This window comes from Hyla sarda, chromosome 9 (genome assembly GCF_029499605.1).
Source record: "Hyla sarda isolate aHylSar1 chromosome 9, aHylSar1.hap1, whole genome shotgun sequence".
NCBI classification, from domain to species: Eukaryota; Metazoa; Chordata; class Amphibia; order Anura; family Hylidae; genus Hyla; species Hyla sarda.
This window is the reverse complement of record NC_079197.1, coordinates 101100563-101172651: the sequence shown is the minus strand read 5'-3', so window position 1 is coordinate 101172651 and position 72089 is coordinate 101100563. Positions and strand designations below refer to the sequence as shown.

At 45.4% G+C, this 72089-nt stretch overlaps 1 long non-coding RNA gene across 1 annotated transcript; it reads right to left on the bottom strand.

Annotated features, from left to right (window-relative positions):
* Nucleotides 1–38434: 38434 nt before the first annotated feature.
* Nucleotides 38435–44656, bottom strand: LOC130291386 (uncharacterized). The gene is made up of 3 exons (XR_008847916.1): nucleotides 44542–44656; nucleotides 38643–38864; nucleotides 38435–38538 (listed from the first exon to the last, which is right to left on the bottom strand). It is a non-coding gene; the product is annotated as an uncharacterized LOC130291386 (long non-coding RNA).
* Between the last annotated feature and the right edge of the window lie 27433 nt (nucleotides 44657–72089).

The following is a 72089-nucleotide window of genomic DNA, read 5'->3' as shown; positions in this document are numbered from 1 at the left end:
TACAACAAGTCAGGGTCACAGCCAGTCCATCAGGCTCGGTAGGGAGGCTCCTCAACGCTCGCCAGGACCGCCCGGACCATCCTTAGATCCAGAGAGACTGTGAGGGCGGCGGCGTGCACGTTGGGGTCTAGGTGAGGCTTTATCCGGTTGAGACCTCCTGGGATTTATAGGACGGGGCAGTTGGACCGGTGCAAATGGGTTCTCCAAAAGTTTCTCCCAGCCCTGTAGCACAATATTAGGGAGGTCAAAAGTACTCAAAAAGGACGGCAGGTCCTCTGGGGTGCGCAGAGAGGCATAAGTCTCCTGTCGGTGAGCATAGAGTGCAAAAGGGAACCCCCATCTATAGAGAATCCGCCGAGACTGGAGTTCCGCCAATAAAGGTTTCAGGGCTGCACGGAGGCGTAGAGTGTAGCGGGACAGATCTGGGAACAATTGAAGCTTAGCTCCGCCAAAGTCAAGTTCCTTAAGTTGTCTGGCCTTCCTCATGATCTCCTCCTTTTCTGAGTAGTAGTGGATACGGCAGATGACATCTCTGGGATTGTTGGGATCAGTGCTAGGGGGCCTAAGAGCTCTGTGGGCCCTATCTAGCCAGCGGAGTGTGAGCCTGGCGGTCAAGCAAAGAGTTGAATATATCAGTCACCGTTGGGAGCAGGTCAGCCGCTCGGGTCGCCTCTGGGAGGCCACGGATTCTGATGTTATTGCGGCGATTGCGATTTTCTTGATCATCTAAGTGTGAATGCAAGAGTCTCTGGTTGGTGGCCTGCTGGGAGATAGTGGAGTGCATGTCTCGCAAGGTATGTTGGATGTCTGAGCGAAAGGTATCCATGGATTCCACTTTAGCGGTCAAAGAGTCCATGTCCTTTTGTACTATCTGCAAGTCCTGTCTCCAGGCTGATTTAAGGGTGTCTGTAATAGTAGTCAAGTCCTGCTTTGTAGGTATGAATGAGAGTAGAGCTTGTAGCTCAGGGTGAGCCTGCAGGATGAGGGCCGCATCTCGATGGGGCAGCCGTGCGCCACTCAGGTGACCCCCCAAGTTACCATCCATAGGTGGTTGTGACTGAGGCATCTGTGGGGGGGCCAGGAGGGCAGCTGGTGAGGCAGGGGGTTCAGGGGGGACCTGCCAGGGACTGCCTCTAGCAGGAGACCAGGACGGGCCAGGCGAGGGAGACTGGGCCTCAACAGAGATCCGAGGAGGGGGGAGAGGGGGCCCTCAGAGAGAACAACAGCGGGGAACCGGGGTCAGTCCCAGAGGTCCGGGCCGCTTCCATAGGCAGGGGCTGCAGGCCGGGACCACAGGAGGGAGTATGCTCCAGGGGCTGTTGCCGGGCCGCCAGGGGCGAGGGTAGTGGCTCTGCCGCCCAGGCTGCTTCCTGGCGAGGGCTGGGAGAAGGGACAGTCTCCCCCCAGGATCTAGGCTGCGGCGGTGTGTGAAGGCCTCCTGGGCCCGTACCTGCAGAGTGGTGCAGCAGAGGGAAGGCCTCCGGCAGCAGTGGCGTCGCTCCCTGTTCACCGCTCAGTGCCTCCAGCGGCAGGTCAATCAGGAGGATCTGCGAGGGGGATGCGGAACCCAGCAGGGGAACCGAAGAACTCCCGGAGGCAGCGGTGGAGTCCCGAGGTCCTGCGGTGGGTGAGTCTCGTGGCTGCCGACGGCTTCCACTGCAGTGCGGCTCGGTGGGCGGGGCTTCCACTGGCGGGGAAGCGGGAGCAGAGAATGGCCGCGGCCCAAGGGGGATCATCTCCGGGGCCTCGTACACAGCCGCCAGCGGGGCGAAAAAGTTGGAAATAGGCACAGCAGAAGCAGGAGAGGTTCGGGTCTTCTTAGCTGGCCCGCGGGGACGCCTCTTCGTCATGAGTGCGGTAAATCAGTCCCCGATACTCTGCCGGCCACGGAGCTCCTGAAAAGTGCGACTAGCTGGCGTGCATGGCAAACCACGCCCCCTGGGTCTCACTTCTGAGACCTGATGCAATCAGAAGTTATTAAACAGGGGAGAGGGCGGCATGCTCCACTCCCCTGCGATGTATGATGTATTTTTACTTTCATTTTTAAATTCCCCACCGGGAGCCCTGAATGGCCGGTACAGAGGAGCCGTTCAGGGCTACCGGTGGGGTTTTTAAACTTACAGTGTGCCTAATTACTGTATAATCCCATTCGCCCTGACTTAAGTATATTAATTTTATTCCCCCCATGTGTATATGTATGATTGCTCCCTGCCTGCTGCCTGGTCATCTTCTAGGACTGTCACAGCACACAGCAGGGACATGCCACCATTCCATTCTCTGCTGCTCATCTCTGCGATGGAGATGAGCAGTGGGGAATAGACTGACATGTCCCCGCTGTGACAGCGCTAGAAGATGACCTGGCAGCAGGCAGGGGGGGAATCATACATATACACATTGGGGGGGGGGATAAAATTAACATACTGAATGAATGAAGCGCTGAGGAATGGAGCGCTATAACAGCGCACAGGGGAGACAGGTCTCCGTTGGTCCTCTCTGTCAGATACAGAGATGAGCAGCGGGGAATGGAATGGTATGTCCCTGCTGTGCGCTGTGACAGAGCTAGAAGATGGCCAGGCAGCAGGCAGGGGGGAATCATACATATACACATGGGGGAAATAAAATGAATATACTTAAGTTAGGGGAATGTGATTATACGGTAATTAGGCACACTAAGTTTCAAAATCGCTTCTGGTATCAGAAGTGAGACCCGGTGAGATCAATCCCTCAGCCCTTGTACTACAACCCCCATCATGGAACAGAGTCTGTTCCCTGAGGGGGGTAGTAGTACAAACACTAATGTAGCCTCCCCAGCCACTTGAAGACTCCTGCAGCCGGGGAATTACTACTTCCATCATAGAAACAAGTCGATTTGTCTATTAGTACAGGAACTACTACTGTTCCACGCTGGGAGTAGTAGTACTACCTAAAAAAATATTTTAAAAATATTTTAAAAATGTGAAAAACACACACACACACACACTACATTTTATTATTGTCTGCTACATTTTTAGGTCCTTGCCCGCTCACATAAATTGATCCCTGTGTAAAAATTAACATTAAAAACATTTTTTTTTGTCTTTCAATTTTCGGGAGCGGGCAGGGATCAGAAAATTCAGCGCTCAATATTAAAAATGAATGAGGAGTGCATTTCATAATTTTTTTTCTAGTTTTCGTTCTAAACCATAATTTTTTTATTTTCACTTTACTTTTTTAGCCCCATTTTTAATATTGAGCACAGAATTTAATGGTCCCTGCCCGCTCCCAAAAATTGAAAGACAAAAAAAATGTCAATGTTAATTATTAAACAGGGATCAATTTATGTTATAAAAATGTAGAAAGGGGCCATTTAAATGTAAAAAATAATATATTTTTTATAGCTATTTAAAAAAAAAATATTTTAATATTGTGTTTAATAAAGTGTGTGTGTATGTGTGTTTCACTTTTTCATTTTTTTTTAGTTAGTACTACTACTCCTAGCATGGAACAGACTGTTCCATGATGCGAGTTGTAGTACCTGTACTAATAGACAGATCACAGCAGGTATCACTCCTGACACCCAATGCGATCATCCTATCTATTGCAGAGATGGAGCGGCTTTCTCCTGCACTCGCATCACTGCACTATACTCCGGCCGGCCAGTGATGTGAATAGAATTCACATCACTTATTCATATTTCCCGCAGAGAGCTGTAATTGGCCAGATAGTTCCAGTCACTCACAGCTCTCTGCAGGAAATATGTATAATAGGTATGTATACGGCACATACTGATACTACAGTGGGACCAGAGAAGAGTGGCCGGCCGCCCGCATCTATACATTCTCCAGGACGATCGCATCGGGTGTCAGAAGTGACACTCGCTGCGATCTGCCTATTAATGCAGGTTCTACAGCTCCCAGCCTGGAGCAGAGTGTGCTCCATGTTGGGAGCATTAGTACCTGCAGTTAAGGACAGATCACAGCAGGCATCACTCCTGACACCTGATGCGATCATCCTATCTAGATGGGAGAAAGCAGCCTGCATCTATACATTATACAGGATGATCGCAGCGGGTGTCAGGAGTGACACCAAGGGCGATCTATCTATTAGCACAGGTACTACTACTCCCATCATGGAACAGTCTGTTCCATGCTGGGAGTAGTAGTACCACCTAAAAAAAATTAAAAATAGAGAAAAAAAAAAGTGAAACACACACACACACTTTATTAAACACATTATTAAAATACAGTACTAATAAAAATTAGCTTAGAATTTATTCAGAACAAAACTATTTTTGGGGGGAAAATTTGGCGAATCGGCCGAATCGAATTTTTCAATAATTCGCTCATCTCTAGTTTTAACTAATGATCGTAGTTCCAAGAAAATTTGATTATACACCCAAATGTGTGACCCAGGGAGAGAATATTTACTCTGAAGAGCATTCCAGGTGAGAAAATGTCCCGATGCAGAGTCAAGTAGATTGTTAAAATTAAGTATTCCCTTTTGTTTCCACTGCTGGTATAACGTGTTACCTGAATTAAATGGCGGGAAAGGTATATCCCATAGCGGGGAATATTTTGAGAGGCAAAAAGAAAGTCCATACATTTTCCTAACAGCTTTCCATATCACAATAGTATTGGAGAAAATGAGGTTGCGTCTAATGTGTACAGGGATCTGGGAGAGTTTAACATGTAATAAGGCTGTAAATGACCATGGGGAGGCCAGATTTGATTCAAGCGTATAATTTGAAAAGTTTGCCTCGGCAAATAACCAGTCTCTTGTATGGCGGAACAATGCCGCTAGGTTATATAAGTGGATATCAGGCATTTGATAGCCTCCTAATACTTTAGGCAAGCAAAGGGTGGTATACGCAACCCTAGGCCTTTTATATTGCCAAAGGCTGTAAAACTCGACTGAAGGGCTTTGACATCATCATGGCGAGGGAGCAAGGGTATAGTTTGTAGGGGGTACAGAAGTTTAAGGAAGGTGACCATTTTTAGGAGATGCATTCGCCCTCCCATAGAGAGCGGTATATTTTTCCATCTCTGGAGTTCCGTTACAATTTTATTGATAACAGGAGGAAAATTGAGCTTATAAAGGGAGTGGGGGACCCTACCAATTTTAATACCCAAATAAGTGATGTGGTGTCTTGCAACTTCCAGTGGAAAGTCTGTGAGATCTCGGGGGAGAGGGGGGGGGGGGGGGTTGAATGACACCAAGAAACAAAATTTGACTTTTGTGTATATTAATCCCAGATTGATGGAGAAAGGAGAGAGTATGTAAAACATGTTTCATAGGGGTTTCAGTAAACAAAATCGTGTCGTCTGCAAAGCAAGCTATGCGGGCCTCTTCCCCACCTATCTTTATCCCCCAATATAGGTCCTTTTGCAGGACATGGCGGGCCATTGGCTCAAGAGCAAGGTTGAAAAGGAGGGGGGAAAGTGGACAGCCTTAGTGCGTCCCCTTTCTCAAACAGAAAGGAGAAGAAGGATGTCCTGGAAGACATATTCTAGCTTGGGGGTTCATGTACATGGCAGTGAGGTATCTACAAAAGGGATCTTTAATTCCTGCTTTATATAATACCATATGCAGCCAGGTCAAGTCAACATTATCAAATGCTTTTTCAGCATCTAATGTGATAAGTGCCGGGACCTGGCTGGAGTATGATTTTCTCATGACCGCATCTTGTGCCGCTGTCACTGTTCTCAAGTTGGTCAATGCCGATCTGCCTTTTACAAAACATGTCTATTTTTTCTGCAGCCCGGAATTGGGAAATTCCACCGTGTACACAGTGCAGCGGAATCCCATTGAAATCAGTGGGATTCTGCTGCAGCGGAATGTCCGTACGGAATATTTCAGCAGAATTCCACATGGACATTCTGACGTGTGAACTTACTCATAGGCTAGGTTAACACACAGTATTTTGCTCAGTATTTTTGATCAGCACAGGAAAATATACAAATCTTTACATTCTTTTACCAAAATCCACCCAGACATGCACTGCTGTCAATAGAGATGGTGCATTTCTGAGTACTCATAGGGGTCCAAGTGGACCTGCCGTGCACAGAATCATATTTCACTATCTCAATGGGTCTTTAGAGTGGCATGGATCTGTAATGGCTGGAGTGTGGTGTGATGGTGAGAGTCGCACCAGGGAGCGGAGTCTAAGGAGCCGCTGGTGTTCACCAGAGCCCGCCGCAAAGCGGGATGGTCTTGCTGTGGCAGGTGAACTCCCAGGTCGCTACCCCTGGCGCGACTTGCCCACAGTGGCGGCCGAGATGAGGTGAGGTTCAGATTTGTAAGGCAGCTCAGAGTCGGAGACTGGCAGGAAGCCCAGGACAGGTGGCAAGGTTCAGTGGTAAGGAAACGTAGCAAATGGTACTGGTACACGGTATGGCAGACCACAGTAAGGTAACACTTTCTCTAAGGCAAGTATGCAAAAGATCCGGCAGGGAACAAGGGGAAGTGCTGGCACTTTATAGAGTCAGCGCCCAGCAATAACAAATTACCGGAGAGCTGGCGTGCGCAGGCATGTGCACACCGTCTGTCAGGGAGGACAGAAGTGCCAGGAGCGCGGTGGGGTAAGTATATATTAGGGGTCTGAGTGCGCATGCAGCCCGGCATGCGGGATGCGGCACTGCCCGTCCTAGGAACGGTACAGGGGAACGGGCTAGGAGTGCACCCACAGCCAGCATGCTTGGCTGCGGCGCAACTCCTAACAGTACCCCCCCCCCTTAGGTCTTCCCCTCTTTTTAGGCCGCAGGAACCTAAGCACCAGATCCTGGTCCAAGATGTTGTCCTCTGGTTCCCAGGACCTCTCTTCAGGCCCAAAACACTAGGAAGAATCGTTTCCCCCTGAGAGTCTTGGTGGACAGAATCTCCTTAACTTCAAAAACATCAGTAACACCGAACACAGGGGTAGGAGAGACATCTCCCCGGGAGAAACAGTGGAGAACATACGGCTTAGAAGGAGTTCGGGATGCAAAGGAATCGTGGCAGGTTGAGCTTATACGACACCGAGTTGATAGGGTGCAAGATCTTAAAAGGAACTTGGAACCAAAGACCCAGTTTCCAACTGGGGACCTTTGCACAAATATATTTGGCAGACAACCAGACCTTGTCTCCAGGAGAGAGAGGAGATCTTCTTTTCTTGTCGGCCTGCGACTTCATGCAGGTGGAGGCGGAAACTAAAGAGCGCCGGGTTTTTTTGCCAAATTGCCATGAAGTCCTGTTCCTGTTCATCCATGGCCGGTACCCCAGAAGAATCTGGAAGAGGAAGAGGAGGGCGAGAGTGGCGGCCATAGACAATGTAGAACAGAGAAACTCTTGTAGCCTCAGCGTTCCGGTGGTTATAAGAAAACTCTTCCCAAGGTAACGGATTGGCCCAGGCAGCATGCCGTGTGGAAACGAAATGGCGGAGATAATTCCCAAGAATTTGATTCACCCTCTAAACCTGGCTGTTGATCTGCGGATGGTATGCCGAAGAAAAGTCCAACTTGACCTTGAGGCGAGAGCAGAGAGCCTGCCAGAATTTGGAGACGAACTGGACCCCTCGGTCAGAGACAATGTGTAATGGTGATCCATGAAGGCGGAAAATATGCCGGAAGAATTCGTCCACCAGCTGTGGAGCAGAGGGAAGTCCAGGTAGAGGTACAAAATGGGCCATCTTAGAGAAACGATCTCTGACCACCCAAATGACCGAGATAAGTGCAGATCCATGATAAAGTCAATAGCAATGTGTGTCCATGGAGTCTCCGGGATGGGTAATAGTTGTAAAAGACCTGCAGGCTTAAGACGAGGAGTCTTGTCAAAGGCGCAGGTAGCACAGGAATGAACAAAATCCCTAACATCACACTCTAAGTTTGGCCACCAGTAATGACTGGAGATTAACTGAGTAGACTTCCATACTCCAGGATGTACGGCCAGCAAGGAAGAATGTCTCTAGCTCAAAACGTTGACTCTAAGATGGGAAGGCACAAACGACCTCCCCGGGGGAACTTGCTGTAAGTCAACTGGCTCAACCGGAATCAAATGCTCAGGGGGCACAATATACCGAGGGGAAGAGTCCTGGCCCTCCACATTAGAGGCCCTAGATAGAGCATTAGCTTTGATATTCTTGTCCGCAGGCCAAAAATGGATAAGGAAATTAAATCTGGAAAAGAAAAGAGACCATCTGGTCTGACGAGGGTTCAATTGTTGTGCAGACTGTAAGTGACTGGATCAGGAGATTCCTTCCAGAAAGCTATGCCATTCATCCCGGGCGAGCTTAATGGCCAAGAGTTCCCGGTCTCCAATGGTATAGTTCCGCTCAGCTGGCGAAAACGTTTTGGAAAAGAATCCACAAGTCACCGTTTTGCCCTTATTGGTCTTCTGGGTCAGGACAGCAGCGGCACCTACAGACGAGGCATCCACCTTGAGAAAGAATGGTTTTTCAGGAACGGGTCTCGACAGAACAGGTGTGGAGGCAAACGCTGATTTCAAATGGGAGAAGGCTTCTTCAGCCTCAGGAGGCCAGGATTTAGGGTTACCGGTCTTCTTGGTAAGCGCTACAATCGGAGCTACCAACGTAGAGAAGTGTGGTATGAATTGTCGATAGTAGTTGGCTAATCCAATGAAGCGTTATATAGTCTGCAGGCCGGTAGGTCGTGGCCAGTTAAGAATAGAAGACAACTTGTCTGGATTTATCTGGAGGCCTTAATTAGAAACTATATGGCCAAGAAACGGCAGACATGTCTTCTTAAAGAGGCATTTCTTAAGTTGGAGTAGAGTCGATTGTTCCATAGGTGTCGCAGGACATGGCGCACATGAGTGTGATGGACCTCCAAATTCGGCGAGAAGATCAGGATGTTGTCCAAATACACCACAACACAAGTATAAAGGAGATCTCAGAAGATGTCATTGACGAATTCCTGGAAACGGCCAGAGCGTTACAGAGACCAAAGGGCATCACTAAGTATTTGAAGTGCCCGTCACGGGTATTAAAGGCTGTCTTCCATTCGTCACCTTTCTGTATTCTAATCAGATTGTATGCTCCTCGTAAATCCAGCTTGGAGAAGACCTTGGCACCCTGCAGGTGGTCAAAGAGTTCAGAAGTCAACACTTCTCCGAAATGCCAGTCGAGTACCGGGATGGGAAGTTGCAGCCAGGGAAGACACCCACTTGCAACATCAGTGGTTCAGTGTGAAATTGCACTGCGTAGTTCAGGCATTCCCCGTTGATGGAAGAAATGTATATTGGCTTGTCGAGCCATGTAAGCGGGAGATGATACATTAGTAAAGTTCCCAGCAGATCCCGAGTCTAAAAAGGCAGAAGCGTGCAACAGGACCCCGGTTGGGGTAGAAAGTTGAACTGGCATGGTCAACCGAGGAGAGGGGGTGTTCACACCTAGAGACGCATCTCCCATGTGCCCTAGGTGCATACGTTTCTGGGACATTGAGGACGGAGAGGGCAATTATTGCGGAAATGCTCTGGACTGGCACAATACAGACACACATTTTATTCGCGACAGCGAGACCTCTCTTGCTGGGTCAAGTGGGCTCTATCCACCTGCATTGGTTCCTCGGCTGCTGGCGAAGGAGGTAGAGGTGGACATTGGAAGATCAGGGTCAGTCAGGGAAGACGACGTGTCCGGGCTAGTTCCCGTTCTTGGCGGAGTTCTTCTTGCCTCTCAGTGAAGTGCACATCGATGCGGGTGGCCAACAGAATAAGTTCACTGAGGGAAGATGGAGGGTCCCTTGCAGCCAGTGCATTTTTAACCCTGCTGGAAAGGCCCTTTTTAAAAGTGGCACATAGGGCGGAGTCATTCCAATCCAGTTCCGAGGCTAAAGTGCGGAACTGGACCTCGTAATCTCTAACTGAAGAATCCCCTTGGCAGAGGTTCAGGAGTGCAGTTTTGCCCGAGGAGGCCCCTGTTGGTTCTTCGAAGAAGCTGCGGAACTCCGAGAGGAAGGCTTGCAAGTTATTAGTTACGGGATCACTTCTGTCCCAAAGAGGTGTTGCCCATGCCAGGGCCTTGCCGTAGAGAAGACTGAACACAAAACCACCTTTGCACGCTCAGTGGAAAACTGGTTGGCCATCAGTTCCACATGCATGGAGCAGTGCGTCACAAACCCCTCCACAATTTTGGATCCCCTTCATACTTCGTCATCAGAGACCAACGAAGTTTGGGACCGACGGATGCCACGGAAGCTGAAGGCACCGGAGGAGGCACAGGGGCAGGTTGCCGCTGCTGCTGCTATTGCTGGACGGAGACAAGCTGCTGCATCATGGTGGATAGCTGGTTTAGTTGTAGCGCCTGTTGAGCTATCTGCTGAGATTGCTGGGCCATGATGGAGGTGAGATCAGCAATGCTTGGTAAAGGTTCAGGGGTCAGGAAACATAGCAAACGGTACTGGTACATGGTATGGCAGAACACAGTAAGCTACCGCTTTCAAGTATGCACAAAGATCTGGCAGGGAACAAGGGGAAGTGCTGGCACTTTATAGAGTCAGCGCCCGGCAATAACAAATTACTGGTGCGCTGGCCCTTTCAAATTTCAGAGAGCCGGCACGTGCCCTAGGAAGCAGGCATGTGCACACTGACTGTCAGAGAGGACAGAAGAGCCAGGAGTGCGGCGGGGTAAGTATATATTAGGGGACTGAGTGCGCACACAGCCCAGCATGCGGGACGCGGCACTGCCCGTCCTAGGAACGGGCTAGGAGTGCACCCGCAGCCAGCATACTGGGCTGCGGCGCAACTCCTAACAGGATCTTTATGCCTATATGTTGTAAATTACTTCTAGTGTCTCCTATAAGAGGATACTCCTGTGGAAAACTTTATATATATATATATATATATATATATATATATATATATATATATTTTTTTTTTTTTAAATCAACTGATGCCAGAAAGTTAAACAGATTTGTAAATTACTTCTATTAACAAATATTAATCCTTCCAGTACTTATTAGCAGCTTTATACTACAGAGGATAATTCTTTTCATTTTGGATTTCTTTTCTGTCATGACCACAGTGCTCTCTGCTGACACCTCTATCCATGTCAGGAACTGTCCAGAGCAGGAGAAAATCCACATAGCAAACATATGCTGCTCTGGACAGTTCCTAAAATGGACAGAGGTGTCAGCAGAGAGCACTGTGGTTGTGACAGAAAGGAATTCCCAAAAGAAAAGAATTTCCTCTGTAGTATACAGCCGCTAATAAGTACTGGAAGGATTAAGAATTTTTAATAGAAGTAATTTACAAATCTGTTTAACTTTCTGGCACCAGTTGATTTGAAAAAAAAAAAGAAAAAGGTTTTTTACCGGAGTACCGCTTTAAGTTGCCTTTTTGTTGCAACCAGCATATCCAGAGATTTACATGATGGTTAACATTCCAGCACAGAGTATGGCAGAGAAGTGTACAAACAGTCAGAACATTCCACACATTTTTATTTTCTAATTTTTGTCCGCCTGTCAGCTGAAAAGGCAGCAGGGGCTTCCTTTGTTTAAATAAGGTTCTTCAAAACATTTGAGAAAATGTTGCCCAATTACTTTGCTTCCTGCAATTTCTGAGGCATTCAGCAAGGATTTTAAAAACAAGTTACGAAACATCTGCAAATCTGAATTAAAGATAACAAGTTGTACATTTTTAAACCAGAAGGACAGCTAAGACAAGGGTCAGCCGGGACACCAAAGTGACGTTTCATCAGGTTACCATGAATGTTTTCCTGTTTTTCTCAGACTTGCTTACTTGTTGCATCTTGTTTTTCTCCAGTTTATAGAGAATTCAGACCAATTTCTTTTTTTTCTTTTTTTTTAAAGTAATTATTTATAATTTCCCACATACAACATGCAAAAGGGCATCAATATAAAATATTCCAATTAATATACAGCGATCCCTTAACCCAGACCCCCCACCCCCATTGGTGATAGAGGAAATAAACACAAAAATTTTTGTTTACCAGTATCTCCAAGATGCCTGATACCTTTATAAGAACATTTAATGTCATTTTCTAAAATCGTAAACACATTTTTCCTACTCGTGTTTCTATGTACATTACAAGCCTAAAGATACCTAAACTTCTGATTCTCTCATATATTAAGTGCTTTTTAACTTTTTCAAAAAACTTCAACCTACCCTGTATAAACAGTTTCCCTATTAGTCTCACCCCCTATATATCTAAAGTGTAATGTCCCTTTTTAGATTCTTTTAGGTTGAAATTAGACTACCGGGCTGAAAATTTAACACTGCCGTGCAATCCACACAGTGGCCCTGATTTACTTAGAAAGTCGGGTTGTGTTTGTACTGTGTATTCCAACCCGACTCTGGGCTTTCTCCTGTTATTTATTATTATGTTGCAGTTTATGTCGCACATGTGTTTTTTTAGTCGCACGTGCGTATATTAGTCACAGTCCCATTTGCTCTCTTGGAGGGAGAATTTCTCCTGTCTGTAGCGCGGGAGATTGTGAGGTGATTTTGGAGCTCCGTTTTGCCAGCTATGTCACTTAGAAAAGACCAACAGATATTTCCCTCCAGATGACGGACCTGTAATGGAAACCGATAAGTAATTAAGCCCACAGGGCTGTGTTTGTGGGAGGGGCGTGGGATGAGCGGAGGGAATTTCAAACAGGTTGTTAGCCTGAGCTGGCTGTATGCAGAGCTTTCACTGGGCACAGCTGAGGTATTCATCCCAGGGGAGAGGGCTCATCAGAATGCAGCACTGGGTCAGCATGCAGGAAACAACAGATTGGTGCTAGTTGGGAATCACAGGTGTTTGGCGTACATCATTCTCTCATTTACTGCTGAGTTTTCGCTTCCCACTTTGCAATTCTGCGGCGCTCAGTTTGCCACAAGACGTTTTAGATTACCGTATTTTTCGCCCTAAAGGACGCACCGGCATATAAGATGCACCCAATTTTAAAGGTGCAAAACCTAGAAAAAAAGATTCTGAACCCAACAGTGATCTTCAACCTACAGACCTCCAGATGTTGCAAAACTACAACTCCCAGCATGCCCGGACAGCCAACGGCATGCTGGGAGTTGTAGTTTTACAACATCTGGAGGTCCGCAGGTTGAAGACCACTGGTATAGGAGGTAATACTCACGTGTCCCCGCCGCTCCGGACCCGTCACCGCTGTCCTGGATGTCGCTCCATCGCTGTCACCGCGTCCCCGACGCTCCGGACGTCTTCTTCCCCGGGATCGACGCTCTCTGTCGCTGTCATCACGTCGCTACGCACGACGCTCCTATTGGATGACAGGACGGCATGCGTGACGACGTGATGATGTCGAAGGAGAGTGCCGGCCATGCAGGGGATCCCAGCATGGAGCAGACACCGAGGAGGCAGCTAAGGTCCCTCCCGATGTCCTGTAAGCTGTTCGGGATGCCACTATTTCACTGCGGCGGTCCCGAACAGCCCGACTGAGCAGCCGGGTTAGTGTTATTTTCGCTTCAGACGCGGCGGTCAGCTTTGATCGCCGCGTCTGAAGGGTGATTACAGGGCATCACCGCGATCGGTGATGTACTGTATCAGCCGCGGGTCCCGGCCGTTGATGGCCGCAAGGACCGCGGCGATAGGTGTGTATTAGCCGTATAAGACGCACCAACTTTTCCCCCCCAGTTTTGGGGAAGAAAAAGTGCGTCTTATACGGCGAAAAATACGGTATATTGGTAGTGTTAGCTCAGGTCCTGCTGACAATGAGCTTCATGCTGTCTTCTATGGCAGGATTATAGAGCAGACTGAATCTATGGAAAGGGATAGGTCTGCCCTTCATACAGTGCCTGTAAAGGGGGGGGGGGGGGAGATGTTTGTTGTGGTTGGTTCAGGGTGTTTTGGGAGGGTATACATTGCCAGCGTGTTACCTAATACAGGTGTGTAATAAAATAAATAAATTAATTCATATTTTAATGGATATACAAATTGATAATGGATATACATATTGGACATACATTCATAGATAAATCAGTTCAAGGTAATTATAGTAGTTTCTGTTTGCGGGTGTCAGGTACAGAATAAGTGGTATGCATCGCGCTTGACTCTCAAACTACACACGTCTCCCCCCATATTCCGTATATATCCTCATGAAGTTAGATAAAAATATATAAAAATAATATTAAAAAAAAAGGTAGGATTGAGAGAGAAGACTTTTTTTCTCTCTCTCCTCTCCCTCCCCTTTCCTGCTGTTCCCCCTGACCGCATTATCAATTCACCTACGTACCTGACATACAGTCAGGTGGCATATGCTCACACAGTTCACGGACACTTTCAGAACAATACTGCGCATACGTTTCCAGTTCAGCAGACTGCCAGCATACCTGACTCACGTCTTTCAGGTAGAACTCAACCACGTCTTCGGTTACTGACACGCTTTCAGATAAACCACGGCACGAAGTTTTAGTATGAGTGACTTGCCCATCATACCTGACACGTTTTCAGGTTGGTAGTTACTTACATTACATTGCTACTGACACATCTTCAGAGCAATACCGTTTAGCATAAGTGACTTGCCCATCATAACCTGACACGTTTTCAGGTTGGAAGTTACTTGCATCACATTGCTACTGACACGTTTTCAGAGCAATAACGTTATGTAGAGGTAACTCAAGTAATGTCCCAATATACCTGACCCGCCGTCAGGGGGTATTTACTTGCATCACAGTGCTAACTGACACGCTTTCAGGGCAATACCGTTTCGCAGCTTCACATAAATGGCTGACCCAGTATACTTTAAGTATTTAAGGGGGAAGTCACCGCATTGTTCTATGTCACGCGTCAGAACAATACCGCAGGCAGAAGCATACAAGGTGGTAGCAAGGAGTAGCTTATTATATAAAAAAAATTATAAATAAAAAAATAATAAGACTAATAATAATAACTAAAAATAAAATAAATAAATGAACATATATAAAAAAAATGCAGGTATAATGGTCACATTGCATGATCATAGTAGTCGCATGTTGCAGGGGTATATCGCATATCCTGTCGCAGACGCGGTACATATCGAACGCTGTCACGGTCATTTTTCACAAATAAACATCATTACAACTTACCTTCACGTCATAGGTAGTAATGCCAGCCCTCCAAATTTATCTTCCAGGGCGTAGCTCTTGGTGAAGTTGGTTCTTGCGCAGCTAGAGTCAGTAGCAGGAGTATAAAAAAATCGAGAAAAAAAATGTAAATAATTAATAAAAATAACAAATAAAATCAGTGGATTCTGGGACAGCAGTCCAGGAGGGGAGTCCAGGGTGTGAGTCCACCCCATGCCTGTAGCTTCCACTTCAAATGCTCCAATCACAGGTATGGTTGCAGGATTTGAGCGCTGCACCTGCTTTATTTGTGCTTTCTAGTATATGGAAGGATCTTATAGAAGGCAAGGATATCAAGTTCCATGACACAAGTTATTTGCATCATATTGTTACTGACACGCCTTCAGAATAATACCGTTTACGTAGTCATAGTATGTGAGTTGCCCATCATACCTGACACACATTCAGGTGGCAGTTACTTGCGTTTATTGTTACTGACATGTCTTCAGAGCAATACGTCAAAAACATGTTACACTTCAAAGGCAAACGTTTACATGCTCACTCATATGTTCTTAGTATGGTCAATCTCATGTCAATCACACAGTAGCTTTTACTCCATTACTACATGGTTTGTTTGCAATCAACAGTTGGTACGTTTTATCAATATGTTATATATAGTAATTCAGTCCTTTTCTTTCAGGGCATAGAACTTGGTGACGGTGCTTTTGAGTTTCTGTTCTTATGCACCAAATCCATCACGGTAGTTGTCATCAGGTATCAGCACATTTATCAATGATCACCGCAGTCGATCAATATAATTCCATCAGCAGCGTTAATATCTCGCATAATATCAAACATTCATCTACGTGGTTGTTTTCACGTCACAGGGTTACTAATAAGCTGCAGTGCAATAACACATACTCATTGGCGGTATAAGTTATTTAAAAAAAAAAAAATTTCATCTGTGTGTCTCACGTCACACATGCAGTGGCATACCCCTCATGACCTGTCACGTATTCCAGGTGGGATGCACTGTTTCATCTATCATTGCTCACACAATTTCAGAGCAATGGGTCTCACGTCACACACATGCAGTGGCATACCCCTAATGACCCGTCACATATTCCGGGTGGGATGCACTGTTTCATCTATCGTTGCTCACACAATTTCAGAGCAATGGGTCTCACGTCACATGCAGTGGCATTGTTACGCCGAGCGCTCCGGGTCCCCGCTCCTCCCCGGAGCGCTCGCTACACTCTCCCCACTGCAGCGCTCCGGTCAGATCCACTGACCCGGGGCGCTGCGATTCCGCTTCCAGCCGGGATGCGATTCGCGATGCGGGTAGCGCCCGCTCGCGATGCGCACCCCGGCTCCCGTACCTGACTCGCTCTCCCTCGGTCCTGTCCCGGCGCGCGCGGCCCCGCTCCCTAGGGCGCGCGCGCGCCGGGTCTTTGCGATTTAAAGGGCCACTGCGCCGCTGATTGGCGCAGTGATTCCAATTAGTGTGTTCACCTGTGCACTTCCCTATATCACCTCACTTCCCCTGCACTCCCTTGCCGGATCTTGTTGCCATCGTGCCAGTGAAAGCGTTTCCTTGTGTGTTCCTAGCCTGTGTTCCAGACCTCCTGCCGTTGCCCCTGACTACGATCCTTGCTGCCTGCCCCGACCTTCTGCTACGTCCGACCTTGCTTCTGTCTACTCCCTTGTACCGCGCCTATCTTCAGCAGCCAGAGAGGTGAGCCGTTGCTAGTGGATACGACCTGGTCACTACCGCCGCAGCAAGTCCATCCCGCTTTGCGGCGGGCTCTGGTGAAAACCAGTAGTGACTTAGAACCGATCCACTAGCACGGTCCACGCCAATCCCTCTCTGGCACAGAGGATCCACTACCTGCCAGCCGGCATCGTGACAGTAGATCCGGCCATGGATCCCGCTGAAGTTCCTCTGCCAGTTGTCGCTGACCTTACTACGGTGGTCGCCCAGCAGTCACAACAGATAGCGCAACAAGGCCAACAGCTGTCTCAACTGACCGTTATGCTACAGCAGTTACTACCACAGCTTCAGCAGTCATCTCCTCCGCCAGCTCCTGCACCTCCTCCGCAGCGAGTGGCCGCTCCTGGTCTACGCCTATCCTTGCCGGATAAATTTGATGGGGACTCTAAGTTTTGCCGTGGCTTTCTTTCCCAATGTTCCCTGCATCTGGAGATGATGTCGGACCAGTTTCCCACTGAAAGGTCTAAGGTGGCTTTCGTAGTCAGCCTTCTGTCTGGAAAAGCCCTGTCTTGGGCCACACCGCTCTGGGACCGCAATGACCCCGTCACTGCCTCTGTACACTCCTTCTTCTCGGAAATCCGAAGTGTCTTTGAGGAACCTGCCCGAGCCTCTTCTGCTGAGACTGCCCTGTTGAACCTGGTCCAGGGTAATTCTTCCGTTGGCGAGTATGCCGTACAATTCCGTACTCTTGCTTCAGAATTATCCTGGAATAATGAGGCCCTCTGCGCGACCTTTAAAAAAGGCCTATCCAGCAACATTAAAGATGTTCTGGCCGCACGAGAAATTCCTGCTAATCTACATGAACTCATTCACCTAGCCACTCGCATTGACATGCGTTTTTCCGAAAGGCGTCAGGAGCTCCGCCAAGATATGGACTCTGTTCGCACGAGGCGTTTCTTCTCCTCGGCTCCTCTCTCCTCTGGTCCCCTGCAATCCGTTCCTGTGCCTCCCGCCGTGGAGGCTATGCAGGTCGACCGGTCTCGCCTGACACCTCAAGAGAGGACACGACGCCGCATGGAGAACCTCTGCCTGTACTGTGCTAGTACCGAACACTTCCTGAGGGATTGTCCTATCCGTCCTCCCCGCCTGGAAAGACGTACGCTGACTCCGCACAAAGGTGAGACAGTCCTTGATGTCTACTCGGCTTCTCCACGTCTTACTGTGCCTGTGCGGATGTCTGCCTCTGCCTTCTCCTTCTCTACTGTGGCCTTCTTGGACTCTGGATCTGCAGGAAATTTTATTTTGGCCTCTCTCGTCAACAGGTTCAACATCCCAGTGACCAGTCTCGCCAGACCCCTTTACATCAATTGTGTAAACAATGAAAGATTGGACTGTACCATACGTTTCCGCACGGAGCCCCTCCTAATGAGCATCGGATCTCATCACGAGAGGATTGAACTTTTGGTCCTCCCCAATTGCACCTCGGAAATTCTCCTTGGACTTCCCTGGCTCCAACTTCATTCCCCAACCCTGGATTGGTCCACTGGGGAGATCAAGAGTTGGGGGCCCTCTTGTTCCAAGGACTGTCTAAAACCGGTTCCCAGTAACCCTTGCCGTGACTCTGTGGTTCCTCCAGTAACCGGTCTCCCTAAGGCCTATATGGACTTCGCGGATGTTTTCTGCAAAAAACAAGCTGAGACTCTACCTCCTCACAGGCCTTATGATTGTCCTATCGACCTCCTCCCGGGCACTACTCCACCCCGGGGCAGAATTTATCCTCTCTCTGCCCCAGAGACTCTTGCCATGTCTGAATACGTCCAGGAAAATTTAAAAAAGGGCTTTATCCGTAAATCCTCCTCTCCTGCCGGAGCCGGATTTTTCTTTGTGTCCAAAAAAGATGGCTCCCTACGTCCTTGCATTGACTACCGCGGTCTTAATAAAATCACGGTTAAGAACCGCTACCCCCTACCCCTCATCTCTGAACTCTTTGATCGCCTCCAAGGTGCCCACATCTTTACTAAACTGGACTTAAGAGGTGCCTATAACCTCATCCGCATCAGAGAGGGGGATGAGTGGAAAACGGCATTTAACACCAGAGATGGACACTTTGAGTATCTGGTCATGCCCTTTGGCCTGTGCAACGCCCCTGCTGTCTTCCAAGACTTTGTTAATGAAATTTTTCGTGATCTGTTATACTCCTGTGTTGTTGTATATCTGGACGATATCCTAATTTTTTCTGCCAATCTAGAAGAACACCGCCAGCATGTCCGTATGGTTCTTCAGAGACTTCGTGACAATCAACTCTATGCCAAAATTGAGAAATGTCTATTTGAATGCCAATCTCTTCCTTTTCTAGGATACTTGGTCTCTGGCCAGGGACTACAAATGGATCCAGACAAACTCTCTGCCGTCTTAGATTGGCCACGCCCCTCCGGACTCCGTGCTATCCAACGCTTTTTGGGGTTCGCCAATTATTACAGGCAATTTATTCCACATTTTTCTACCGTTGTGGCTCCTATCGTGGCTTTAACCAAAAAAAATGCCGATCCCAAGTCTTGGCCTCCTCAAGCGGAAGACGCCTTTAAACGACTCAAGTCTGCCTTTTCTTCGGCTCCCGTGCTCTCCAGACCTGACCCTTCCAAACCCTTCCTATTGGAGGTTGATGCCTCCTCAGTGGGAGCTGGAGCTGTTCTTCTACAAAAAAATTCTTCCGGGCATGCTGTCACTTGTGGTTTTTTTTCTAGGACCTTCTCTCCGGCGGAGAGGAACTACTCCATCGGGGATCGAGAGCTTCTAGCCATCAAATTAGCACTTGAGGAATGGAGGCATCTGCTGGAGGGATCAAGATTTCCAGTTATTATTTACACCGACCACAAGAACCTCTCCTACCTCCAGTCTGCCCAACGGCTGAATCCTCGCCAGGCCCGGTGGTCTCTGTTCTTTGCCCGATTTAATTTTGAGATTCACTTTCGGCCTGCCGATAAGAACATTAGGGCCGATGCTCTCTCTCGTTCCTCGAATGCCTCAGAAGTTGAACTCTCTCCGCAACACATCATTCCACCTGACTGCCTGATCTCCACTTCTCCAGCCTCCATCAGGCAAACTCCTCCAGGAAAGACATTTGTTTCTCCACGCCAACGCCTCGGAATCCTCAAATGGGGTCACTCCTCCCATCTCGCAGGTCATGTGGGCATCAAGAAATCTGTGCAACTCATCTCCCGCTTCTATTGGTGGCCGACTCTGGAGACGGATGTTGTGGACTTTGTGCGAGCCTGCACTATCTGTGCCCGGGATAAGACTCCTCGCCAGAAGCCCGCTGGTTTTCTTCATCCCCTGCCTGTCCCCGAACAGCCTTGGTCTCTGATTGGTATGGATTTTATTACTGATTTACCCCCTTCCCGTGGCAACACTGTTATTTGGGTGGTCGTTGATCGATTCTCCAAAATGGCACATTTCATCCCTCTTCCTGGTCTTCCTTCAGCGCCTCAGTTGGCTAAACAATTTTTTGTACACATTTTTCGTCTTCACGGGTTGCCCACGCAGATCGTCTCGGATAGAGGCGTCCAATTCGTGTCTAAATTCTGGAGGGCTCTCTGTAAACAACTCAAGATTAAATTAAATTTTTCTTCTGCATATCATCCCCAGTCCAATGGACAAGTAGAAAGAATTAACCAGGTCTTGGGTGATTATTTACGACATTTTGTTTCCTCCCGCCAGGATGACTGGGCAGATCTCCTTCCATGGGCCGAATTTTCGTATAACTTCAGAGTCTCGGAATCTTCCTCCAAATCCCCATTTTTCGTGGTGTACGGCCGTCACCCTCTTCCCCCCCTCCCTACCCCCTTGCCCTCTGGTCTGCCCGCTGTGGATGAAATTTCTCGTGACCTTTCCATCATATGGAGAGAGACCCAAAATTCTCTCTTACAGGCTTCATCACGCATGAAGAAGTTCGCGGATAAGAAAAGAAGAGCTCCTCCCATTTTTTCCCCTGGAGACAAGGTGTGGCTCTCCGCTAAATATGTCCGCTTCCGTGTCCCTAGCTACAAGTTGGGACCACGCTATCTTGGTCCTTTCAAAATTTTGTGTCAGATTAATCCTGTCTCTTACAAACTTCTTCTTCCTCCTTCTCTTCGTATCCCTAATGCCTTTCACGTTTCTCTTCTTAAACCACTCATCCTCAACCGTTTTTCTCCCAAATCTGTTCCTCCCACTCCTGTTTCCGGCTCCTCGGACATCTTCTCCGTCAAAGAGATCTTAGCTTCTAAAAAGGTCAGAGGGAAAACCTTTTTTTTAGTGGATTGGGAGGGTTGTGGTCCAGAAGAGAGATCCTGGGAACCTGAGGACAACATCCTAGACAAAAGTCTGCTCCTCAGGTTCTCAGGCTCTAAGAAGAGGGGGAGACCCAAGGGGGGGGGTACTGTTACGCCGAGCGCTCCGGGTCCCCGCTCCTCCCCGGAGCGCTCGCTACACTCTCCCCACTGCAGCGCTCCGGTCAGATCCACTGACCCGGGGCGCTGCGATTCCGCTTCCAGCCGGGATGCGATTCGCGATGCGGGTAGCGCCCGCTCGCGATGCGCACCCCGGCTCCCGTACCTGACTCGCTCTCCCTCGGTCCTGTCCCGGCGCGCGCGGCCCCGCTCCCTAGGGCGCGCGCGCGCCGGGTCTTTGCGATTTAAAGGGCCACTGCGCCGCTGATTGGCGCAGTGATTCCAATTAGTGTGTTCACCTGTGCACTTCCCTATATCACCTCACTTCCCCTGCACTCCCTTGCCGGATCTTGTTGCCATCGTGCCAGTGAAAGCGTTTCCTTGTGTGTTCCTAGCCTGTGTTCCAGACCTCCTGCCGTTGCCCCTGACTACGATCCTTGCTGCCTGCCCCGACCTTCTGCTACGTCCGACCTTGCTTCTGTCTACTCCCTTGTACCGCGCCTATCTTCAGCAGCCAGAGAGGTGAGCCGTTGCTAGTGGATACGACCTGGTCACTACCGCCGCAGCAAGTCCATCCCGCTTTGCGGCGGGCTCTGGTGAAAACCAGTAGTGACTTAGAACCGATCCACTAGCACGGTCCACGCCAATCCCTCTCTGGCACAGAGGATCCACTACCTGCCAGCCGGCATCGTGACAGGCATACCCCTCATGACCTGTCCCGTATTCCAGGTGGGATGCACTGTTTCATCTATCATTGCTCACACAATTTCCGAGCAATGGGTCTCACGTCACACACATGCAGTGGCATACCCCTCATGACCTGTCATGTATTCCAGGTGGGATGCACTGTTTCATCTATCGTTGTTTGCACAATTTAAGAGCAATGGGTCACACGTCACAGAAATGCAGTGGCATACCCCTCATGACCTGTCACGTTCAGGTGGCGGGCACTGTCCACCTATGGTTAAAATAAATTAAAAACACATATTTACTCGACATTTGTTCCGAGCAAACGTTATGTGTTTTACTCATACGTTCTTAGCATGGCACTCTCAACTTAAGTCACAGCCCTGTTTTGATCTAAATTCTGACAAGGGTAGGTACTTTACGCAACAATAATTTGCACATAAATTCAAAATACATTGTTTTAGTAATAGTCAGTTCATTTCTTTCATGGCATAGCTCTTGGTGACGTTGCTTTTGAGTTTTACTAAAGTCAGTAACAGGTTGTCGGTCAGCATGTCTCATGATTCAGATATGATGATTGTCGATTCCAGAGACTCTGTCAAGGGTTTTGGACAGAGGCAGTGACTCTTCATAGCGTATGTGGACAATTCCTAAAATCATGGAGGAGTTGCACAGAAGGGGAGTTCCTTTTGTGGCAACAGCTAAGAAGGCCAAGCTATGCAAGTTACTAATGGAACAACCTCTTGCTGGCCTCAGTGGGGTTACTGAGCCCACGGGTGGAGAGTGAACACAGCTTGGTTGTAGGTGTCATCACAGCTCATACACCATGTATACTTACAATAGCGTAGATATCATTGCTTCCCTTACTATAGATTCATTCCATACATACGGCACGATAAGTTCACACACTAAGCATATGTCACCATAGCAGAGACACAATGCATTCGCTTCTCTGGTCGGTACCATGCACACTTTACCATCTACGTACACATTGCTAGTTCACATGTAGGCGAAGTACGCATATGTAATAACAACGACGGTATAGATTGCGTCATGCCATCATACAGGTGCAATGTTCCATCATGGGTATGCCGGGTAGATGTCGTGATCATATATTCATTTTATATAGCATCACAGGGCAGGCGGCACTGATACGTTTCATAGGTTGCTACATTTCAGGCTGTCGTCATTATTACGGTCATGTTTCCTCAGGTATTCAGTCTTGTCATGTTTCTTAGACGGTCACGATATTAGTATTATCACGTTAGAGCACTCTGGTCTGGTGGGGTCTGCTAGGGTTATGGTGGGCTATGTTTTCAGGTTGCTACGGTAGTATGCCTGCATTTTTCATGTTCTCAGGTTGTGTTTTCAGATTCACATGAAGATCATCACTAGTAAGTTGCACATGTTTTTAGGTTTGTCACGCCTTTCAAGCTGTCACCATAGTCAGTTTGGTGCGCTACTCATCAGGCAATGTTCTTGTGCTCTCGCAAGAGTTGTTATATTTTCCAAATACACGCGCTTCGAATGCATAGACTTGTCACTATATGATTACTGTAAATAGACCCGTTACACAATATCTAGGCAACCTATCATTACTGCAGGTATGAGATTTAAAAAGTTCAGTCACGACTACAAGCACGATGGTTATGCAATGTTCTCGCATGACTACAGGCGCAACGGTTACGCCAGACGTGTCACGACTACAGGCATTATGGTTATGCAAGGTCCTGTCACGATTACAGGGACTATAAATACAGTAGATCTGCCACGACTACAGGCACAATGATTTTGTAAATGTCCGGTCACAATTACGGGCTAGTATGGTCATGCTATGTCTTGTCAAGACTACAGGCATGATGGTCGCATAAGACTTGTCGCTTTGTTGGGTACAATGGTTTTACAAATCATGTCGGGGCTACTATCGAGTAGTGTAAGAATTCTTTCCTCCAGGATACACTAAACCAATTCATCCCAGTATATCTGTTTCATTCCATGACTCTTATCAGTTAGGGTATGTCAGGATGGCACGGGGTGGTCATGGAAGCCTTTATTTTACCTACCCACTCAAGTGTATTTTGCCACTTAAATTTCAGGTAGAGGAAAAGCAGTTGTCTACTTCTAGGGAAGGTATTTGATTCATCTTGGTTCAACACTATTGGTCATAAGTACCAGGTAAGGACCATAAGTATGGACCAGGTATCGGTAAGTAAGTAGCTTGTTGTTTAAGTAGATTTTGTGCGTGTGCTATGCGTGCACATACAGTAAATCATGGTTGCCCCTTAATAGGTCCTCAGTCAGGTTATTTCAGTTACATATGGTACATATCTGTCTAATCACTATAGTCTCCCGATCATATGGTGACACAAACACTGTCACAGCTACAGGCATGATGATTACGCAAAGTCCTGTCACGTCTACAGGTCATTAAATGCATTCTGTAGTCTTGTTGCTATTAGGGACAAGCTGCAATCCTCTGAGTTTCCTATCAAGGTATGGGTTCAGTGATGTAATATTTTCTGCTCCCGCGGCTTTTGGTCTACATGAGCATGTCCGTATCACTGAACAACTTGTCATAAGTAGATGAGGGTTATGGTGCCTGTTCAAATCTTTCTTGAACAATGCTGTTAGCTAAAACATTGGGTCATAATCCTACTTCTCTTTCAGGGCATTCTTCACGATTTTGTTCCACCGCAGCAGCGTCAGAGCACAAGGTTCCAACGCATATCATCAAATAATGATAATGGTCTTGTTAAGTGAGATATTCTGAATCTTAGGTTTGAAATGTTACAGGTGTTTAAGTTTGGCAATGTAATTGTGGGATATCAAATGTTAATTATACCTACTTGTCTTGCTTTTTGCCCTCTATAGGCGTGCCCTCGATCACGGTTATGGCACACCTCAGCCGTTTATTATGTATATGGTATTTATGTATTGTTGTAAGATGTTCCAGGTAAGTACTCACGGTTTAAGCCCCGAGCACAAGTAATTAAGCCTGCAGGGCTGTGTTTGTGGGAGGGGCGTGGGATATATAACACCCAGAATCCCCTACCTCAGGGCGTGTGTTTCGTTTGTGCACCCACCCAACCCTCCCTTCTTCTCATCACTTCTACACAGGGTATGCCCTCTATAGGCGTGCCCTCGATCACGGTTATTGCACACCTCAGCCATTTATTATGTATATGGTATTTATGTATTGTTGTAAGATGTTCCAGATAAGTACTCACGGTTGGAGCCCCGAGCACAATCAGCCTTTCTGTTCCTCGGTACATATGTCAGATACCCAGACCATACCTGGAGCGGGTGTTTCTCAGGCAGAAGTAATCCCTAATGAGCAAGTTGTTACCAATGAAATTGAGGAGTTTAACGAGGTCCTGAGGAGGGCTCTCAAAGTAGAAAGAAAAGGTTTACTATGGAGGAGAAACATCTTTTTGTGGTGGAGGTAGTTTTTTTTGTTTTTGTTTTTTTTGGGCTTGTTCATTAGTCAAAAAAATAAAATAAAAAATATATCTAATGGCAAAAAATTGAAGTGTCTATTTTTTTTTTTTTTTATAGAATGGAAGTAGACAGCGCCAAACATCCCCCTGATGCGCCTGTGCTCGGGCTGTCAGTTGGCGTAACCAGCAATACGGCAATGCAAGAAAAGAATGTCCGGCACCAGATGTCAAATGCTTCTTAGATTTATTATGGCATAAAACCACAAACACAGAGTGTAATAGCCTACGCATTTCGGGTATTGCTACCCTTACTCATGGCATAAGATACAATAAAAACAGAGACATTTTATAACACACAAGACAAGTCATGTGATTGTTTCACTTCAGTCATGTGCAAAATGTGGCAATGGATCACACGTGTAAAACTCCCAGACAGAGGGGAATAAAAAACAGATCTACCATATATTATAGAAAAAAAAATTGTGAAATAAGTATATAAAAATAGTTATCAGTTATTGCAAAATACTTTGATAGACACTGTATAGTGACAAAAAAAATAAAAATGATAGATTTCAGGAGCTGATAGAGAGGGACTTGGTCGAGTTACATAGATACTGTATAGTGACCAATATATATATATATATATATATATATATATATATATATATATATATATATATAATGATCACTGTTACACTCCCGCTGTGAATATGTGAGAATCAGGTCCTGACGCAGATTTAATCCCTTCGATTGCCTTGTACCCAGGAGAAAGATCCAGAACGACTCCCTATTCAAAAGGGTTCATCTGTGACCCCCTTACCCGGGCAGGTCTTTTAACTCTCTCTATCCCAAGCACTCTCAGGGAATCAGTATTACCTTCATGTTGATCCCTGAAGTGCCTGGACAGAGCAGAGACATTAAACTGATTGTTTCTGCAGTTCGACACATGTCTCCTGATCCTCACCTTTAATGGTGTTGTTGTGCAACCAACATATTGATACCTAAATGTCTCACAAGAGGCCAGATAAATGACGTACTTGGAATTACAATTTATGCAATCTTTAATGTCATACACCAAGTTATTGTCGTAACATCTGAATTCTTTTGTGACATGCATGTAGCTGCATGCGATGCATGTACTATGACCACATTTCCAGTTGCGATGCTATGTAGCCACATGGAGTTCCTAGATGGGCTTGTGGAATTAAACATACTAGGAGATAGTTTGATACCTGATGAAGGGCCTCTTCTGGATTCCATCCTGAAACCCTGTGAAATAATTCCTTCCAATATGGTATCTTGTTGAAGAACGGGTAGGTATTTTTTCATTATACATCCAATCTTATTATATTGCCTACTATTTTGTGTAATAAAATATGGGACCATATTCTCAGCCTTCTGCTTTACATACCTATTACTAGATTGCACAATGAGTTGAGATCTTTTCAGTTTGTCTGCCTTCTCTTTTGCTGTTGTCAAATTGGCTTCAGTGAAGCCTCTTTCTTTTAATCTGTTATGCAAAAATCCCAACTCCACCTCATAATCTTAGGCCCGGGAACAATTGCGGCGTAATCTGCACCATCTGGGATACACTCCACCACATGGCGAGGGTGACAAGATGACGCCTGCAAAATAGCATTCCCTGTTACATCCTTACGATATGGAGATGAGACAATGCGATTGCCCTCAGATGAAAACCTCACATCCAGGAAGGGAATTCTGAACCGAGAGAAGGAAGCTGTAAAGGATAAATTAAGATCATTACAATTTAAATATTAAGAAAACTCCCAAAATCTCGATTCAGTATCTCTCCAGATGATGATCAAATCATCTATATATCGCCCCATCCACTTTATGCAATCACAAAATGGATTCCTGGGCAAAAATATAAATGACTCCTCCCATTGGGACATGAATATGTTTGTAAAAGTGGGGGAATATTTAGCACCCATAGAAGCTCCCCTGAAGAAAGTATGTGTCATTAAACAAAAAAAATAAAAATTCTGTGGCATCTAAAATAAATTTCTTCAGATCAGGGGAGTAATTGCTATACACATTCATGTGTCTGGACAGTGCTTACAAACCTTTGCCCCAAGGAAGGGACGGGTACGGTACTGCCACGTCACAAGTGGCCCAAGAGAACTCATCTTGCCACTGTATCTTATCCATAAATGTACGTCCTGGTATGGCGGTACTTCACACACCAGGACGTACATTTACGTCCTCTGTATGACCGCGACCATCGGAGTGGTGCTCGCGTCATACACGGCAGGTTCCGGCTATCAGCAGCCGGGAACCCGCCTGCAATGGCCGACATCCACGATCGCGCGGATGTCTGCCATTAACCCCTCAGATGCTGTGATCAGTACAGATGACTGCATCTGTGGCAATGCGCATGTTAAAATAGATGATCGGATCGCCCACAGTGCATCTCATACAGATCCGCATACATAACGACTACAGTGCCTGCCTGGTCTACGTATAACATTTATTAGCCTGTAATTGTTTTACCCCCAATATTTCCTCCTTTCTCAGATTGTTATTTTTGAAAGCTACCTGTGTTTTTTTTTATGTAATTGGACCAAGTTCCTCTATACCAGTTCCTGAAATCTATCCTTTTAGTTATTTATTTATTTATTTTTGTCACTATACAGTGTCTAAGAACCTAAGAAGCATTGGCCATCTGGTGCCAGACATTCTTTTCTAGTTTTTTTTAACCCTACTTTAAAAATAAAATCAGCCATGTATACTATGCACTCACGCCACAAACAAAATTGAAATAAAAGGCTTGTTCTAATTTTTTTACACACCTACACTAGGTGACCCTAGTCATTTTGCAACAGGTTAGAGCAGTGGGGAAAAAATAAGATTCAAGGAAACTGCCTTCAGATGACCCCAAAGATAAAAGTCTAAGGGGGTCAGATCGGGAGACCTTGGGAGCCATTCAACTGGCCCACGACGACCAATCCACTTTCCAGGAAACTGTTTATCTAGGAATGCTCGTACCTGACACCCATAATGTGGTGGTGCACCATCTTACTGAGAAAACTCAGGGAACGTGCCAGGTCCGAGCATTCCTAGATGAACAGTTTCCTGGAAAGTGGATTGGTCATCGTGGGCCAGTTGAATGGCACCCAAGGTCTCCCGATCTGACCCCCTTAGACTTGTATCTTTGGGGTTATCTGAAGGCAATTGTCTATGCTGTGAAGATACGTGATGTGTAGCACCTGAAACTACAGATACTGGAAGCCTGTGCTAGCATTTCTCCTGCAGTGTTGCTATCAGTGTGTGAAGAGTGGGAGAAGAGGGTTGCATTGACAATCCAACACAATGGGCAGCACATTGAACACATTTTATATGTGGTCAGAAACTTGTAAATAACTCATGAAAGAATAAAGTTACGTTAAAACCAAGCACATCATTGTTTTTGATGTGCTTGGTTTGATGTGTCAAATGACCCTCTTCCAATTGAAAAAACAAAAGTTGGATTCAAAATGTCTGACTTCAAAATGGCCGCCATGGTCACCACCCATCTCTAAAAGTTTCCCCCCTCACATATACTAATGTGCCACAAACAGGAAGTTAATATCACCAACCATTCCCATTTTATTAAGGTGTATCCATATAAATGGCCCACCCTGTCGTTTACTTTAATTTTGAAATCCCCCACGAGGAGCCCTGCAGTGTTGCTATCAGTGTGTGAAGAGTGGGAGAAGAGGGTTGCATTGACAATCCAACACAATGGGCAGCACATTGAACACATTTTATATATGGTCAGAAACTTGTAAATAACTCATGAAAGAATAAAGTTACGTTAAAACCAAGCACATCATTGTTTTTGATGTGCTTGGTTTTCTGTGTCAAATGACCCTCTTCCAATTGAAAAAACAAAAGTTGGATTCAAAATGTCTGACTTCAAAATGGCCGCCATGGTCACCACCCATCTTTAAAAGTTTCCCCCCTCACATATACTAATGTGCCACAAACAGGAAGTTAATATCACCAACCATTCCCATTTTATTAAGGTGTATCCATATAAATGGCCCACCCTGTCGTTTACTTTAATTTTGAAATCCCCCACGAGGAGCCCTGAATGGCCTGTATTGAATGGCCGGATTTTTTAAAATGAACATTGTGAGTGGCAGCGGGGGCCATATGTATATTAAAAGCGCTGTGGGGGGCAAGATATATAGCGCTGCAGGGGGGGCAGACATATAGCCTATAAATCTAGCCCCCAGCACTTTTATAATATGCCCCCCTGCAGCGCATTAATAAATATATGACCCCCGAAGGCGCATTCATAAATATATACCCCCCCCCCCCCCCGCAGCGCGGCGGGAGTCATATCTTTATTAATGCGTTGCGGGGGTATATAATTATAAATGTGCTGGTGTGGGTCATATCTTTATTAAAGGGGTTATCCAGGAAAAAACTTTTTTTTATATATATCAACTGGCTCCAGAAAGTTAAACAGATTTGTAAATTACTTCTATTAAAAAATCTTAATCCTTTCAGTACTTATGAGCTTCTGAAGTTAAGGTTGATCTTTTCTGTCTAAGTGCTCTCTGATGACACGTGTCTCAGGAAACGCCCAGTTTTGAAGCAAACCCTCATAGCAAACATCTTCTAAACTGGGCATTTCCTGAGACACGTGTCATCAGAGAGCACTTAGACAGAAAAGAACAACCTTAACTTCAGAAGCTCATAAGTACTGAAAGGATTAAGATTTTTTAATAGAAGTAATTTACAAATCTTTTTAACTTTCTGGAGCCAGTTGATATATATAAAAAAGTTTTTTCCTGGAATACCCCTTTAATGTGCTGCGCGGGGCATATTATAAATGTGCAGGGGGACTAGATTTATAGGCTACATGTCTGCCCCCCCACAGCGCATACATATGGCCCCTGCTGCCACTTACAATGTTCATTTTAAAAACCCCGCTGGGAGCTCTGAATAGCTCCTCGGCGCCGGCCATTCAGAGCTCCCCGTGGGGGATTTAAAAATGAAAGTATAAACATGCGATACATCGCAAGGTTGTGGACCATGCCGCCTGCTCCCCTGCTTAATATCTTCTGATCGCATGGGGTCTCAAAAGTGAAACCCAGTGAGATCAATCCCTCAGCCCCTGTACTACAACTCCCATCATGGAACAGAGTCTGTTCTATTATAGAGGTAGTAGTACAAGCACTAATGTAGCCTCCCCAGCCACTGGCAGACTCCTGCAGCAGGGAAATTACTACTCCCATCATGGAAACAAGTCTGTTCCATGATGGGAGTTGTAGTAGTCCCTCGGCACTGCAGGAGTCTGCTGATGTCACCTCTGCTGAGCATGCTCAGAAGTAATAACGGATATTATAAACCAGGTGCAAACGGATGACATAAAGGCTCATCCATTTGGCACAGACTTTAATGTTAAAAATAACAGATGTTTTTTCTTCCGTCACAAATAACATCCGTTATTCATGAGGGGCTATAAGGGGTCAAAAAATAATAATCAAAAAATCCCATAGACTTGAATGGGATTTAGTAACGGACGTTTAACATCCGTTTTTAAGGCTTTTCTAACGGATGTTTATAACAGGTCTTTTAATGGAGCAACTTTATAGTGTGAAAGGGGCCTAACAGTGCAGTTTTTGGAAACAAACTAATTTCAATTCTACAACTCTTAATGGTTCACATCTGTGCCATTCACTGAGATAAATTGAGTTAAAAATTATTTTTTGTCTCCTTAGTGGACTTAAATGTGCAATTGTTTGATTGTTTGTCCAGTTCAATGCAATACATAGTTATTGCAGGGAACTGTTAAATCACTGATCTTTTATTGCAGCCTTGTAATAAAAGTCCTATCATGGCAGCCATGGGGGCCTCCAGAAGGCCCTTTGCTGCCATGACAACTAACTGGCACTCTGCAATTGCATTGTTGGGATGCTGGAAAGGACTGGCCCACAGCTCCTATTCCCCTAAATACAATAGTCACCATTGACTGAAGCTTTTAGGGGGTTAAGCCAATCATTAAAGCTAGATCTGATGCCAGTTGGTGCCCACTGCTGTTAACTGCAGAAAGCAGCATCCAGCCACAGGGCATGAAGTAGGCTTAAATTGGGTAGATTTATCAAAACTTGTGCAGAGGTAAAGTGGCCAGTTATCCATACCAACCAATCCCATTCCTTATTTAATTTTTAAAAAGGCCTTTGAAAAATTTAAGAAGCAATCTGGTTGCAATGGGCAACTGCTCCACTTTTCCTCTGCACAAGTTTTGAAAATTTTCCCCCAATGTCTCAGCCCATCCATACTCACCTGATGCCCATCCACAATACATTTATGGCTGTTGGGGGCAAATGGGTTAAAGCAGTTGTCTAGAATTTTTAGAGAATTGGGGAAAAGCTGGCATTAAAATAGAACTAAAAAACTCAACTCACCCCTAAATCCACTACTACCCTGCAATGCTTGCAACAATGATCTCATGTACATAATTAACATAATTCTGCAGCCAGTCACTGTTCTCACTAGTCTTGTACAAGTAAACAGTCTATTGACATGTATTATGGAACTGCGCAATTCATAGCCGTAATATAGCACGGAGCTTGTAGTCTCATATCTGTAACATTCATGGACTAAATCATCACAGCCCAGAATGTTTGCTAGTCATGTGCATCCCTTATTAAAGACAAATTGGCAAACCACACAACCAGCATGCATACAGTCGTGACCGTAAATGTTGGCATCCCTGAATTTTTTCAAGAAAATGAAGTATTTCTCACAGAAAAGGATTGCAGTAACACATGTTTTGCTACACACATGTTTATTCCCTTTGTTTGTATTGGAACTAAACCAAAAAAGGGAGGAAAAAAAGCAAATTGGACATAACGCCACACCAAACTCCAAAAAGGATCTTTACAAAATTATTGGCACCCTTAACTTAATATTTGGTTGCACAACCTTGAATAACTAAACTAACTGAAATCAGTCGCTTCCTTTAACCATCAATAAGCTTCTTACACCTCTCAGCCGGAATGTCGGCCCACTCTTCCTTTGCAAACTGCTCCAGGTCTCTCGTATTGGAAGGGCACCTTTTCCCAACAGCAATTTTAAGATCTCTCCACAGGGGTTCAATGGGATTTAATCTTGACTCATTGCTGGCCACTTCAGAACTCTCCAGCGCTTTGTTGCCATCCATTTCTGGGGGCTTTATGACGTATGTTTGGGGTCATTGTCCTGCTTGAAGACCCAAGATCTCAAACGCAAACCCAGCTTTCTGACACTGGGCTGTACAGATTTCCTCAGATTTCATGATGCCTTGCACACATTCTAGACACCCAGTGCCAGAGGAAGCCAAACAACCCCAAAACATAATTGAACCTACACCATATTTCACTGTAGGTGGTGTGTTCTCTTCTTTGTAGGTCTCATTCCTATTTCGGTAAAATCATGTGTTTTACCAGAAAGCTCTATCTTGGTCTCATCTGTCCACAAGACATTTTTCCAGAAGGATTTTTGGCTTACTCAAGTTCATTGTGGCAAAATGTAGTCTTGCTTTTTTATGTCTCTGTGTCAGCAGTGGGGTCCTCCTGGGTCTCCTGCCATAGCGTTATATTTCATTTAAATGTTGACAGATAGTTCACGCTGACACTGATGCTGCCTGAGCCAGAAGGACAACTTGATTATGTTTGGAACTTGTTTGGGGCTGCTTATCCACCATCCAGCCTATCCTGCATTGACACCTTTCATCAATTTTTCTCTTCTGTCCATGCCCAAGGAGATTAGCTACAGTGCCATGGGTTGCAAACTTCTTAATAATGTTGTGCACTGTGGACAAAGGCAAATCTAGATGCCTGGAGATGGACTTGTAACCTTGAGATTGTTGATATTTTTCCACACTTTTGGTTCTCAAGTCCTCAGACAGTTCTCTTTTCCTATTTCTGTTGTCCATGCTAAGTGTGGCACACAGACACAAAATGCAAAGACTGAGTTAACTTCTCTTCTTTTAATCTGCTTTCCGGTGTGATTTTCATATTGCCCACACCTGTTATTTGCCCCAGGCAAGTTTAAAGGAGCCTCACATGCTTGAAACAATCTTATTTATCCACAATTTGAAAGGGTGCCAATAATTTTGTCCAGCCCATTTGTGGAGTTTGGTGTGACATTATGTCAAAGGGAATAAACATGTGTATAGCAAAACATATGTTACTGCAATCCTTTTCTGTGAGAAATACTTCATTTTCTTGAAAACATTCAGGGGTGCCAACATTTACAGCCATGACTGTATACCTAGCTGTCAAATCCATTCATTATTCACTTGAGTACAAAAAAAAGTAGGCAAAAACCTTATTTTTGGGACACCATGTTTGTCATGCTAACTTATATAAAAACATACTTCTGTGTCCTACAAAACATGTATACAGTTCCATTGGTACAAGGAAGCTCAATGTATGGAAAGGGAAAGGGTGGTAGGATAGCTGGTAGTTGTCCAAGGGAAACACATAGAGCTGATAAATGCTGGTAAAATAGAAGCATTTCATTTTGTCACTATGTTATTATGCTTTAAATTTTCCCACATTATGTAATGAGGCAGTATTTTAATGGTGGCGTCCTGTTGAGTCACTTGGGAATAGCTGTGCACTTTACCCATGGTGTCATATTCTCATGTATAATTTAGATTATTTCCGTAAAACAACGTAAGGGTTGAAAGGGTTACTCTGACTTCAGGTAAATAAAAAAATAAATAAAATAATAGAAATGCTAATTTTAGAAATGGTGATGTAGGCTGTATGGGCTGGTCAGAGGTGATGACATCATTCATGGGCAGGGCTTGAGCTCAGAGACAAGATCCAGCTAAGCCTCCTGAGACAGCAGAGGATGGTGCATGGTCTTTGGAGTGAGGGAGGAGCCAGGGAGCTAGAGACAAAATCACACTACAAATGAAAGAACTAAACAACTTTCTGTCAGGGATAAATCATGCTGAAGCCAGTATAATTTGTAACAATACTATGTTAGTAAGTAATATATCTCGGGGTATTAGTCTTATTTAAATACAATTTTCTAAAACTGGAATACCTTAACCCCTTAAGGACCCGAGGTTTTTCCGTTTTTGCATTTTCGTTTTTTTCTCCTTACCTTTAAAAAATCATAACTCTTTCAATTTTGCACCTAAAAATCCATATGATGGCTTATTTTTTGATGCACCAATTCTACTTTGTAATGACGTCAGTCATTTTACCCAAAAATCTACAGTGAAACGGGAAAAAAAAATCATTGTGGGACAAAATTGGAAAAAATGTGTAACTTTTGGGGGCTTCCGTTTCTACACAGTACATTTTTCAGTAAAAATGACACCTTATCTTTATTCTGTAGGTCCATACGGTTAAAATGATACCCTACTTATATAGGTTTGATATTGTCATACTTCTGGAAAAAATCATAACTACATGCAGGAAAATTTATACTTTTAAAATTGTCATCTTCTGACCCCTATAACTTTTTTAATTTTCCGCATATGGGGTGGTATGAGGACTCATTTTTTGCGCCGTGATCTGATGTTTTTAGCAGTACCATTTTTGCATTGATAGGACTTTTTTCATGATATAAAAAGTGACCAAAAATGCACTATTGTGGACTTTGGAATATTTTTGCGCGTACGCCAATGACCGTGCGGTTTAATTAACCATATATTTTTATAATTATTTAAATGATCTTTATTCACTTTTCTTTTTGCAGTGTTATAGCTCCCATAGGGACCTATAACACTGCACACATTGATCTTTTACATTGATCAGTGGTTTCTCATAAGAAACCACTGATCGATTATTCTGCCGCTTGACTGCTCATGCCTGGATCTCAGGCACTGAGCAGTCATTCAGCGATCAGACAGCATGGAGGCAGGTAGGGATCCCCCCCCCGGCTGTCTTGTAAGCTATTCGTGATGCCGCGATTTCGCCGCGGCAATCCTGAACAGCTCCCTGAGCTAACCGGCATGATTTTACTTTCACTTTAGACGCGGCGTTCAAAGTTGGGTTAATAACGTGCGGCACCGCGATCAGTGCTGCGCGTTATCAGCCACGGGTCCCAGTGTGGCTGTGGCCCCTGAGTTATAGAATGGGAGCGGACTCATGACATACCAGTACGTTAAGGTTAAGAGTCAGGGAAGTATATATTGCTTGGATGAACCTACAGGAAGCTAGGTTAGCCACACTATAATGTCCTAGGCAAATTTTGGTAATCTAGGTGCTTGACACAAATTGGGCCTGGGGCATAGACCTAGGGGGAGATTTATCAAAACCTGTGTAGGGGAAACGTTGAGCAGTTGCCCATAGCAACCAATGAGATCACTGCTTTCATTTAAAAAAATAAAAGAAGCAATCTAATTGGTTGGCCAGCTTTCCTTCTGCACACATTTTGATAAATCTCCCCCCCCCCCTTGTGTTTTTACTGATTCATCAAAGTTTCCATAGGCACAGCCTGTTATGGGCAATGTTCATCGGCAGGGTAGATATGGCACAGGCCTTTTATTGAAAAAAATTCTATTTGATTTTCATAAAATATTTTACATTGCAAACATGAGCTGGGGCTATTCCGCCCGACATTATAGCTAGCATGGCAAGATATTACCTGCTTTTCTGTAAACCCATGTAAGTAAATCTGCCCCACTGTTCTTTGAATTCGCTGGTTGTTTTATTATATTTTTAACCACAATACATTCAAGTGATGGTATTGAATCCTGAGAGAAATTATCTAGAAACCAAATCCTGACAATTTATTGATGATGTCACATTGACAGGATGACTACATTAATAAAAAGCACAGCTCATTTTATGTAGATAAAATGGCACAATAGGTCTCAAAGGCAATGTGCACCAACCTATTAATAATACAAGTTATCTATATATATAAAACTCAACCTGTGTGTGTGTGTGTGTATGTATGTATGTGTGTTTGTGTGTATGTGTGTGTGTATGTATGTATGTGTGTATGTTCCACAAAAACTTCCAAACGGCTAAAGATATTAACATGAAACTTGGCACACGTTACTTATATGTCAACAACAAACATAGGCTAGGTGATTTAACCCTTACTCACCCCCATTTGCCAGGGGCGGGGTTTATGTTTAAAGTCCTATACAAGTCTATGGGAAATATATGTTACTGCATAACTTCCAAACGGCTGGAGATATTTCAATAATACTTGGTCACGTGTTACTTATATGTCCACTTAAAATATAGGATAGTTAATTTAACCCTTAACTACCCACATTTGTGAGGGTCGGGGGTTTTGTTTAAAGTCCCATGCAAATCAATGGGAAATGTATGTTCTCACATAACTTCTGTACGGCTGGAGATATTTCAATACCTGGTACACATATTACAGGTCGGGATATGAGGACGGGATGAGAGGTCGAGATAGGAGGTCAAGATAGGAGGTCAAGACAGGAGGACGGGATGGGCGGGATAGGAGGTCGAGTTAGGAGGTCGGGATATGAGGTGGAGATAGGAGGACAGGATAAGAGGTCGAGATAGGAGGTCGGGATAGGAGGTCGAGATAGGAGGTCGGGATAGGGGGTTGAGATAGGAGGACGGGATAGGAGGTCGGGATAGGAGGTCGAGATAGGAGGTCGGGATAGGAGGATGGGATAGAAGGTCAAGATAGGAGGTCGGGATAGCAGGTCGGTATAGGAGGTCGGTATAGGAGGTCGAGATAGGAGGATGGGATAGGAGGTCAAGATAGGAGGACGGGATAGGAGGACGGGATAGGAGGTCGGGATAGGAGGTCGAGATAGGAGGTCGGGATAGGAGGTCGAGATAAGAGGTGGAGATAGGAGGACGGAATAGGGGGTTGAGATAGGAGGATGGGATAGGAGGTCGGGATAGGAGGTCGAGATAGGAGGACGGGATAGGAGGATGAGATAGGAGGTCGGGATAGGAGGTCGGGATAGGAGGTCGAGTTAGGAGGACGGGATAGGAGGTCGGCATAGGAGGACGGGATAGCAAGTCGGGATAGGAGGATGGGATAGGAGGTCAGGATAGCAGGTCGGGATATGAGGACCAGAAAGGAGGACGGGATAGGAGGTCGGCATAGGAGGATGGGATAGGAGGACGGGATAGGAGGACGGGATAGGAGGTCGGGATAGGAGGATGTGATGGACTGGATGAGGATGGGATAGGAGGTCGGGATAGGAGGTCGGGATAGGAGGTCGGGATATGAGGACGGGATAGGAAGTCGGGATAGGAGGTCGGGATAGGAGGACAGGATGGTCAGGATAGGAGGTCGAGATAGGAGGATGGGATAGGAGGTCGGGATAGGAAGTCGGGATAGGAGGACGGGATAGGAGGTCGGGATAGGAGGATGAGATTGGAGGAAGGGATAGGAGGACGGGATAGGAGGTCGGGATAGAAGGTCGGGATATGGGGTTGGGATATAACAACAATATATGAGGATGGGATATGAAGTCTAAAGCTTCCTCCTTTGTTGATTTTCCTCCCCAACAAGGACTATGAAGGAAAAATCGGGCAACGCCGGGTACTCAGCTAGTAATTGTATATAAAATAAACAAATGCAAGGGGCAAGTTAGCTCTTTATTATTTATAATTATTTAAGTAAAGGTTAAAATTGTTTACATTTGGCAATGATCAAACTACAAAACATATACAGCAGCAGTCAGTGACTGCAATAAAAATATCCATTTCTCTAGCATCTTGTCACCATAGTAACAAAGTGGTGAAATCAACAGCTGTTTTTCCCAGCTAACTCTGAACAATATAATAACAGCTGTAACATTTTAGAAATAATTCACTATGGAGGTTTCTGCAAATTTACATTCATTTATTTTTTTTCATTACTGTACATGGCATACCCACTAATACTATTCCAATATAGTTCTGTGCCATCTAACAAAATGTACTAGATTAATTGAATGTAAAATTTTTGGATATGACCTATATCCCCACAAAATGGGCTGTTTATACAAATACATTTTTATGAAAACTAGTGTAAAGAAAGTTAGAGAAATTCTTCATAGTAATGGTTAACATAGAACCATGCATTTTACACTAAGGGAACACTTAGGGTAAACTAAGGGAACACTAAAATAACACATCCTAGATCTGAATGAATGAATTAATCGTATGAAATACTTTTGTCTTTACATAATTGAATGTACTGACAACAAAATCACACAAAAACTATCAATGGTCTCCTGAGGGATGTCCTCCCAGACCTGGACTAAAGCATCTGCCAACTCCTGGAAAGTCTCCTGATGTACTGGCCTGTCTCCTGGTAGAGCCTCCATGCTCTGGACACTACACTGGAGATAGACAAGATGAAAAGGAAGCAGAGATACAAGGCGCAGCAGTGTGCCGTTACCCTTGCCAACAAAAGTTAGTAGAAAGATATAATGATTCTGCTCACCTTGTGGTGTTGCACTGTGAGTACAACACCATGAAGCACTTTGCGCCAAGGCAGTGGGCAGATATCCTTGTAGGGGGACCCAGGAGTTCTGCCGGCACCACTCCATCCTAGGGAAGCTCCTGGACGGTTTGGACAGTGGAAAGCAGGATACTGCAGCCTGCGGTTTCAAAAAACGGTGTACCCGATGCTCTTCCTCGGTCACTAGGCTACTCCTCTCGATCACTGAGGGAGAAAGTCCAGAGTGTATTTCAAAAAACACTTCTTTATTCCATAGAACAGCACAAACAGTTAACGACAGGTACCAGAAGATGACGCGTTTCGAGGGGCGGGACCCCCTCTTCGTCAGATCAGATGATTGGTTTACAGGTAAGTTTAGTTTTTATACAGGAAAAAAGCCGCGAACGGCAAACAATTAAGGTGTCAATCAAACATCAAAATAGTTGTGATATATATAAGTTTGCAATAGCTTAAACAGTTTGATGTTTACAATAGTCTCATATAATTTTGAGGGAAAAAAATGTATTGACAGTTAAATAGTGTAAGCCATATTGCGACTTAGACTGGTGCTAGCTAAGTGATAGTATTGAGGATCTGTCAGGTAACTTGTACACCTAAAAAGCACCAGCCTGTGTAACCGGCGTAGCAGGATCCACTCCAGCACCTAACTGTATCGGAGACCGTCTATTTAAATTTTGTGCGGTCCGTAACACGGCCGCACATTAGATGACCTAAAAGAGGTAGATCTTTTTTCGGAACCATTTTCTAGTGGAAAGATGAATATATTGGGTCCGGAGACTAACATGCTGGTGTAGCCCCCCAACTTCTCCTTTTCATAAAGGGTAAAAGGAGGAAAAGCCCCCGAAAATTTGTAACGCAATTCCTCTCTCGAGTACGGAAATACCCCATATATGGCCCTTGAAATACAACAGGGCTCCGAAGTGAGAGAGCACCATGTGCATTTGAGGCCTAAATTTGGGATTTGCATGGGAGGCGGACCCGGATGCAAGCATTACACTAACCTCCAATCCCAAAAGTACCCTACGACAGTGTTTCCTACAGCTGTTGTAAAACTACAACTCCCAGCATGCACTGGTAGACCATGTATGCTTTGAGTTGTAGTTATGTAACAGCTGGAGGAGCACAGTTGGAAAAACACTATGTAGTGGTCTTTAATCTGTGGCCCTCCAAATGTTGCAGAACTGCTACTCCCAGAATGCCCAGAGTGTCCATGCATGCTGGGAGTTGTAGTTCTGCAACATCTTGAGACCAGATGTTGCAGGACTACAACTCCCATCATGCCTGGACTTTCTGGACATGCTGAGAGTTGTAGCTTTGCATTATCTAGAGGGCCTGCAGCCGCCCTGCAGCCCGCGGTCTCCGCATCTGCTAACTCTGCAGCCCGCCGACTCTGCTGCCCGCCGACTCCGCCGCCCGCTGACTCTGCTGCCCACTGCCGGGTAAGCTGCCCCTAGCTCTCCACCACTGCCCCCTGCTGCCATGTTTGTCTCTGCCCAGACTTCCACACGTGGGTAGAGCGGGGGATCATAGCCTGAACCCTCCTTGTTCCAGCCCCTGATCTGCCATTGGCCTATCAGTCCTGACCGGCCAATCGCAGGGAATTGGAGGAGGTGTCACCCCTGCCACCTCACTCCTATCCTTCAGGGTTATTGGCGCTGTCTCTTTTTTTTTTTTTTTTATAACCACCACATATTACAAAAAAAAAAAAAGAATAATACAATATTTTATACAAATGTTTTCTTTTTTTTGTAAATTTGGAGGCTTCCGTTTCTACGCAGTACATTTTTTGGTAAAAATGACACCTGATATTTATTCTGTAAGTCCAATTAAAATGATACCCTTCTTATATAGGTTTGATTTTATATTACTTCTGAAAAATATCATATCTACATGCACGAAAAGTCATACGTTATAACTTTTTTATTTTTCTGCATACTGGGCAGTGTGAGGGCTCATTTTTTGTGCCGTGATCTGAGGTTTTTTCTGGTACCATTTTGATCTTACTTTTTGATCACGTTTTATCTATTTTTTATGGTATAAAAAGTGACCAAAAATAAGCTATTTTGGACTTTGGAATTATTTTACATGTACGCCATTGACCGTGCGGTTTAAGTAATAATATATTTTTCCGACATTTATTTACGCAGGTGGCGATACCACCTATGTTTATATTTATTTTCATTTACATGTTTTTTTTTTATGGGAAAAGGGGGGTGATTTGAATTTTTATTAGGGAAGGGGTTAAATCACATTTATTAACTCTTTTTTTCCCCTTTTTTTGCAGTGTTATAGCCTCCATAGGGGGCCATACCATGCAGTAGATTGATTGCCAGCACTGTTCAATGCTATGCCATAGCATTGCATTGATCAGTGTTATCAGCGGTCGATTCCTCAAGCCTGGATCTTAGGCTTGGAGCAATCATTCGCCAATTGGACGTGCCAGAGGCAGGTAACGGACCCTCCTGCTGCATCCTAGCTGATCGGTACACCGCAGTTTCACTTCGGTCTCCCGATCAGCCCGACTGAGTTGCTTGGAATGCTTTGATGTGCACTATTAGCCCCAGGTCCTGGCTACCGTTAGCCGCCGGGACCGACCAAATATGATGCTGGGCCACTGCGTGACTCTGCATTATATCCCGTACAGGTACACCCTGCGTCCCCAAGAGGTTAAGTACCAGAGAGCAAGGTACGCCCTTGGTGACCAACAAGTTATTAGAGTGTACCTACTGTTGTGAAAGAAATTGATCATTCAGTAAATACTGTGAAGAAGATTTTTTCAAAACCTGTCCAGAGGAAAAGTTGCTGAGTTGCCCCTAGCAACCAATCAGCTCGCTTCTTTCATTTAAAAAAAAAGGCCTCTGCAAAATGAAAGAAGCAATCTGATTGGTTGCTATTGGCCACTCAGCAACTTTTCCTCTGGACAGGTTTTTATAAATCTCCCCCTGTGTATTCTTCTGTTACCATAATGTTTGGACCATTTGTTCTGCATTCAGAGGCGTAGCTTGTAGCCTTTGGGCCCCGATGAAAAATCGCCAACAGGGCCCTATATGCCAATTACAATACTGGTCTCTTATGGGGCAGATGTGCTTTGGGGCCCCCTTAGGCACCTGGGCCCTGGTGCGACTGCTACCTCTGGTACCTCTATAGCTAGGCCCCTGTCTGCATTTCACCGTCACCGCACCACCAGACAGGATGCGTCCCAGGGGAACTACAACCACTAATATCTACAGTGCAGTTAACTTGTCAAAGTACCAATCCACAATGCATGGGGCAACCCTGTGCAAACCCTCTTGGCAGTGAGGCACATTAAAGGAGTACTCTGGCGGAAAACAAAAATCTAATCAAATGGTGCCCGCAGGTTATACAGATTTGTAAATTACTTATATTTAAAAATTGTAATCCTTCCATTACTTATCATCTGTTGTATGCTTGCATGGAAGTTTTCTGCTCTCTGCTGCCACATCTGTTCATTTCAAGAACTGTCTGGAGCAGGAAAAGTTTGAAATGGGGATTTGCTCATTCTCCAAACAGTTCCTGACATGGACAGAGGTGTTAGCAGAGAGCACTGTGGTCATACTGGAAAGAACTACACACTACTTCTGCTCCGAGGTGGTTTGACTGGGGCGGAACACCTGTCAGACCATATCGCAGGTGTCCCAAGGCGAGCTCAGGGAGGACAGAAACCTCCCGTGGAGCAGAAGGGTAATAAGTACTGAAAGGCTTAAGATTTTCAAACGGAAGTGATTTACAAAACTGTATAACTTCCTGGCACCAGTTCATTTAAAAGCATGTTTTCTTCTGGAGTCCCCCTTTAAAGTCTCATTTACAATGCTGGTACTTTAATACACTGTGGATACGCCTTGCACAAATCTGCTGCAGAAAATTCACAGCATTTCAAATCCATGTAAAGCAAACTAAACATCTTCTGACCCCTAGAACTATTTTTTTTTCCGCATACGGGGATATATGAGAGCTCATTTTTTGTGCCGTGATCTGAAGTTTTTATCTGTACCATTTTTATTTTGATGGGACTTTTTGATCGCTTTTTGTAAATTTTTTAGGTTATTCAATATGACCAATAAGCAATTTTGGACTTTGGAATTTTTTTTACGTATACGCCATTTACTGTGCGGTTTAATTAACATTATATTTTTATAGTTTGGACATTTTAAATGGGAAAAGGGGGGTGATTCAAACTTTTATCATGGAAGGGGTTAAATCAAATCTTTTTACTTTTTTTAATTACTTTTTTTTACACCATTTATTAGTCTCATGGGGGACTATTACATGCAATCTTCTGATTGCATACACTGTTCAATGCTATGCCATAGCATAGCATTGATTAGTGTTATCGGCCCTCTGCTGCTCCAGCCTGCTGTTCAGGCATGGAGCAGCAGATCGACGATCGGACAGAGATGGAGGCAGGTAGGGACCCTTTCCCATCCCCTCAGCTGTTCCCGGCAGCTCAGTCGGGCCCGAACAGCCCGACTGAGCTGGCGGGAACCGTTTATTTTAATTTTAGGTGCGGCAACCACCCGGGACCACCCTGCTATGACGCGGGGTCAGCCATATACAGAAAAATTCAAGAGTTATAGGGGTCAGAAGATGACAATTTTAAACATACTAATTTTGGTGCATGAAGTAAAAAATTTTTTAAGTAGAATAATAAAATAAAACCTACATTAATTGGGTATCCTTGTAACCGTATGGACCTACAGAATAAATATAAGGTGTCATCTTTACCGAAAAGTGCAATGCGTATTAAAACGGAAGCTGATAAAAATTACAAAATTGACTTTTTTTTGGGGGGGGGGGGGGGGGGGTTTGCATTGATTTTGTGGGGAAATTACTGATGTCATTACAAAGTAAAATTGGTAGGGCATAAAACAAGCCCTCATATTGGTCTGTCGGTGATAAACTGAAAGCGTATTGATTTTTAAGAAGGTGAGGAGGAAAAAATGAAAGTGCAAAAAGGGAAAAGTCCTGAAAGGGTTAAATGAAATAATGTAATCAAAAATAAACATAAACATATGTGGTATCGCCGTGTGTGCAAATGTCCGAACTATTAAAATATAAGGTTAGTTAAACCGCATGGCCAAACTGGCAAGTATTAAAAATATGCAGGTTAACAGCAGTATTTTTTAATTAGTCAACTGCATGCAACCAAATGCAACCGCAATACAACCTCACTAAGTGGTTCCACCCATACTTTAGTATCCATTTATGGCTTTAACTTTGTAAAGAAAAAAAAAAAGGCCTCAAAGCCACGAATGAATGATGTGAATTTAGCCTCAAAGGGGTTATCCACCATAAGGTGATTTTAGTACGTACCTGGCAGACAGTAATGGACATGCTTAGGAAGGATCTGCGCTTGTCTTGGGGCTAAATGGCTATGTTGTGAGATTACCATAATACTGTGGCTAGCTTTTTGTGAACTGGTATTTCCTGTTTGACTTTTCTTTTTTTGACTACAAATCCCACAATTCCATTTTCCTCCTTCCCACACATCAGCCACTCCACCCATTGAAACATAAATGAGCTGCATCCATTCAAAAGACCTGTGGTTTTCAATCCGGGTGCCTACAGCTGTTGCATTAGTTGCAGATTGATCTCTCTCCCATCAAGCGATCCCTCCACCCATTGACCCAGACAGGCTCCCTGTCATCAGCTGACTAGTGAGTCAGGTCTCGGCCGCATTGCAACCTGGGAAAAATCTGAGACAACAGTCATTTTGTATGCTGTTAAAAATAAGTATTGGGGTGAAAATCAAATAAGGATTGTGAGAAAACTGTCACACACAGGTACAGACACTATATTATGAACTACACTAACTTTACAGCCCCTGTAATGAAAACTCCCCCAGGGTTTGTATAGATCTTACCTCACACACCATATTGTCGGATGTGATATTTCTGATCGCTGATATATGAGCCCTCTTGTTTACTTTTGTACTTAACATCCATTTTCTTCTTATTTTTCTGGAATGTTGAAGGTTTCTCCCGTGATTTACAGTACAGACCAATCAAATCCTATGCTGCTGGGAGAGAATTAACATTTGTGTTTTGAGAACAACACTCTCATTCTCTTCAGATCCCAATGAACCAGGATTATCTTGGTGCTCACTCACTTGGTGTACAAAATCCTTTTTGTTACTAATTGCCTTTTCCTTTGTTACCCAGTTGAAATATGTAATTATGAAGTCATCCTGCAGTTCTCAGTTTTGGAAAAATAGTTTTCAAACTGCGTTCTCAAAAGTGGCTACAGGGGTCATGTTTTCTACCTGGCTTCTAACAAAAGCATTGTGTGATAATTCTGCATTCAAAGCTGTGTGCACTAATGTCAAGGTTACAATGTTTTCAAAGTTAGAAACAGATTTTTATTGAAAACAGAATTAACTGCAGCTCATATCGACTAACCGGTGTTTAGGCCCCCTTTACACAAACTAGTTTTTAGAGCATTAATTTTTCTTCTAAGAAACCCCAATAATATTTATTTGAATGTTTTTATATTTTGGTACATTTCTTTCTATTGTTTTTTAAGTTTTATAGAGAAGACCAGGAAATCCCCAGTTCACAAAAAGATAGCCTGGCAGGTATGCACTAAAATCACCTTATGGGGGAAAACCCCTTTAAAGCATATTACTTTGAGTTTTCTTGGATGATGCATGGATGTCTTAGACTACCCATATATTTCCCTTCTATACCCTTCTCATTTTGTTTATACTTGCACCAAACTGGGAACAGCTAACATTTATTTATTGTTTGATTTGAAGACTATCTTGTTGGGACCATGTTTTCAAGTATCCAAGCTCAGTAGGATTTTTTCATTTTTTTCCCTTTCCATTGCAGATTCAATTTTTAGACTTGTGGCAGCATTTGGTTTAGGTTAGTCATGTTGCGATAGCGTGGCACATGGCTAAATGGCACATGTCTTAAAGTGAATTGTTGCTGCTTTGTAATGCAGTTATTTGCTGTGTGGCTGTTATAGTTGAAACACATTTTTTTGTTAATATCATGTGACCAATCCCCAGCAATTTGCAGTAAATTGTGTGCCTTTTACTGTAGTGTAATTGATCATGAGTCACACTTTTCACCTAGTAAAAGACTATATGCACCCCTGAGTGCAATGGTATCTACATGGCTTTATTCATATACTGCAACACTTCCTTTTGTATTCATACTTTTATAAGTGGGTGTAAGTAATTCCCACCCTTCAATGTTCCAAACTGTTGAAAAAAAATCTTATTGCTTTACATTTATTGTCATGTAAAATTCTTGGGAAAGTGTGTTTTATTCTGCTAGGTTGTGTCTCTTAACTGCAATGGAAGTCTGAGTCCTGCAGACCCTGTAGACAACCTGATGACTGAGTTGCTGTCCCTTTTCCTGCAATGGTGGTGAATGCTTTTCATGGTCTTCATTTTGGCGTATACTTTCCTCCATGGGTTGAAAACAAGCAGGAGCCCCATCCAAATCTCATAGGTAGCATACTGGCATTGTCGATGTACACTGTGACAGCCATTAAAGAGAATGTAAGACCTATAAAAAACTTCACTTTGGGAGCCATCGAGGGGCTGTCAGTCAGTAGAACTGTATTCTCACTAACCTTTAGGGCCTGATTAGTGACTTAGAAGCAAGGAGGTGAGCAAATCTGGGACCGATGAACTATTTGGGCCTGTACGGTGCCGAGGAAGATTGATGGCAGATTAGCTGATCCTCAAGGATCAATTCTGAGGGGGGCACATGCCCTATCTAGCCCTGCACCACATTAGCAGGTCCTTGAACAGATTGGGATGGTTCTTATTTGGAAAGTGAGTGAGAATTTCCCAGTGCCAGGCCTTATTCCTAGCTCCAACAGAAAACAAAACCTCCTATATTTGGCATAGCCAGGGTCTAAAGCCTACACTGCCTACATTTTGCATTGGGCCTAGTCAAGGACAAGTGCCTACATTGCTGAAACCTTCCATATGAGAGACACACTTTCTTAGGGCTCATTCACATATGTCCAACCAAGTGGTGTAGCTAGAAACCACAGGGCTCTGATACAAAAAATTATCCTGGGCCCCCCTACCCCCTGACGACCTGCTTCCCCGATTCCCGGATGACCCCCTTACTCGACCGCACAAATATATCAGTGACTACAGCACTGATGGGACACGCTCAGGAGAATACACAGTGATTTAAAGGGGTTATACGCCCCCTAGACATGTTATCCCCTATCCAAAGGCTGGACCCCCCGGGATCTCAGCTGCAGCACCCCACTGTCATTACTGCACAGAGCAAACTCGCTCTGTGCATAATGACGGGTGGCACAGGGGCCGGAGCATCGTGCAAGTCTTAATGCCGCCACGCCCCCTCCCATAGACTTGTATTGAGGGGGTGGGTCATTATGTCATGAGAGGCGGAGCCATGATGTCACGATGCAGTGGGATCCCCGCGATCAGGCATCTTATCCCCTATCCTTTACATAGGGGATATTATGTCTAGGGGTGGAGTACCCCTTTAAGTAACTTTCAGGCAGAGCCAGACTGGGGACCAAAACTAGGCCTGGGCAGTTTAGAATAAGCAGCCCATTTTTATGGTGGAGGTCAGACTGATGGGACCTCCACCGACCACCTTGGTTTAAGTGGCTCTCCAGCTGTTGCAAAGCTACCACTCCCATAATGTCTGAAGAGCCTTAGGAATTATGGAAGTTGCACTTTTGCAACAGCTGGAGATCCAGAGCTCCCATCATAACTGCAGAACATACAAGTGACTCCAGCTGATGCAACAGTCAGGAGAAAACACAATATCAGTGACCTGTTGTCATTTCTTCTTCATCTGGTCCAGACACCAGGTCTTCTTCCAGCTACATCTTCTCTGCAGAGTCTGACGCCCAGACATCATTGTTTCCTTAATTTGTCAGCACATCCTAATCTTCTGTATTAAGACAATATTCATTATAACACATTATAATTCTGTCAAATACTTTACCACCTGAATATAGTACTGCCAAGCACTGTACCCTCTAAATATATTATTGCCACACACTGTACCCCCTGAATATAAAACTGTCACAACCTATCCCCCTGAATATAATACTGCATACACTGTTCCCCTGAATATAATACTGCCACACACTGTACCCTCTAAATATATTATTGCCCCACACTGTAGCCCTGCATATAATATTGCCATGCACTGTACCCCCTCAATATAATACTGCCACACACTGTACCCTCTAAATATATTATTGCCACATACTGTACCCCCTGAATATAATACTGCCAAGCACTGTACCCTCTAAATATATTATTGCCACACAACATACCCCCTGAATATAATACTGCCATACACTGGACCCCCTGAACATAATACTGCCACACACTGTACTCTCTGAATATAATACTGCCACACACTGTACCTCCTGAATATAATACTGCCACACACTGTACCCCCTGAATATATTCCTGCCACACACTGTTCCCTCTGCATATAATACTACCACATACTGTACCCTCTGAATATAATACTGCCACACACTGTACCCCCTGAATATAATACTGCCACACACTGTACTCTCTGAATATAATACTGCCACACAATGTACCCCCTGAATATAAAATTGCCACACACTGTACCCTCTGAATATAATACTGGCACACACTGTATCCTCTGGATATAATACTGCCACACACTGTACCCCCTGAAAATAATACTGCCATACACTGCATACCCCTCACCCCATCCTCTGTCTTCTCAACCCCTCACCCCCCACCCCATGCTTGGTCAGCTTATTACCCAAATGCCCCCTCCCCTCTGCCTCATCCTTGATCTCCTTATCACCCCATACACAACCTCATACACCCCCCCACCACATCCTTGTATCCTCATCACCCCATACACCCCACCCTTGGTCTCATCATCACCCCACACAACTATCAACACCCTCCCACCCATCCTTGGTCTCTTCACCCCCACATTCCATATCATTCCCCTCACCCCCAGTCTCCTCATCATTATCCCCCCCCATCCTCAGTCTCCTCATCATTGCACCCCCTGCACCCTTCCTCAGTCTCCTCATCATTGCACCCCCCCTCATCATCATCATCATCATTGGAATTCCATTCTTGGTATCCTCATCATTGCACCCCCCGCCCTCATCATCATTGCCTCCCCACAACCCTCCCTCCTAGCTCTCCTCATCATTGCCTCCCCCCCCCATCCTGGCTCTCCTCATCATTGCCTCCCCACACCCCACCTTCCCATCTTGGCTCTCCTCATCATCATGATTGCACCCCCACCCCACGGACCCTTCTTCGTTCTCCTCCTCATCAATAGTACACCACCTCCAGCATCCGATCCTCGGTCTCCTTACCTTCCTGGAGATCGGCAGTGCTGCAGTGTGAGGATGCTGGGAAGGTATTGATGATGATCAGCAACTTTTCCTCTGGACAAGTTTTGATTAATCTCCCCTACAGTCCCTAGATTCTGTTTGTTTTCTATAAGCATAATCATTGTTTTTTTGGGAAACAACTCCTCCTCCCCCCATCTTAGGCTCCTTTCACACTATACTGCTGCTCCGTTAAAAAGGCCCGTTGTAATGTCCCGTTTAGAAAACCCTTAAAAACGGGAGTTAAAAAATCCCATTCAAGTCTATGGGATTTTTTGATTATCCGTTCTCACCCGTTATAGCCCGTTATGACTAATGGACGTTATTTGTGACGGGAGAAAAATTAGTGCATGTGACTTTTTTCTCCCGTCACAAATAACATCCTTTAGTCATAACGGGCTATAACGGGTGAGAACGGATAATCAAAAAATGCCATAGACTTTAATGGGATTTTTTAACGCCCGATTTTAATGGTTTTCTAAATGGGACATTGTAACGGGTCTTTGTAAGGGAGCAACAGTATAGTGTGAAAGGAGCCATGTTAAAAAAAAGTGTCTCTGTTGTCTTGGTGACCCAAATTGCAGTTACCCTATGAAAAACAAACAATATCTGTTGTTTATAGGAGCGCAGTACCTATGCCATCAAGTCCCAATATTAATTTGGAATTCAGTAATTTATATTATAATTATTACAGTTTTCATGAAGGAGCCCGTCAGTACAAAAGAGGTTAACTGAGAGAATTAAATCATAGCGTTTTATTGAGACATTTATGAATAAATTGCAAGCCGGAGCTCCATTAATTCATATTTATGTCTGACTGTGAGCCTTCCTCCTATTATTAAAAACAAATCACATGTGTAATTAAAAGTTGCCGTTGAATAAAAAGCAGATTTCCCTCAGAGGAAAAGTTGTAATATATTATAGACCACAATCTGTGTTAATGTTCAGATTTTATTTGGAGACAATTGTGCCATCAGTGGCTTAGCAGTAAATGTTCCCCTGTCTCCATGTGTGTTTTGCCTTGAGTTTATTCGATGTGATGTTATATATCTTCTGCATCAAAGCTATGAATAGAAAATTCTTAATTTTGTTCTCTGCGTGGTATTTTTTTTTTTTTTATAGCTAAAAGGTGATATCAGTAATGAATGATTCCCCCACTAACCACAACATCCTATATAAGGTCACTTGTCAGGGATGTAGCTGGGGAGGGGCAGTTTGACAGGGAATGTGCCCCAGGTTCTGAGGGACAGGTAGGGAGCAACAACATGCCACTCTGCTTTGCCAGGGAGCTGCAAGATACATTTTTCTCCAGTTCAAGAAACATCTAGCTACAACTTTATTACTTATAGTTTCACTAATATGTTACAGAATGGTAAACTAAATGATAAGCTCCTAAGATATCCCCATTGTGGATGATAAATGATGAACGTTTCTGCTTTTCCTTTAAAGGGGTATTCCAGAAAGTTAAACAGATTTGTAAATTACTTATTAAAGAATCTTCATCCTTCCAGTAGTTATCAGCTGATGAAGTTGAGTTGTTCTTTTCTGTCTGACAACAGTGCTCTCTGCTGACACCTCTGCTTATCTCAGGAACTGTCCAGAGTAGGAGCAAACCCCCATAGAAAACCTCTAATGTTTCGGAAAGTTCCTGAGACAAGCAGAGGTGTCAGCAGAGAGCATTGTTATCAGAAAGAAAAGAACAACTCAGCTTCAGCAGCTGATAACTACTGGAAGGATTGAGATTTTTTAATAGAAGTAATTTACAAATCTGTTTAGCTTTCCGGAGCCAGTTGATATAAAATTTTTCTTCCTGGAATACCCCTTTAACCCCTTAAGGACTCAGGGCATACCTGTATGTCCTGAGTCCGCTCCCGTTCTATAACGCGGGGCCACGCTGTGGCCCGCGTCATAGCAGGTCGGGCCCAGTCTCTAACAACGGCGGTGCAGCGCGCTATTAACCCTTTAGACGCGGCGTTCAAAGTTGATCGCCGCGTCTAAAGTGACACTAAAATGCTGCTGGTTAGCTTGGGGATATTCGGGACCGCCGCTGTAAAACCGCGGCATCCCAAACAGCTGTAGGACACAAGGAGGGTGCCCTTACCTGCCTCCTGGTGTCCAATCGCCAAATGACTGCTCAGTGCCTGAGATCCAGGCATGAGCAGTCAAGCGGCAGATTCATTGATCAATGGTTTCCTATAAGAAAAAAGTGAATAAAGATCATTTAGCCCCTTCCCTAATAAAAGTCCGAATCACCCACCTTTTCCCATTTAACTCCTTGAAGACGAAGGACGTATATTTACTTCCTGCGCCGGCTCCCGCGATATGCCGCGGGGTCACACGGTGGCCATCAATGGCCGGGACCCGCGGTTAATACAGGATATCCCCAATCGCGGTGATGCCCTGTATTAACCCTTCAGATGCGTCGATCAAAGCTGACCACCACGTCTGAAGCGAAAGTGAAACTATCCCGGCTGCTCAGTCTTGCTGTTCGGGACCGGTGCCGTGAAATCGCGGCGTCCCGAACAGCTTACAGGACACCGGGAGGGACCCTACCTACCTCCTCGGTGTCCAATCGGCGAATGACTGCTCCGTGCCTGAGATCCAGGCAGGAGCAGTCAAGCGCCGATAACACTGATCACAGGCGTGTTAATACATACCAGTGATCTGTGTAAAAGATCAGTGTATGTAATGTTATAGGCCCTATGGGAACTATAACATTGCAAAAAAAAAGTGTTTAATAAAGATCATTTAACTCCTTCCCTAATAAAAGTTTGAATCACCCCCCTTTTCCCATTAAAAAAGTAAAACAGTGTAAATAAAAATAAACATATGTGGTATCGCCGCGTGCGTAAATGTCCGAACTATAAAAATATATCGTTAATTAAACCGCATGGTCAATGGCGTACAGGTAAAAAAATTCCAAAGTCCAAAAAAGGTAAAAGGAGGAAAGGTAAGGAGGAAAAAACGAAAATGCAAAAACTGAAAAACCCTGGGCCCTTAAATCGGCACTGTCACCAACTTTATTTTTTGATATGTTGTAGTTCTTATGTACTACAACATATCTCTAATATACTTTTATTATTTTTTTTTTCATTAAAAAGGTTTAATTCACATTTAAAAACCGGCCACTGAAAAAGGACTGATTTTGGAGTGGCAATCAGTCCTTTTTCAGTTAGGCTGCACTCGCTCCCTGCCTGTCAATCAGACAGACAGGTGGGAGCGAGCGCATTGGCTCCCTGGCCACTGGCTGGGAGGCCACTCCTCCCGCACATCGCCGCCGCCACCTCGTTGCCGCCGCTGTCCCTGCACGCCCGCTGCCGGACTCTGCAGTAACTGCAAGTGTAATGAGGGAACGGGGTATGCGGGGCTGGTTTAGCAAAAAAAAAAAAAAAATAGGATGGTGGGAGCTACCCTTTAAGGGGTTAAAAAAAACAATATAAATAAAAATAAACATATGTGGTATCGCCGCGTGCGGAAATGTATGATTTATAAAAATATATAGTTAATTAAACCGCACGGTCAATGGCGTGTGCGCCAAAAAATTCCAAAGTCCAAAATAGCGTATTTTTAATCACTTTTTTATATCATGAAAAAATGAATAAAAAACTATCAAATCAATACAAAAATGGTACCGCTAAAAACTTCAGATGACTGTGCAAAAAATGAGCCCTCATACCGCCCCATAAAAAAGTTGTAGGTGTAAGAAGATGACAATTTTAAACGTATACATTTTCCTGCATGTAGTTATGATTTTTTCCAGAAGTACGACAAAATCCAACCTACATAAGTAGGGTATCATTTTAATTGTATGGACCTACAGAATAAAGAGAAGTAGTCATTTATAATGAAAAATGTACCCGTGTAGACACGGAAGCCCCCAAAAGTTAGAAAATTGTGTTTTTTCTTAAATTTTTTCGCACAATGATTTTTTTTCCATTTCGCCATAGATTTTTGGGTAAAATGACTGATGTCATTACAAAGTAGAATTGGTGGTGCAAAAAATAAGCCATCATTTGGATTTTCTAGGTGCAAAATTGAAACAATTATGATTTTTTAAAGGTAAGAAGGAAAAAACAAAAGTGCAAAAATGAAAAAACCCTGGGTCCTTAAAGGGGTACTCCGCCCCTAGACATCTTATTCCCTATCCAAAGGATAGGGGATAAGATGTCAGATCGCTGCGGTACCGCTGCTGGGGACCCCTGGGATCCCCGCTGCGGCACCGTGCTATCATTACTGCGCAGAGCGAGTTCGCTCTGCACGTAATGATGGGCAGTACAGGGGCCGGAGCATCGTTACGTCATGGCTCCGCCCCTCGTGACATCACGGCCCGCCCCTTTCAATACAAGTCTATGGGAGGGGTCGTGGCGGTCGTCACTCCCCCTCCCATAGACTTGCATTAAGGGGACGGGCCGTGATGTCACGAGGGGCGGAGCCATGACGTCATGCTGCTCCGTCCCCCGTATCGCCCGTCATTACGCACAGAGCGAACTTGCTCTGTGCTGTAATGATAGCGCGGTGCCGCAGCGGGGATCCCGGGGGTCCCCAGCAGCGGGACCGCGGCAATCTGACATCTTATCCCCTATCCTTTGGATAGGGGATAAGATGTCTAGGGGTGGAGTACTCCTTTAAGGGGTTAAATTTAGTTCTGTAGCTAATACCATTAGAAAGGTAATTTTGAATAATTGGCCCCTGGTTGAAAAGACCCTCCTATTGGTGCTGCTCAGCTGAAGAAACCTATCATTACATTCAGGAAAAGTAAAAGCCTAAGAGATGAACTGACCTGCAGTCGCTTTAAGAGTTCTACTTCCACCAATTAGTTAGTTGGGTCCAAACCTAGCGGCAATTACACATGCGACAACTGTAATTGGTGCTTGAATTTCCAGCCGTGTAAACAAATAAAGCTGGGAGGCGTTGATTTCAAGATCACAGATTTTTCGTAGGTCCAAATTTATTGTTTATGCCATTGTTTGTAGTTGTGGGTTATTTTATCTAGGCAGCACAATTAGACCCCTTTTTACCAGATTCAGAGAGCATGTTTGGTCTGTGAAATCTGGTAAGGGTTCACCCAGATTGTTCAATCATGTAAAAACGCAACATAATAGAGATATTTCAGTTTTTAGTTTTTTTGGAACTAGAGTGACAAGAAGAAGATAGACATAGGAAGCTTTTACAGCGTGAAGCCTATCTCATCCTAAAAACGAAAGCCCGAAAATTGTTAGGACTGAATAACAAAGTTGATTTTAGTGTTTTATTTTTATTTTTTTTGTAATTCTGTTACTATCTTTTTCATTGTAACTCACCTGTCCTGCTCACGTCACTGAAGGTGAGTACTTCATAGCTGACATGCAGGAAGGGGGCAGGTCTGTAGAAGCACACGCATTGTGCGGAACGGTGTTACCTGTTGTCTGCTGTTTGAAGATGTGAAGCGTCTTTACCATCCCGATTTTTAGACATGCTTGTCTATGAATAACCTACATTTTTAAAGAATAAAGAAGCCTGATTGCACTGAGCCAGTGAGTTACCGCTTTTCTGTAATTTACTGTTTATATCATGGACTTGTCTTCATATTATGCTGAGCACCACTGTGGGACCTGCAGCTGTTGCTAGGACTATAGTGCACATGCATCATAGGGCTATTGGGTTCTGCCGACTTCCTTTTTTCTCTTTACTTACAGAATGATAAAAAGCAGTTCTTTTATATTTGCCTGCTATAGAAAATTTAGAACTATAATGGTAAGTCACCATGAACCTTAGCCTTATAAGAAACATGCTTGTATAGCTGAGCTCCATAAATATGTCGTTAGGTGAGCCTTACCATGTTGAAGTGATAATGGTCTTTGAGGCCCACGTTGGTATGCCTCTGCATTAAAATATTATGCACAAAATTTTAAAAATTAAAATTACATCAATGAACTATAAACATATATATATATATATATATATATATATATATATATATATATATCTCAAACAAAGAGCCAGCAGCACTCCAGTTGAGATGAATCAGTTTAATTGTTTCATTGGCCATGTAAAACAGCTGAAACGTTGCTCCTTGCCATGAATAAAGCCACACACTGATTCATCTCAACTGGAGTGCTGCTGGCTTTATGCTGGTGTCCACATTGGAGCTTCTGACCCAGGCTCAAACAGCCTGCACCCACATTTTGAACTGAATGGTTATGCTACTCTCCTACACAATTTTATATATCAGTATCTCAGGAAACTCTCTCCAAATTTCAACCAACGCCATGCAGAGAGTGAAACCAGGATCACTACAAGCAATGGAATACCTGAAACAGCCAACGATCTCACCACTACTCCTGACAACAATATGACTACTACTCCTGACAACAATATGACTACTACTCCTGACAACAATACAGACAACACAGGGATTATAAATATTTCAGATTAGGAACTATCCAACTCTGAGAGATCTGTGCTCTCTAAAGGTCTATCATTCTGTCCAAGCACTAAACTGGATGACATCAAACTTGGAAGTATTCTTTAGGAGACTACGACTAAAAGAGTACTTTCATAAGAAAGAGGACAGTACTACAACAACCCTGGATTACAATATCAAGAAAAAGAATTCTAATTTTACTCCATCACCAGGACGCAACAGCAAACTGGAAAGCTACATTGCAACTTTCAGATTAAGAACAGTATCCTTGGTAACAAAACACCATTATAAAACCAACTACAATCTCTCAAAACTAGTAACAGACGCCATCAAAAACTTAAGGAATAATCAAAACATAATCAAACCAGCAGACAAGGGAGGAGCAGTGGTGATAATGAACACTGAGGATTATATCAAAGAGGGAAACAGACAATAGTCACACACTACATGCTACAAGAAACTGACAGAAGACCCCACCAAAGAATACACTCTGGAATTGAAGAAATTGATTGAATCCTTCCAGAAAAAGTCACAGAAAGGATTAGAGACACTCATACCCACTAATTCCATGACAGTGACATTCTACATGCTTCCAAAAATCCACAAAACCGGAAACCCAGGCAGACCAATAATAACAGGTATGGACACATTAACAGAACAGATCTCTGGCTTAGTAGAAAACCTATTAAAGTCCTTTGTCAAAAACACCAGCAGCTTCTTACAGGACACCACTGACTTTCTTAACAAACTCAATCAGATTACAAATTTGCCTGACAACTCCATATTAGTAACAATGGATGTAGAATCCCTGTACAGCAACATCCCTCACAGAGATGGAATTGATGCCTGCTCCCTGTTCCTCTCATCCCAAACCCACAACCGGAAATACAGCCCTGGAGTCATAATTAAACTCATAGAATTCATTCTAACACACAACTACTTCAGCTTCAACAGTAACATATATCTACAAATGATGGGCACTGCAATGGGGAGCAGGATGGCACCACAATATGCCAACCTATTCCTAGCTGACCTTGAACAACGATTTCTAGACACACAACTTCACAAACCCTACAGATACTACTGTTACATCGATTATATTTTCATCATCTGCACAGAAGGAAAAGAAAAACTTAGAAAGTTTCATGATGCCTTTAACACATTCAATCCACCTATCAAACTCAAAATGGACTTCTCTACAGAAAGTGTGAACTTCCTGGACACTACTGTCACAATAAACAGGAACACACTACAAACGTCTGTATATAGAAAACCCACAGACCGATCCAGCTATCCACATAAATCCAGTTTCCATCCTTCACACACAAAGAAAGGCATCATATACAGCCAAGCTACCAGGTACCATCGCATCTGCTCCAACTCTGATGACAGAGACCAGCACCTACAAACACTGTCTGAGAAATTTAAACAAAAATGATACAAACCAAGGATAATCAACTCCTCCCTTCAAACACCACGGGAACACATGCTACAATACAGAGAGATACAACAGTCACCACGCGTACCACTGGTAGCCACATACAATTCGGCCCTTGAAGAAATACGCAAAATTATCAAGGACCTGCAGCCGATATTTGCGGAAGATGAGATTATAAAAGAAATCTTCCTTGAACCTCCCATCTTGGCCTTCAGACAACCACACAATTTAAAACAAAAGCTGGTCAGCCGAAAATTACCTACAGAAAGAACAGACACAGAGAATGGGACCAAACCCTGCACCAAACCTCGCTGTAAACTCTGCCAACATATCTGCACCAAGATGGAAGCCACCCACAACAACAAGACATATAACATTAGAGGACTATACTCCTGCACATCTCCAGATGTGGTCTATATGATACAATGCACCAAGTGTGACATGGGATGCTACATTGGTGAAACCGGACGGAAACTCTACGAAAGTATGAATCTACACAGATATTCCATCAACCGCCATAAAGAATGACTACTGCACCCCAGTTGGACATCATTTTACTCAAACAGGCCTCTCCATACATGACCTTACAATTAAGATACTGAGAGGGAACTTCATAAACACACAAGAGAGAAAGACATTTGAAGCCAAAATGATACTGTTTTTTGACTCGAAAAACAGGGGACTCAATGTGGATTTGAGCTTCTTATCTCATTATCAAAATTTCTTATAGCCTGTACTGTACTGTATTTACTCTTTTGTATCTCACTATGTCTTGCTTAATTACCAGTCTCTCCCCTGCTCCCCCCTCCCTCCCCCTTTTTCTCACCCTTATCTATTTAGTCTATGTACCTATAGCAGGACAATTTATGGCCCATCTTAGTGTGAATTCCCCACATCTATTGTCTTAACCCCTGCATATTTGAGATGTAACCTGTGTATTCTGCTTGTGAGCTTAGATTTGCTTTGGACTTGATAAAGGGAGGAATCCCGAAAGCTTGTCTCTACAAAGTTCTGTTAGTCCAATACAAAAAGTATTACAAGATACTGCAACATTTTTTGATTTGCATCTCTCTCTATATATATATATATAACAAGCAACGCTCCGGCCGGATATTCCGGCCGTGATTGCATCTTCTCCCGTGTCTAAGCTCCCGGCGGGGCTGGGATTCGCATCGTGGGACGCGCTCGCATGCGAGTCCCAGCCCGTTACTCACCTCCGTCCCTGGCCTGTCCCTCTGCTCTGACGCGCACGCCCCCAACTTCTAGCGTGCGCCGGAGCTTTGAAATTTAAAAGGCCAGTGCGCCCGTAATTAGTATTTGCACATGCACCTTTTTTATAAGTTTTCCCTCCTCCCTAGCACCCCTGCCGGATCTTTGTTTGCCTTGCACCTTAGAGAAAGCTGTTCCCGTTATTCCTTGCCGTGTACCAGACCTTTTGCATTCCGTGACCCAACCGTGTTTCTAGCCTCCAGCCTATTGACCTTCTGCTACCCTTCTGACTACGCTCCTGTGCCGCCTGCCCTGACCTCTAGCCTGCCTGACTACGTCCTGCCTGTTCCTTTTGTACCATGCTTCACCTCAGCCGCCTGTGTGGTTGAGTCGTGCCAGGGGTAGCGACCTGGGTGTCGCCTGCCGCAGCAAGCCCAAGCCGCCTTGCGGCGGGCTCTGGTGAAAAACAGCGGCACCTTAGACTCCGCTCCCTGGCAAGGCCCGCATCATCTGCCACACAGGTCTAGCGTATCTACTACATTACCTGTTCCTGACTACCGTGGTATTACGGATCTACTACTCCCTGGGTACCTGCCGTCTGCGGTGAGTCTTACAGTAAGATCCGGCCATGGATCCCACTGAGGTACCCCTGCCTGAGAATTCCCATCTCTCCTCTGAAGTGGTCCGTCAGTCGCAGCAGTTGGCCCACCAGGCGCAGCAATTAAATCAACTGTCCGCCATGGCGAAGCAGCAGTCTCCTCTGTTCCCTACAGTTCCTTCAGCTACAAAGCTTCGTTTTCCCCTTCCCACAAAGTTTGACGGAGATTCTAAGCAATGTAGAGGCTTTGTGATGCAGTGCTCTTTGCACCTGGAGCTCATAACGGATCAGTTTCCTATGGAGCGTGCTATGGTGGTCTTTGTGATCAGTCTCTTGTCTGGGAAGGCTCTGGCCTGGGCTACTCCACTCTGGGATCCTAGCGATCCAATTACATGCAACCTCACTGCTTTCCTGGCTGAATTCCGCAGCGTTTTTGAAGAACCTGCACGTGTCTCCTCTGCCGAGTCAGCTCTTCTTAACCTAAGTCAAGGAACTTCCTCCGTGGGAGACTATGCAGTCTAGTTTCGTATCCTTGCTTCAAAATTTGTATAGAACGACGAGGCCTTGTGTGCTATATTTAAAAAAGGACTTTCTAGTAGTATAAAGGACGCTCTTGCTGCACAAGATTCTCCATCTAACCTGTGTGAGCTGATCCGTTTGGCCGCACAAATTGATGTACGTTTCTCCGAAAGACAGGAGGAGCTCCAAAAAAAAGTGGATTTTCTGATAAGGCTATGCCAAAGCTTCATACTCGTCTCACACTGGAGGAAAGATCCAGACGTCTCAGCAAGAGTTTGTGTCTGTACTGTGCCAGTGCGGAGCATTTCCTCAAAGACTGTCCTTCCCGTTCTTAGTATCGAGGAAAACCTCTGAACCCAGGTTATGTAGGAGGGACTTCTCCGGGCGTGTGCACCGTCTCTTCTCATTTGAATATCTCCGTACAAGTCCACGTTTCTGCCCAGACTTCTTTCTTCGCTACAGCATTTTTGGACTCTGGTTCTGCTGGCAATTTTATTGATGCCTCTCTTGTACATAAAAATCGCCTTCCAGTGAGTCACCTTGCCAAGCCCCTGTTCATCTCTTCCGTCACTGGACAAAATCTGGACTGTAGAGTACTATATCGCACAGAGTCTCTTCTTCTGCAGGTGGGAGTCTCACATAAGAAGGGGATTGAATTCTTTGTACTACCACATTGTACTTCCTAGATACTTCTCGGTCTTCCTTGGCTCCAACTCCATTCCCTGCAGCTTGACTGGAAATCCGGAGAGGTCACTCGCTGGGGACAATACTGCCATAATCGTTGTCTAGAGTTGGTCCAGCCTAAAATTCTTTCTGCTATTTCTCCCATGCCTGGTCTGCCTACCCCTGGTCTGATGTCTTTTGTGAAAGACAGGCCGAGACTTTGCCTCCACATCGTCCTTACGATTGCCCAATTGATTTACTGCCTGGGACTATGCCACCTCGGGGTAGAATCTATCCTTTGAGACTCAAGCCATGCAAGAGTTTATCCAAGAGAACCTCCAAAAAGGATTTATCTGGAAGTCTTCTTCTCCGGCCGGAGCCGGGTTCTTCTTTGTCAGCAATAAGGACCGTTCTCTCCGTCCTTGTATTGATTACAGAGGTCTCAACAAGATCACGGTCAAGAATCGTTATCCTCTTCCTCTGATCTCAGAACTTTTTGATCGTCTTCAGGGGGCCAAAGTCTTCTCCAAACTGGATTTACGTGGTGCCTACAACCTGATTCGAATTCGAGAGGGAGACGAATAGAAAACGGCTTTCAACACCTGCAATGGACATTTTGAGTATCTTGTGATGCCTTTTGGCCTTTTCAGTGCTCCAGCTGTTTTCCAGGAATTCGTCAATGATATCTTCCGCGACCTTCTCTACACCTGTGTAGTCGTTTATCTGGATGAAATACTGATTTATTCTTCCAACTTGCAGGAGCATCATACTCATGTCCGTCTGGTCCTACGATGCCTTTGGAGGAATCATCTCTATGCCAAACTGGAGAAATGCCTTTTTGAGAAATCCAGTCTTCCTTTTCTAGGATACATTGTCTCCCATCAAGGACTGCAAATGGATCCAATAAAATTGTCTGCGGTTTTTGATTGGCCTCGCCCTACTGGTCTGCGGGCTATTCAACATTTGCTGGGATTTGCAAACTACTATCGTCAGTTCATCCCACATTTTTCTTCTGTGGTTGCTCTCATTGTAGCTCTCACCAAGAAGGGCGCTAACCCGAAGTTGTGGCCTCTTGAGGCCAAGGAAGCTTTCTCCAGCTTAAAGTCTGCTTTTGCTTCAGCTCCCGTTCTATCAAGACCAGATCCGGGAAAACCTTTTGAATTGGAGGTTGATGCTTCCTCCATTGGAGCAGGCGCCCTTCTTACCCAGAAAAGTGTCAAGGGTTAAACTGTGACCTGTGGGTTCTTTTCTAAAACCTTCTCGCCAACTGAGAGAAACTACTCCATCGGAGATCGTGAACTGCTTGCTATAAAGCTCGCCTTAGAGGAGTGGCGACATCTGTTGGAGGCATCTCCTCATCCGATCAGTATTTATTCTGATCACAAGAATCTTCTGTACTTCAAGTCAGCCCAACGTTTGAACCCTTGTCAGGCAAAGTGGTCTTTGTTCTTCTCCCGATTAATTTTTTTTATTCATTTCCGTCCAGCTAATAAGAATATCAGGGCTGATGCCCTCTCCAGATCTTCTGATGTTGTGGGTTTGGATCATACTCCAAGAAATATTATCCCTCCTGATCTTCTGATTTCTGCAGCTCCTGCCGATCTTCTACAGCAGCCTCCTGGTAAAACTTTTGTACCGCTCAGTTTGAGACGCAAAGTTCTAAACTGGAATCATTCTTCCTTATTGGCTGGTCATCCTGGAGTACGCAAGACTCTCCTTCTTATCTCCCGACACTATTGGTGGCCACGTCTGGAACACGATGTCTCTGAATTTTCTGTTCCTGTACCACTTGTGCTCGAGACAAGACCTCTCGACTGAGACCCGCAGGACTTCTGCAGCCGTTGCCCATTCCTGAGATTCCATGGACTCGCATCGCTATGGATTTTATTACCGACCTTCCACCATCACATAATAACACAGTCATCTGGGTTGTGGTAGACCGGTTTTCTAAAATGGCTCATTTCATTCCTCTCCCCGGGCTCCAGCTCCACAACTGACTAAGCATTTCTTACTTCATATTTTCCGTCTTCATGGTCTTCCAGAAAGCATTGTCTCAGTTTGCGGAGTACAGTTTGTGTCCAAATTCTGGCGAGCTCTCTGTTCTTGCCTTTGCATCAGTTTGGATTTCCCCTCTGCCTACCACCCCCAGTCCAATGGTCAGATGGAAAGGGTAAATCAAATTTTGGAGACTTATTTACGCCATTTTGTCTCTGCTCGTCAGGACGACTGGGTAGATCTTCTTCCCTGGGCCTAATTTTCCTATAATGAGAAGGACTCTGAGTCCACAAAGACATCTCCATTTTTTATTGTTTTTGGTCATCATCGCAGGTCTCCTCTTCCGGTCCCAGTCTGTTCCAGTCTTCCTGCTGTAGATGAACTTGTCAGAGATTTTTCCTCCATTTGGCGACAGGCTCGGAAATCTTTGTCTCTGGCCTCCTCCCGAATGAAGAATCAGGCAGACAAGAAAAGAAGATCTCCTCCATCCTTCTTTACTGGTTATAAAGTTTGGTTATCTTCTAAATTCATCTGGTTTAAAAGTACAAGTTACAAACTTGGTCCTCGTTTCCTGGGTCCATTCAAGGTATTACAAAAAATCAATCCAGTTTCATACAAACTCCGCTTGCCACCTTCTGTACGCATTCCTAACTCCTTTCATGTTTCTCTCCTCAAACCTCTGCTTATCAACCGTTATTCTCAAAGAAAAAATTCCGCTCCAACTCCTGTCTCCGGTTCCTCAGATATTTTTCAAGTTAAAGAAATCCTGGCCTCTAAAATTGTACATGGCAAAAAATGTTTTTTGGTTGATTGGAGGGGTTTTGTTCCTGAGGAGAGGTCCTGGGAGCCTGAGGAAAACATCTTGGACCGTAATCTCCTCAAAAAATGTTTGTCCCACAAGAATAAGGGGAGACCAAAGGGTTCTATAACAAGCGGCGCTCCGGCCGTGATCGCATCTTCTCCCGTATCTCAGCTCCCGGCGGGGCTGGGATTCGCATTGCGGGACCCGCCCGCATGCGAGTCCCAGCCCGTCACTCACCTCTGTCCCCGGCCTCTGTCCCTCTGCTCCGACGCACACGCCCCCGCCTTCTAGCGCACGCGCCGGAGCTTTGAAATGTCAGTGCGCCTGAAATTAGAATTTGCACCTGCACCTTTTTTTCCTCCTCCCTAGCACCCCTGCCGGATCTTTGTTTGCCTTGCGCCTTAGAGAAAGCAGTTCCCATTATTCCTTGCCGTGTACCAGACCTTTTGCATTCCGTGACCCAACCGTGTTTCTAGCCGCCAGCCTATTGACCTTCTGCTACCCTTCTGACTACGCTCCTGTACCGCCTGACCTCTAGCCTGCCTGACTACGTCCTGCCTGTTCCTTTGGTACCACGCTTCACCTCAGCCGCCTGTGTGGTTGAGTCGTGCCACGGGTAGCGACCTGGGTGTCGCCTGCCGCAGCAAGCCCAATCCGCCTTGCGGCGGGCTCTGGCACGGCCCGCGTCATCTGCCACACAGGTCCAGCGTATCTACTACATAATCTGTTCCAGACTACCGTGGTATTACAGATCTACTACTCCCTGGGTACCTGCCGTCTGCGGTGAGTCTTACTATATATATATATATATATATATATATATATATATATATATATATATTGCTATTATTATTTATTTATTTTAAACATCACTACATTCCGGTTTCAGAAATGTGTATTTAAATAATATTTTGTAGTAAAATATTATATCACAGGCTGACACCTAGATAGTGGCCGCAGTGTGCGATTGAATCTCTGCAATACTGATTGCTACCAGGCAGTGGATACCTCATGGTACCTTAATGATAAAGAGGAAGAGGAAGCATCCTTGCATTTCCTGGGCAGTGGCCATACTGTGGTTATTATGCTGCTGCAGGATCTGGCCGGATTCACCCGGGAGTGAGAGTGGATCACTGCCTGCACTCATTTAGGGGATGATTCAGACCATGCAGTAAGGGGATATACGAAAACAAGTGCAGCTGCTCTAACCCACGGTAAAGTCCCACCAGATCCTGCAGTAGCACAATAACTACAGTTTGGCCACTGTCAAGGACGTGCAAGAAATGCATCCCCCACCACTGCCATAAGTGAGGTACAGTAAGGTATTCACTTCCAGTGATTTACGAACACAGTAGCAATCAGTATCGCAGAGATTCAACTGCATACTGCCACCACTATCATGGTGTCAGCCTATGATGTACTGAGCAGGAGGAGTCACATTGTAGCAGTCAGGACTGGAGGTATCTAAGCAGCTGGTAAAACATCAGAGGGGCAGAAAAACACTTACAAAATCATTACACTCACTATCAGATAATATTAAAAACTCAGTGTTACGTTATGCGCTCCGGCCACAAACGCTGGCCGTGAGCGCATGGTCCCCTTACCTTCTGCTGCTGACGGGGCTGGCACTCGCATCGTGGGATGTGCCCGCATGCGAGCCCCAGTCCGTCACTCTCCGGGTGTTTCTCCTGCCTCTGTCTCTCTGCTACGGCACACGTGTCCCTGTCCCCTAGGGAGCGCGCTGGAACTTTAAGATTTAAAGGGCCAGTACGCTCATTAGTGTAATCCACCTGTGGCTCATTTAGAAATTCCTTCACCCTCCTCAGTTCCCTGCCGGATCTTTGTTGACTTGTGCCTTTGAGAAAGTGTTCCTCTGTATTGCCTTGCCATGTATCAGATCTCTTGCTCTTGTGACTTAACCTTGCTCCTCTGCCGCCTGCCTACTGAACTCCTGCTTTGCTTTGACTACGCTACTGTGCCGCCTGCCCTGACTTTCTGCTATCCAGACTACGAGTTGCCTTATCCCACCTGTGCCTCATATCTCCTCAGCCTCCTGTGTGGTCGAGCAGTGCCAGGGGTAGCGACCTGGGTAACGCCTGCAGCAGCAAGTCCATCCAGCTTTGCGGCGGGCTCTGGTGAAAACCAGCTGCACCTTAGACTCCGCTCCCTGGTATGGTCCGAGTCATCTACCCCACAGGTCCAGCATATCCACATCCACCGGGGTTCCTGTCTCCAGAAACGTGAGTGTTATACTCAGGATTTTTGGGGAGGCCACAGGTCCTCTTTAACTGCAACTAGTCATGTTGGCAGGCCCTTTCGGGGACTAGTCACCTAGTCATGGCTGTATTCACACCTATTAAGGCACGATTGACAATCCAGACTGTGCCATATATCATCCATCACTATCTGTGCCTATGCCTAAGAGCTACTACAACTGAAAGCAATGTACATACCATGGAGAAGGATGCTCCTGGGCATGCGTGAATTTCCACAGAGTGGCGGATGACATAGCATGCAGTCTGGCTTGTTGTTTATGCCTCAATAGGAGTGAATACAGCCATGAGGAGATGGCTTGTACCCCATTGGTGGCCAACCACATGATTAGTTCCAGTGAATTTACATACAGACCGTGCAAGTTTAAATGTGAATTTTTGACAAATCGGGATCAGGTGGCAGGCATAGACATACAGTAAAAAAACATTTACAAACCATTGTTTTAGTATTGTGTGCTAGTTTTAGGACAATATTCGTGCTGTTAGGTTCCCTTTAATATTAAATTGTTCTAATAATAAATGAGAACATTTTACGTTGAGGCTGGCCTCACACTTGTCCTCAAAAGCTCCAGTTAACATCCTTAAATACTGAAAATAGCATTAACAATACATTAATGAGATTGTCACAAACTTCCTGTGACTGCGTTTCACAGTGCGGTATGATCTCCCACTTTGTTTTGTCTTTAGCACAGCAGGGAGTAAGGGTGTCATAAGCTGGGGTTTACAATCCTAGAGAAACACCCCCCCATTCCAGCTTGTTACTGTCAAATAGCTGAGAAACACATGTAAAAGCTGTATAGTCTGCAGCAGTGTGATGTGCAGATCAGAGGAGAAAATGGGTTTTTAATTGACAGTAATTAAGATTCCGAATGATTTTTGCTCATAATAAACTGAAATTTGATCTGATCCCCGCATTACCATACACCTCATCAGGCTCAGGAGTCATCTGTACAATCGTGTCAAAATGCAAACATAGTCAGCCTGAGGGAACTTCAGGGATGTTCAGAATAAATCGCACTCACAATGATATTCTACATATGTGGGTTATTTAAATTCACCACCTATGGTGACACTCACTGCTTTGTTTTCAGGTTATGCAAGCAGCCCCTATTCACGTGTCATTGTCACAGTCTTTGTGAGGGAGTTCGGCTGCTAGAGCACGCTCTCTTGCATCTCTGACCTTTTTTTCTTTTATATCCTTAAAGGATGCCGTTCTGACTGTCGTTCTTTATCAAAACCAATTGTTAGATTGTGTTGTACCTAACAAACAAAATGTTGATGAATGTGTATCTGGTGCAATATAAAGCTGGAATGCACATCTTTTTTTTACATTTCTCTTTGGCAGCAGAGTTTGTGTTATAGAGCATGCTGCCTCTTATAAGTAAACATTGTTTTATCCATGTGGCTTCTTAGAACACCAACTGGGTTACTTAAAGCATGTATGCACAGTACACTATGGGGGAAACAGCAGTTTAAGGATAGAGTTCACCTTAGATGAACTACAGCAGGAGCTCGCATTACAGTTTGGATCAATGTCAGACTGCAACAGGCAGGCCCCCCCGGTAAATGCAGATTACACATACGTGTACATTCAGTCAGAAGAATAATGCTGAGGGAAAGAACCAGAAACTGAACCTGATACCAGAAATTTTACACACAAAAATCTAAAATTCCAAGATCACCATGTTTTTGAAATCTAGAAACCTTACCAACAATACATGTTCACATCTTGGAATTCTGGACGGAGATTTCGCTGAAGCCTTTGAATGTCCACAGAAAGAATTAAAGGAAAACTGTCAGCCTGATAACCCACTCAAAACCTAAAACACTGGGTTATAAAGGGGGTGACCAGAAGTCCACAGAGGGGTCACTTAAAATATTCTGTCCAATTCTTCCGGATAAACACGCTGCGGAAATCCCGCTGCTTAACTCAGGGAAGTGTACACAGGAGGTGGGGCCCCGCCTGCCTCCATCACACCTGCCTCCATCAGTCAGCTCATAATGCCAACTAGGTAACTGTATCGGTCATTGAGTCTGAATGAATCCAGCAAATGGTGATTCCTCTGTAGTTTGCGAGTTTAATTATGACCATATATTTAAAGGGGGAGATTTATCAAAACCTGTCCAGAAGAAAAGTTGCTGAGTTGCCCATAGCAACCAATCAGATCGTTTCTTTCATTTTTTTAAATTTTTTTAAATATTTCAGAGGCCTTTTCACAAATAAAAGAAGCGATCTGATTGGTTGCAACTTTTCTTCTGGACAGGTTTTGATAAATATCCCCCATAATGTCCATAAGACCCTGAATCAATAACATAGCACATAAAAACATTGATACTTTGATACTGAGTAACAAAAACAAGGTTCTTAAAGGTCAGTCTTAGGGTACGTTCACATGTACAGGATCCTGTGCAAATTTGATGCACATGATTTGATGCGCAGGATTTTCTGCTGCAGATTTCAATGTAAACTAAATGACTGAGAACAGCTTTTAATTGGCAGTTACAAATCCTGCGCATTAAATCAGTGTACATGTAAACATACCCTTAAAGTGCACGTCTATAACAAAAACTTTTTATATAATGTAGATAATAACATTATTGCTTATATTTATCAATCTGCCTGGAACCTACACTGAGGACAAGCAGGGCTCTGTACACTGAGGACAAGCAGGGCTCTGTACACTGAGGACAAGCAGGGCTCTGTACACTGAGGACAAGCAGGGCTCTGTGCACTGAGGACAAGCAGGGCCCTTGTACACTGAGGACAAGCAGGGCTCTGTGCACTGAGGACAAGCAGGGTTCTGCACGCTGAGGACAAGCAGGGCTCTGTGCACTGAGGACAAGCAGAGCTCTGTACACTGAGGACAAGCAGGGCTCTGTGCACTGAGGACAAGCAGGGCTCTGTACACTGAGGACAAGCAGGGCTCTGTACACTGAGGACAAGCATGGCTCTGTACACTGAGGACAAGCAGGGCTCTGTGCACTGAGGACAAGCAGGGTTCTGCACGCTGAGGACAAGCAGGGCACTGTGTGCTGAGGACTAGCAGGGCTCTGTACACTGAGGACAAGCAGGGCTCTGTACACTGAGGACAATCAGGGCCCTGTACACTCAGGACAAGCAGGGCCCTGTGCACTGAGGACAAGCAGGGCTCTGTGCACTGAGGACAAGCAGGGCTCTGTGCACTAAGGACAAGCAGGGCTCTGTGCACTCCGGACAAGCAAGGCTCTGTACACTGAGGACAAGCAAGGCTCTGTACATTGAGGACAAGCAGGACTCTGTACACTGAGGACAAGCAGTGCTCTGTACACTGAGGACAAGCAGGGCTCTGTGCAGTGATGACAAGCAGGGCTCTGTGCACTGAGGACAAGCAGGGCCCTGTACACTGAGGACAAGCAGGGCTCTGTGCACTGAGGACAAGCAGGGTTCTGTGCACTGAGGACGAGCAGGGCTCTGTGCACAGGGAACGAGCAGGGCTCTGTGCACCGAGGACAAGCAGGGCTCTGTGCACCGAGGACAAGCAGGGCTCTGTGCACCGAGGACAAGCAGGGCCCTGTGCACCGAGGACAAGCAAGGCTCTGTAAACTGAGGAGAAGCAGGACTCTGTACACTGAGGACAAGCAGGGCTCTGTGCACTAAGGAAAAGCAGGGCTCTGTGCACTCAGGACAAGCAAGGCTCTGTACACTGAGGACAAGCAAGGCTCTGTACACTGAGGACAAGCAGGGCTCTGTACACTGAGGACAAGCAGGGCTCTGTGCAGTGAGGACAAGCAGGGCCCTGTGCACTTAGCACAAGCAGGGCCCTGTACACTGAGGACAAGCAGGGCCCTGTACACTGAGGACAAGCAGGGCTCTGTGCACTGAGGACAAGCAGGGTTCTGTGCACTTAGGACAAGCAGGGCTCTGTGCACAGGGAACGAGCAGGGCTCTGTGCACCGAGGACAAGCAGGGCTCTGTGCACCGAGGACAAGCAGGGCTCTGTGCACTGAGGACAAGCAGGGCCCTGTACACTGACGACAAGCAAGGCTCTGTAAACTGAAGAGAAGCAGGACTCTGTACACTGAGGACAAGCAGGGCTCTGTGCACTAAGGAAAAGCAGGGCTCTGTGCACTCAGGACAAGCAGTGCTCTGTAGACTGAGGACAAGCAAGGCTCTGTACACTGAGGACAAGCAGGGCTCTGTACACTGAGGACAAGCAGGGCTCTGTGCAGTGAGGACAAGCAGGGCCCTGTGCACTTAGCACAAGCAGGGCCCTGTACACTGAGGACAAGCAGGGCCCTGTACACTGAGGACAAGCAGGGCTCTGTGCACTGAGGACAAGCAGGGCTCTGTGCACCGAGGACAAGCAAGGCTCTGTGCACCGAGGACAAGCAGAGCTCTGTGCACCGAGGACAAGCAGGGCTCTGTGCACCGAGGACAAGCAGGGCTCTGTGCACCGAGGACAAACAGGGCTCTGTGCACCAAGGACAAGCAGGGTTCTGTGTACCGAGGGCAAGCAGGGCTCTGTACATCGAGGACAAGCAGGGCTCTGTGCACCGAGGACAAGCAGGGCTCTGTGCACCGAGGACAAGCAGGGCTCTGTGCCCCGAGGACAAGCAGGGCTCTGTGCACCGAGGACAAGCAGGGCTCTGTGCACCGAGGACAAGCAGGGCTCTGTACACCGAGGACAAGCAGGGCTCTGTACACTGAGGACAAGCAGGGCTCTGTGCACCGAGGACAAACAGGGCTCTGTGCACTCAGGACAAGCAGGGCTCTGTGCACTCAGGACAAACAGGGCTCTGTTCACTGAGGACAAGCAGGGCTCTGTGCAGTGAGGACAAGCAGGGCCCTGTGCACTTAGCACAAGCAGGGCCCTGTACACTGAGGACAAGCAGGGCCCTGTACACTGAGGACAAGCAGGGCTCTGTGCACTGAGGACAAGCAGGGTTCTGTGCACTTAGGACAAGCAGGGCTCTGTGCACAGGGAACGAGCAGGGCTCTGTGCACCGAGGACAAGCAGGGCTCTGTGCACCGAGGACAAGCAGGGCTCTGTGCACTGAGGACAAGCAGGGCCCTGTACACTGACGACAAGCAAGGCTCTGTAAACTGAGGAGAAGCAGGACTCTGTACACTGAGGACAAGCAGGGCTCTGTGCACTAAGGAAAAGCAGGGCTCTGTGCACTCAGGACAAGCAGTGCTCTGTAGACTGAGGACAAGCAAGGCTCTGTACACTGAGGACAAGCAGGGCTCTGTACACTGAGGACAAGCAGGGCTCTGTGCAGTGAGGACAAGCAGGGCCCTGTGCACTTAGCACAAGCAGGGCCCTGTACACTGAGGACAAGCAGGGCCCTGTACACTGAGGACAAGCAGGGCTCTGTGCACTGAGGACAAGCAGGGCTCTGTGCACCGAGGACAAGCAAGGCTCTGTGCACCGAGGACAAGCAGAGCTCTGTGCACCGAGGACAAGCAGGGCTCTGTGCACCGAGGACAAGCAGGGCTCTGTGCACCGAGGACAAACAGGGCTCTGTGCACCAAGGACAAGCAGGGTTCTGTGTACCGAGGGCAAGCAGGGCTCTGTACATCGAGGACAAGCAGGGCTCTGTGCACCGAGGACAAGCAGGGCTCTGTGCACCGAGGACAAGCAGGGCTCTGTGCCCCGAGGACAAGCAGGGCTCTGTGCACCGAGGACAAGCAGGGCTCTGTACACCGAGGACAAGCAGGGCTCTGTACACTGAGGACAAGCAGGGCTCTGTGCACCAAGGACAAACAGGGCTCTGTGCACTCAGGACAAGCAGGGCTCTGTGCACTCAGGACAAGCAGGGCTCTGTACACTGAGGACAAGCAAGGCTTTGTACACTGAGGACAAGCAGGCTCTGTACACTGAGGTCAAGCAGGGCTCTGTACACTGAGGACAAGCAGGGCTTTGTACACTTAGGACAAGCAGGGCTCTGTGCAGTGAGGACAAGCAGGGCTTTATGCAGTGAGGACAAGCAGGGCTCTGTACACTGAGGACAGGCAGGGCTCTGTGCAGTGAGGCTCAGTGACACCCTCCCGGCTCATACATCAGGTTGATTGACAAGCCAGGAGCCTGCACATTGCCCTGCTTGTCCACCAACTCTTCCTGTATTTGGTCACCCAAAAATATACAAATTTTTCAACCACTTAAGGACCCTGGGCGTACCTGTACGTCCTGATTCCGCTCCTGTTCTATAACGCAGGGCCACAGCATTCCGAACAGCTGTAGTACACGAGGAGGGTCCCCTTTCCTGCCTCCTGGTGTCCAATCGCCGAATAACTGCTCAGTGCCTGAGATTCAGGCATGAGCAGTCACGCGGCAGAATAATCGATCAATGGTGTCCTATGAGAAACCATTGATCAATGTAAAAGATCAGTGTGTGCAGTGTTATAGCCCCCTATGGAAGTTATAACATGGCAAAAATAAAAGTGAAAAAAGTTAATAAGGATCACCCCTTCCCTAATAAAAGTTTGCATCACCCCCCTTTTCCCATTTAAAAATGTGTGGTATCTCCACGTGCGGAAATGTCCAAGTTAGAAAAATTTGTAGTTAATTGAACCACATGGTCAATGGCGTACGCGCAAGTCCAAAATAGCGTATGTTTGTTCACTTTGTATATCATGAAAAAATGAATAAAAAGTCAAATCAATACAAAAATGGTACCGCGGTAAGGAGGAAAATCCGAAAGTGCAAAAATGCAAAAACCCTGGGTCCTTAAGGGGTTAACCAAAGCATATTACAAAATATACATATAATAGCTGTACACCCTGCACCCGGTCCCGGTGTTTAAAATGGGGCCACGCTGTGACCCCGCATCACACTGGGTTGGTACCCTGGGCCCTGGGCTAACAGGGTGCAGCACCGATCGTTGTGCCGCGTGCTATTAATCCTTCAGACGTGGTGATCAAAGTTGATTGCCGCGCTGAAAATGAAAATAAACGCTTCCCGGCAGCTCAGTCAGGCTGATCAGGACTATAGCGATAAGATTGCGATGTCCAGATCAGCTAGGACGCAAGCGGAGGTCCCCTTACCTTGCTCTGTCGCGTCCGATCAGCGTTTGATTGCTCCAAGCCTTACTACAGGCTTGAGCAATCAAGCTCCTATTACGCTGATCCATGCAAAGCTAGGGCTTTGCAGGGATCCCCTATGGGACCTATAACACTGCAAA